The sequence below is a fragment of the Lissotriton vulgaris genome, chromosome 11 (assembly GCF_964263255.1).
Source record: "Lissotriton vulgaris chromosome 11, aLisVul1.2, whole genome shotgun sequence".
Classification (NCBI taxonomy): domain Eukaryota; kingdom Metazoa; phylum Chordata; class Amphibia; order Caudata; family Salamandridae; genus Lissotriton; species Lissotriton vulgaris.
The window spans coordinates 816,715,203-816,787,291 of NC_141699.1; positions in this window are offsets into that span (position 1 = coordinate 816,715,203).

Below are 72,089 nucleotides of genomic sequence, written 5' to 3' on the forward strand. Positions count from 1 at the left end.
AGCCGGATCTGATTTTAATTGATTTGAAAGAAAACCATCTGGTGCAGCTTACAGGATCAAAACTGCTGAAGATGACGAAGAAAGACTTAAGGGAAGTGCAAAGCATATGGGACAAGGCAGAGAAGATTTTGGCAAAGCTGCTAAACGGAAAGATATATTGAGGGGCCAGAAAGCATATGGCAATAAAGCCCGCAAAGAGGTGAAGATAGAGGTTGACAGGTTCTGCATGGGAAATTGTACTAGTGTGCTGTGTTATGTGGACATTGCCTACAAGTAGCCCACAATAATTTGACAGGATGGGGTGGCCACTGGGGAAGGTTATTCTAGTGGCATAAATAGGAGCTCAGGATATAGTAGTGGGAGTGAAGAGTGTGTGAAACATAGGATTGGAATGGCATGAGGGGAGATGGGATTAGTTCTCAATGTTAGGCATGTTGAGTATGTGGCTTAGCCAATGGTTTTTAGAATTGTGAGCTCCCTCTGCTTTCAATAAAGTGGACTTTACCACAGAATTTGACGCAAGAGTGATTCCTCTCCCAAGTAGAAGAAAGCCAACCCAAACTGCACTGCCTTTTAAACTGGTTTAGAGCCTAGGCCAACCCAATTATTTTGGCATACAAAGACGCTGCTCTGAATGTACTGACTAGTAGCACATTTACCCGGTTTTTTCAGGTGGAACTCTCCTATCCCCAGGGAATGCCACAGTGGTGGCATATTCTGAATGACTTCTCATGATCCAGTGCCACGGTTTGCAGCAAAAGTTCTAAGACCCAAAAAGCAAGCACAATTTTGATAGTCATGAGCATAAAAATGATTGGTCTAACTGGCAAACCACACCAGTGCAAGAACCATATCTGAATGTGATTCGTTTCCCATGGATGATCACTATGTATGTTCATACAGGCTACTGGTACCCGCATTGTGGGAACACATTATGGACCTGAAAGCAATCCATGATTTTTATGGTTTATGAGTTTTATGTGAAGAGGAACATAAATCTGAGCTTTAGTCCAAAGCGCAAACAAGCAATAGTAACCATAAAGTTTAGAAACTTTTGTAAAGTTTGAAAGAGTTGTGTTCAGCTACTCTGGCCTAGGTGGGGTGACTAATTCTGGCAAGGAGAAAGACTGGAGGGGCCACTAAGGCACGTTTGGACAATTACCTGGTCTCCAAAGCAGTCCTAAGTCCACTTCTACACTTTACATCAAGACTGCCATAGACTTCATTGGAGTGGTACTGATGCTTAGGGTGCAGGATGAAGAATGCTGAAAGACGCTCCGGGTGCTGTGCGGTCAATGGGGGTGTCCTTGTGGTTATTCCTCAGTCAACTGATAAGGTCTGGCAACTTTGGCCACAGGGGTTGGTGTCCTTCGAAGTCTTCTTTGAGCCTTGTAGAAGGCCAACTGTGGCTGGACTACCGATCTCTGAACACAGCCGGCCTAATCACAACCTTTGGTGAAATCTGGTGTCACTCTTTGGTGACCAATGTGGACTCAGAACAACACTCCCAGGTCCAGCAGACTCAAGTGCAACTTCAGGTCATCGAGGATCAGTCTCTCGGGTTGCCCAGCATCAGTCAGCAGTGATTCAAAGAATGTGGCTACTGACTTGCTGGAGTAGGCTTCTTCAGCTTTGATGGCTCTGCTGCTAGTTCCAGGGTGTTGGCCACTGACCTTTGGACTCTTTTCTTTGGCCTGGGACTTGGGAGTGACTTTACCATGAGCCAGGAGTCACAGGTGCAATCCTCTCTTTGCTAGCCCAAGGTACGGCACGTGCAGCCCAGCAGTCGGTGAAGCTTCTTTTGCCATGTCCAGAGGTCAGCAGGGCAGTCTTTTTTCAATCTGTTCTCCAGTTTCGATGTGATCTTGAGTTCAGAGCAGCATGGGTGTCATATTTATGCCCAGAATGTGCCCTGGGGGGATGATGTGGTCCCTAACCAATGGGCTACGAGGATCCCTCCTGCCCTTTGACCACCTCAGACCATATATGTGGCATTCAGCTATCCCAGAGTGCACTATTGTGCGCACCATCAAGATGTATGAGCCCTTCCTTGGGTGGTAGGAGAATGGTGTCCACCCTTGATGTGTTGCTACCTGTGGGCTACACGCTCATGTGAAAACTGGTTAAACCACTAGTTTCCCCTCTCTGTTCCCATCACCAGCCTTTCTACCTGAACAAAGGGGCAAATATTCAGGAGTCTAATCTCGATTTGCCCACCAAAGGTGACTTCGCTTTTGAAGCACGTCTTCTGTGATGACACCCTGAGTGGCATCTTACAAGAAGGAGGTAACACCTCTCCCTGTAGAAGTCTTCCTTTATTCCTTAGTCTGGGAGTCATTCAAGCAACTCCCAGGAGGCCAGAAGGCTGCCTGTTGGCCAACAGCTGTGCAAGGCCAAAAGTTAAACAGGACAACAGGGTGGCAACTTTGTAAAAGGTGTCTTCTCTTAAAAAATAAATTAAGTTGAACAATCAAAGGGTAGCATGCAGCCCCCCCCCCTTTCAGGGCTTCGTCAGAGCCCCAGGGACCACCACCACCCCAAGGCTTGAGTTTTATAAAAAAGGAGGGGGGCTGCACGGACCCCCCTATGAGTGCTGGTTAGTTATATGGAGTATTGAAAGTAGTACAATGGAAATAGTTTTCATGATGTATGGATTTGCTTTGATATTTTAGATTAAGTTGTGTGATTTCTGTACATTTTGTGTATGTGGTGCAGGTGTATGTGGCAGAGATCCACTTACAAGATGTCGATTTTTTGGTAGAAAGTATATCTGGTGATGCAGTATGTGATGTAGGCAGTGGTGGTCTAGGTGCATGTATTATTCTTAATATTTGTTGCTGATATATGTGTACAGGATGCTTGGAGTAGAACTATATCTTGTAGGTATATTTCAACACAGCCTGTTTTATAGCTGTGTGTGTTAGTGGTGTAGTTTCTAGTATATATTGTATAGATATATTTCATGTAGCAGAATGGTGTGATGGTGCTAAAGATGTTGTGGAGGTGCACGTCTATGCTAATGAGGAGGTGTAGTTATTGCTATGCAGTGTAGGTGTATGCAGTGCATTTGTCAGCACAGAAAATGGTGTGTATGCATGTAGTGTGTCATAAGTGTGTCATTGATTTAGGAGTAAGTGAGAAAGATGTCCTTTTCTGTGTAATAAGCAATGTTAGTTGTGTGGGATTCTGTTATGTGATAAATGTGTGTAAACATTCTACATTCAGGTGTGTGGGTTTGGTGTATTTTTGTGGTGGTATAGGTATATGTGTTGGGGTTGGTATATGGACTCTAGGTGTGAATGTATTTAATGCTGGTATATTGGTATGTCATGCATGTGTATGCTCAATAGATATAGTTGGAAGCAGTAGTTTGGGTCTCCGTGGATTAGGAATTGTAGGTATAGACTGGTCGTGGTTTAGGTTATGTTGAATATGCATCAGTGCAATTGTAGGTACATGTGACATAGGTATATGTGGTGGTAGAGTATTAAGTGGAGGTTATGTTGTGTGGGTAGTAATGGTGTTGATAAAGGTGTTTGCACTGATAATATTATGTACAAGGATTAGGATTATTTGGGAGTAGGTTAACATACTAGAGATGTATGTGGTACCAGAGTATATTTTGTAGGTGGTGGTTGTGTAATTGCAATAGGCCATAGTGTAGGCCAATATGTTATATGTGTAAACATGTGATTGTTAGTGTATGTGGTTTAGGTGTAGCAAGTGCGGATTAATGTGATACAGGTGGGTGAAGTAAATGTAAATGTAAATGTACAGGAATTTATATAGCGCAAATCACCGAGCGGTTTCTAAGTGCTTGCTTAGGGAACCCGTCCTGGTATTCCCCTGTGAGATAACTTCGGCAGGGTATCCGCAAGGTGAAAGCCAGGCATCCCGCCGCGAGGAGCCGTTGTGGAGATTAAGCAAGCTATTGCCCAGAGTCGCAGAATGTGAACCCGTGAATCGAGTAGGCACCGGAGCAGGAATTGTCGAGTCCATGGACATTTTAGGACTCAAGACCCCGCCGAGCCGGGAATTGAACCCTGGTCCTGGGCTGACCTCTGCTTCCAGGTCTGCCTCCTCTAACCAGTGAGCCACACTTCTCCACCTTCCAGTATAGGTGCATGTGTTGACAAGGAGTTGTGTACATGGATTTTATTGCTTTCCCTTTTTATTTATAACGTTTTTACTTTCTTCTTGTAAGACCACAAGCATTTTTCATGATGGTCTGCTCGCATTACTTAAATGGAACACTCCCTGGCACTTATGAAGGTCATAGAACCCTTTGAATTTCATTGAGTTCCTTGGTATTCATCAGAGTGCACAATTCAAGGGGTTTTCCATCCTCTGTGTTTCTTCCTCTACCTCCAGTTGCTTCCCCACACCCCTGTCCTCTGTTACTCCACTCCACTACCTCCTGTATTGATTCTGCCTTGCCTGCACCGTAAATTGCTGTCACTGCTGTGTGTTTCTTCCTCCATCTCCAGATTGAGTACATGTGAATTAACATGGCGCTGCAGATCTATGTAGTTTGCCTGGTGTACATGCATTATGTAATGGTGCTGTAGGTGCATATTGATGTATGTGTATAAGCAAGGAGGCTGGGTGTATGTAGCATAGGTTTAAGTGCTAGTTAATTATGTGGAGTACTGAAAGTAGGACAATGGAAATGGTGTTCATGATGTATGCATTTGGTTTGAGATTGTAGGTGTACGGTGTATGATTTCTGGGGAATCTCTGCTTACCTGAACTTGCCTGTTGCTGTCGCCACTGCAGGGGAGCCTTTTGCCGCATTTTTACTGCTGGGGCCAACGACCTGCCGGAGGACTGCTGTGCGGGGACACTTAACATCGGCTATTAACCAGAACTGTCCTGTCACAAGGATCAATGCGTACAGGTCCCAGGGTGCACTAGTTCAAGCGCAGTTGCCACGAGTGAGGGGGAGGCCTGGTGATCGCGCTTAAAGCGCTGCTTCTCCCCTCGTGGCGCCGGAGTCTCTGCTTACCTGAACTTGCCTGTTGCTGTCGCCACAGCAAAGGAGCCTTTTGCCGAATTTTTACTGCTGGGGCCAATGACCTGCTGTAGGGCTGCTGTGCGGGGACACTTATCATCGGCTTTTAACCGGAACTATCCCATCGCAATGATCAATGCCTACAGGGGCACTTGTTCAAGCAAGCTGCCGCAAGTGAGGGGGAGGCGTGGTGATCACGCTTAAAGCTCTGCCTCTCCACCCGCGGCATGGGACGCGCGCAGGACGCAGCATGGATGAAGCCTGGACCAAGGGTGGGCCCGTCTTAGGCCGTCAGAGGCCGAAGGAGGCTGGGCCAGGCCACCCCCCTTTCAAGTGTGCTAAGACTGTCTTTTTGATTCCGATACTGATTGACTGTGAAGTTATCTTTTGTGTTTTTTAATGACCACTAAACGTAAAATTACTGGACAGAGGGTGGGGGGGCGTGGTGGGTACGGTGGACTCGTTTTTATCAAGGGCAGAATCTGTCCTACAGCATGAAATCCAGCTTAAAGAGAAAATACTTTCATTGGGGTCATATGTGGAACAAAAAAGATCATCCCTGGGGCTATAATTATGGTTAAATTTCCTGTGGTTGTCCCGCAAGCTATGGCTCGCTCAAGTATGGAGTCATTAGGAGCCGGTGCGGCTGGCATATCTGGCAAAGATCTAATTTGTGATTTAGGGGCTGTAGAGGTGGACAACCTAAGTATTGTGGAACCTAATCAAAGTCAAGGTTGAGTGATCATGTGGTTTTGGTGGGATCTCCCTCTGTGCAGAATTTAGACTTCCCCGTTGCCCCTCCCTTATCCCAACTGCACAACTTAAATATGCCCCGGGCAGCTCAAGGTGACCGAGCCACCAGATCTAAAAGAACTGTTAAAGAAAGGGAAAGTGTGGTATGTTCATCTAAATCTGGGTTGGGTATTAGCAACGAGGGAGGGAACGGGGAACCAACCGCAAAATGCAAATGGGGAGGCGTAGCACTGAGGGGTAAGGCCAAAGCCAAGCTTAAACACCAAGCCCCAGGGTCACGTGAGAACCATTCCCCAAAACCAACCAATGGTTCGCCTCTTACTGTTAATCCTAATTCCCCCACGTTGGTGGATTTTGGAGGCGACCCGGATCACTGAAAACGCTTGGAGACTCTAATTACTGTTCTCCTAGCACCGTTCTGGAACAAACTAGGGGCGAGCAAAGAAAAATTGTCTCACCTCTTAAAAGGAGTTGAAGTGTTGGAGGCAACCGGGGCTCATAGCACTACCGGGGGAGGAGTCATGGGATTTGTGGCACCCTCAATGCCAAGAAGCAGTGGCCTTGTTGGGGAATGCATTGGGAATGTGGCCCATGGGGTAGGAAAATATCTTACTGGCAATGTGCGCACAGCAAGGTCGCGTTTGCTTCGTCTGCCACCGGGATCACAAATATTGCCCAATGCCGCAAAAGCACCATTGATTATATCCTAGTTTCAGGTTCTTTGACGGCTTTAATAGGCACACTAAGTGTAATAAACAATTGCCTTAGTGACCATAATCCTTTGACATTGGACATTAACATTCCTGCTGCCGAGAAGGCTAGACCCAAGGCTCAAATAACTAGCACAAATATAGCTCCAACAGAGCAAGCTCGTAGGATAAGGTGGGAAGTGATCACTCCTGATAGTTTTATTGATAATCTAATTAGCTATTGTACACAGGAGTTTAGTACCTGCTCGGACCAGGACTCCAATCCATCTTTAGTTCTTGGTGCGTTTGACCGAATTACAAGTCAAGTAGCGACAAACCTGACGGTATCCTGCAGACCAAGGCCCCTAAAACATAAAAAATGGTTTGATGAAACTTGTATGAGCACCCATAAATCACTCATGCAGGAGCTTAATGGAAAACCTAGGGTAGCTGATAGGGTAAAAAATGCTAGGAGGGTATATAAAGCCACAGTAGAAAGGCGGAAAAAGTAGCTAAGAGAGATGGCATGGGAAGAGCTCAGTCAAGCAAGTGTTCTGGCAAATAGCACTAGATTCTGGAGTGTAGTGAACAGTCCTATATTTGATGAATCATCTAATTCTGTTAAAGACTGTCACATCTCGGCTGATAGGTGGGTCCAACACTTTGGGGCATCTATAGTGATGTGAGTAATGGATCCCCTGTTTGGCCAGTTGGCAGCGGTTGTGTTTCGCACCCTTTGTTATTTACTTTGGATGAAGTCACTGAGGCGATTATGTCAACATTAAGGGGGAAAGCCCCCTGCCCTGACGGAGTACCGACCGATCTCTACAGAGCAGATCCTAAATTATGGGCAAAAATGTTAATTCATGTTTTTAATGCAGCCACCCAGTTCGGCTTTCCCTTGTCTTGGGCCAAAGCGGTTATCATACCGATCTTTAAGAAGGGAAACAGACATGATCCGGCCTGGTACAGGCCTATTTCACTTCTGGACTCTGCGGCTAAAATGATGGGGAAAGTCATCCTTGCTCGCCTAACAGAGTGGCTTGACCAAAAACAGCATTGTCGCCGATCTTCAATACGGCTTTAGCCAAGGAAAAGGAACATTGGGCCAATGTCTTAATCTTCACTCGGTGATAGGGAAGTACACGGTCGTAAAGCACGAGGATCTCCATTGGGCCTATAAGGACTTAACCTTGGCTTTGGATCTGGTTAAATCATCAAAGCTTTGGGCGACCCTCCAAAACATAAGACTAGATGTGGACCTGATCTCTTTTTTGGTGACCATACATGAAAATACCACAGCAGCAGTGCGCTATAATGAAGATGGTAGCCTAACTAATTCCTGGGCTGTCAAAAGAGGGGTCCGACAGGGGTGCATTTTAGCCCCCCTATGTTTACACTCTATATTAAGAATCTCGGGGTCGCCCTGACTTCCTGTTGTAAAGACATCCCAAGAGCTGGCACAAAAATGATCCCCGCACTCCTTTACGCTGATGATACGGTCCTGGTGGCAAGGCTGAAAACGCTTTTAAATTGTTTTATTGATATTATGGAGTCCCTGGACCTGATTACCAATTTTAAAAAGTCACATTCCATGTCCATTGGCTCAGGAAAGGCAAGGAAGTCCAAATTATATTGCAAGGATATGGAAATAATAAAAGTCCCCGCTTTCCCATATTTGGGGGTTCTTTTTGATGACAGGCGTTCGTGGCTAACGCAGCACACACACCACAAAAATAACACATTAGCCAGAGCATCGGGGCAATTTTAGACTTTGAAAAAAGAATTGGTTCTAAGCCACTCCTGGCCCTCGTGAAGATTTATAATGCCAAGTGTCTCCCAAGGGTGACCTGTGGGGGCGAGATCTCTGGATAGATAGAGACTCGAGAAATCCAGGCAGTCTAAAACACTTTTTTCCGCAGATTGCTGTTGGTCCCGGCCTCTACCCCAGTCTTTAATATCCATGAGGACCTAGGGGCAGGTTTGATTTCCGATCAGATTGGGTCGCTCCTCTATTCTGTTGGCTGAGAATTTGGGCTCAACCTACACCTAATCTTAATCAGCTGATCATCCAATACTGTATTTCCCTAGATAAGGGTTTAGACATACCATGGGTCTATTATATTAGGACCCAGATGGAAATTCTTGGATGTTCTGACTTATTTCTGAGTCCTATAGCTCTGGGTAAGTCAGCCATCAGAGATTTAAAGCGGCTGTTTTTGGACAGATCTATGTTGATAAGGGAGGATAGGGAACTGGTAAAACCTACTGTGAGACGTTTTGTCACCCTGTGCCTAGGTAGACAGTTGCAACCGTATTTATCTTATATAAACAATCCTTGCCATTTATTCATTTTAATACGGTTTAAGCATAATATGGTTCCCTGGCTCCTAGCATTTCCGAAAGGGTTCTTTAAAGAAGGGTCGTTAAGCCCCTGTCCATGTGACAACTTCTCTTAACAGAACACCCTCCACTTGATATTTTTCTGTGCTTATTATGGCTCACTACGCAGGAAATTTATCATCCCCCTTCTAAGCAGTCTTAATTTTGAACAAGTCAGGCCAGAGCTGGCATGCCTGCAAATTCTGGCATCACAAGCAGTGTGTTTTGGGGTTGCAAGTTACATAATAGGCGCAATCAGGCGTAGGAATAGGCTATCACTGAATCTTACTGAGGACTCTGTTTTAAACCAAGCTATCTAGTAATTACTTTATTTTAACCTTGTGCGACAATGGTTAAGTTCTGATTTGGCTAACTTTTATCTTAGATATTTATTTAACTCCCAGGACAGACTTTTCGGGGCTGGAATGCTTAATTTGGTTTCTCCTACTAGGGATTGTGTGGGGGACGATCTTGCCATATGGTGTCTTAGCGCAATTTTGATAAAAGCGTTATAATCTGATTGAGCTATATTTACGTATTTATGCAATGTGCTTTGAATTGCTATGTTTTAAGTCATGCACTTTGATGGTTTTAAAGTAACCGAATAAAGTTAAAATTGAATTGAAAAATTGAATTGTATGATTTCTGTATATTTTGTATATGTGGTGAATGTGCATTTGGCAGAGATCCAAGTAGAAGATGTAGATTTTTGAGTAGTGTGTATGTGTGGTTATGGTGTTGGTAATGTAGGCAGTGGTGGTTTAGGTGTAAGTATTGATCTTAATAGTTCTTGGTAATATATGTGGAATAGGATACTTGAAGTAGAACTATATCTTGTAGGTATATTTCAAGACAGTCTATTTTATAGCTCTGTGTGTTAGTAGTGTAGTTGATAGTGTATGTTGTATAGCTATATTTCATGTAGCAGAATGAAGCGTAGTGTATGTGTGGTGCTAAAGATGTAGATGAATTAGGTGTAGGTGGCAGAGGTGTGGTGGTGCTAAAGGTGTTGTGGAGGTGCACGTCTATGCTGATGGGATGGTGTAGTTACGGCTATGCAGTGTAGGGGTTTGCCGTGCTTTTGTCAGCACATAAACTGGTATGTTTGTATGTGGTTTGTCATAAGTGTGTAGTTGTTTTAGGAATAGGTGATAAATATGTGTTTTTCTGTGTTATATGTGGTGCTAGTAGTGTGAGACTCTATTATGTGATGAATGTGTGTTTATAATCTACATTTGGGTGTATAGTATTGGTGTATTTTTGTGGTGGTTGTGTAGGTGTATGTGGTGGGATTGGTATATGGACTCTAGGTTTGATTGTATCTAGTGCTGGTATATGTATATGTCATGCAGGTGTATGCTCAGTAGATGTAGTTGGAGGCAGTGGTTTGGGCCTCTGTGGATTAGGTATTGTAGATATAGACTGGTCTTGGTTTAGGTTATATTGACTATGCATCAGTATAATTGTAGGTACATAAGAGATAGATATATGTGGTGGTGGATATTAAGGGGAGATTTTGTTGGGTGGGGGTAATGGTGCTAATGTGGGTATTTAGGGCCAGATGTAGGTAAATGAGATTTACCGATTTTTAATTACCGAATTTTACCGATTCGGTAATTAAAAATCGGTAAATCTGAGGGGTGGATATGTAGGAACATCCAGATGTTCCTTTTACCGAATCGGTAAATATCTGTATTTACCGATTCGGTAAATACCGACCGGTAATGCCCCATTCATTCCTATGGGCTTTGAAGCCCATAGGAATGAATGGGGCATTACCGATCGGTATTTACCGAATCGGTAAATACCGATTCTGACAAGGGTGCAGGGGGTGTCACTTTGACACCCTCTAGCACCCCCAAAAAAGGTTCGGGGGCCATGTGGCAGGCATACCTGCCCTAAGGGCAGGTCTGCCTGTCATATGGCACAGGTGTGCATGCACACATGTGCATGCACACCAGAATCGGTATTTTACCATCAAATAGTATTTGATGGTAAAATACCGATTCTGTAATGCTTGTGGGACTCAGAAGAGTCCCACCTACATATCAATTTTACCGAATCGGAAAAAATACTGATTCGGTATTTTACAGAATCGGTAAATTTACCGATCGGTAAATTTACCGATTCTGTAAAATACAGGGCCCTACATCTCAAATTGCATTTACCGGTCGGTAACGGCCGAATTCGGCCGTTACCGACCAGTAAATGCCTACCTACATCTGGCCCTTGATGTGGTAATATTAATGATAAGGTTTAGGATTATTTGGGGTAGGTTGATATATTGGAGATGTATGTGGTGTCGGAGTATATGTCGTAGGTGGTGGTGATGTAATTGCAATAGGCCATAGTGTAGGTCAATATGTTGTATGTGTCATATGCGTAACTCTGTGATATGCTAGTGTATGTGGCTTAAGTGTAGCCAGTGTGGATGAATGTGATACAGGTGGGTGAATAGGTGCATGTGTTGGCAAAGTATTGTGTATTTGTATTTTGTTGCATTCCATTTTTATTTATAAATATCCTTCCATACTTCTCGTAAGTTCTCAAGCATTTTTCATGGTGGTCTGCTCACATTACTTATGCAGAACACTTCCTGTCACTTACGAAGGTCATGGAACCCTTTGAATTTCATTGAGTTCCTTGGTACTCTTTAGAGTGCACATTTCCATCCCCTGTGTTTCTTCCTCCAACTCCAGTTGCTTCCACAAACCCCTGTCCTCCGTTATTCCATCCCACTACCTTCTGTATTGCTTCAGCCTTGCCTGCACTGCAAGTTGCTGTCACTGCTGTGTGTTTCTCCCTTTGTACATGACTCCAAGAGAATCTGAGGACATTTGGATCTGCTTCGCCATGGAGCAAGTGGCCTGCATAACTATTGGATCAACTTTGCAGGGAAACAAATACAGCAGCTCCACTTCTAAAGGGGTACAATGGCAACAAGGGCCTCGGGATCTACAATCGTGCCCTGGTGTGTCACAGTGGAGGAGTACAGGCCTCAAGATTTCTTTCAGTGAAGTGCACAATTCCCCACTCAGAAGCATAACACAAGCTGTTAGAGACAATGCAGAGTGACTGCTACAGAGGACCAATGTAGTTCACCCTTTCTTCTTCACACGTTTTAAATTAGAATGGAAGGTCTCCACAGTTTTGCAACACCAACATTTAGGACTGTGCCCTTCCACACCCCAGTATTTTCCTCATTGAAAAAATAAACTACCCTGTCCGGCTGGACAGTGGTCAATGTAGTTCCCATTGTGGACTATTATTTATCAGACTTTGGATTTATATATTCTTGGGGACCATTGTTGTTTCTAAACTATAGCTACCCACGGTCCCCTGATAACCGATTGGGTTCCCTTGTTGTTGTATACCACCTATTTTGCTGTCAACAATTAGAATTTGTGATTACGAAAGGTAAATATGTGACTATCACTAAGTGTGCACTGGAGAGTGGACAATGATTGAAGAATAATGTAATATGAACACTAGCAGGGCGCATTGACTTACACTGTCTTCAGAAACCGCTCCAGAGCTCTTTAATTGTGCCCCATTATGAACACTTTTCCACAACGAGAATTCACCAGACACCTGAATGTAACTCAGCTAATATGCACCATACAAGAATTGTAAAGGAGTTTACACATCTTTAAATTCAAAGATTTTCATATGTAAAAGAGTCAATGTATAAAGTAGCACATTGCTAAAACCACTGCAACAGCCAAGGGTGAGACCAATTGTCTTTCCCAATGCTTGTCTTATATGTGGTGAAGTTCACGCTTAAAACTTCATATCTTTTTTTTAACACAAAATATCCAGGTAAAATATGCATCCTTTTTTCATCTGTTGGGGATTACAAGGAACCCAGGGTTTGTGGATTTCCCTGGAGGGAAAAGACAATATAGCAAAAATGTAACACATTGGAATATTATTTAGGGCACATGACAAACCACCTCAAAGAATAATCACAACTCTTGAAAGGGTGAAACCCTCAAAATCAATGAATTAACTTGAGCTTAACTCTCTGATAGCTATGGCAAAGGGCAGACAGTTTTAAATTAGGGCAACGTGCAAAGTTGCAGTACCAGTACCAAAACAGTAATGAAGTAAAATAAAAAAAATTATAAATATCCCAAATCAAATCAGAACACTAGAGTAAAATGTAATACAAAATTACAACAAAATGATAGAAATCCGTAATGGGCAGCCGGAGATAGGACTTCTTAAAGTAAGAAAAGCGCCAAGAAGCACAAAGTGACTGTAGGAAGGTGGAATCTGACTATATGGTTACCCCCACTTTTTTCCTGGTGTTTTGCTGGTTTTTGACTTAGTTGGACTGGGACCCTGCTATTCAGGGCCCCAGTCTATCTGCTTTCTCTCTATAAAATGGCCTCCATTTACTTTAGGTACATACCAGATGGGTTACTGGGTCACCCTTGTGAGCCCCTGTATTTGGTACCTTATGTACCCAGGGCATAGGTGCTGAGCCTACCAGGGGCTGCAGCATGCAATGTTCACCCCTGGTTAGCCTCCCAAACTGACACCACAGGCCTGCATTGCAGCCTGAGTAAGGTGGTGTAATCACCCCTTACTTAGATATAGTATACCTATATCTATCTATATTCACTGAAAAAACCATAGGTTTCACACCAGTTATAGTTAGGTGGAAATTTTACTCGCATAAAACCATTGAAATTCCCACGTTATAGTTAGTTGGACTCACTATAACTTGCGCGTGCAATGCACTGCTGATGACGTCACATATTACATCACTCATGACATGGACAGTGACATCACTCATGACATCACTGATGACATCTCAAATGACATCACTGATGACATCATCCAGTGAATGTGTATCTTTCTGAAAAATAAATATTTTTTATATATGTATATCTAAAGGTTGATGGAAGAATAAATGGGTAAATAAATGTCTAAATGGATTTTTTTTGTGTGAAACCTATGGTTTTTTCAGTGAATTTAATAGGTTTTTTAAATGCCAATTCCTAACTATAACTGGTGTGAAACCTATGGTTTTTTTAGTGAATATATATATATATATATATATATATATATATATATATATATATATATATATATATATATATATATATATATATATATATAACATTTCTATGGCAAAATGAAACCCCTCATTTTTTTCCTTTGCAAATTAAATGTTTTAAGTGTTAACACTTTATTCCAATCAAGATGACTTCAGGTGTGCCATACTTTTGTCATAAGTAAGACTGTTAGCGCTCTAGTTTTTCTTTAGAACACTCTGGACATTCTGTCATTGGGCTATAGTTGGGCTACATCTGGCTGATATTTGGGCTACATTTGTTTTTTTTTGTCTCTGGTGGCCATCTTTGGGCTACATCGGGCTACATTTGGGCTCTAACATATATGTAGCCCAATGTAGCCCAATATATATTTTTTCCAAGTTAATTTTCGTAAAAACCACTGGAGCACATATCTTGAGACATAGCAAAGGCACATCGGGCTACCAGTCCCTACAATTTTGCCAAGTTTGGTGCAAATCCATTCAGCCGTTCGGGCTAAAAGTGAGTTTGACCGCCCTATGGAAATTAACATGGGGAAAACACGTTTTGGGACCCCCTTTAATCTCGGCCCCCGCTTGACAAATCCCCCCCAAACTTTCGGGGAAGGACCGGAGCTCCGCAAGGCAAATTTGAGGAAATTTTCAGGCAGATTCGTCAACCGACGCCAAAGTTATTCACAATAGAATTTTGAGATTTTGCATTGAAAAAAATCCTAACTATAACTTCCTACTGGCGACCGCCAGTAGGTAATATCTATATATCTATATATCTATATCTATATCTATATCTATATATCTATATATATAGACTTTTAATGTATTTGTACAACAACATATATTAATTTCTAAGAATTTGTGATCATTAGGATGAAATTAACATCAGGCATTACTCTTGCTATGTGATTTTAAATGCGTTCCACGCAGCTATATTTAACATCTATAATGCTAAATGTGTACTGTTGCTTTAAATTGTTGAATTCAGGCCGTAAGCTGAACTATGTGATGCACGTGTGGTAGGTGTGGCCCATAGGTGGGGTCAGAACCGCAAACATAAAAGAAAAGTCCAAACAAGAATGTGGTGTGTGAACAAGAGTACGCTAGTACTCGAAACGTTACATTTTTGAAAGGCTCGTGAATAAAGACAACTTGCCTGGATATCGTGGGGTCCGCCTCTTCTTTCGCCACTTGTGTGGAGGTTTGAAGAATTATCGTTATATTATTGCGGATGCTGGCTGTCTCCGCTGGCGGTGCCCCCTCCTTTTCAAGCGGCTTTTGCTTCTACAACTACAATTTGGAAGCGAATTCCGGAAAGGTTTATAACAGCAAGAGTTCCCTGACACGCGATATACAGACTGGCGCTTACAATCTGAGGCCGTGGGTGGCTAGTTTGAATACCGGCCACTACGGTTCACAGGGAGGACGTGCACCGCATCATCAAATCATCTCAGGTGAGGAGGCAGCGATTATCGACAGGAAGCGCGGAAACGCGAAGGGCACCAGTGAATTGCCCATTCACGATAAACAGACTTTTGGGCACATAAACTTTCAAAAATATACACCACTTGGCTGCATTGTAAGAGACCATGGCAGCCAGTTTGGAAACGGAGCGGGAAGCGGCGGCAGATGCATTGTTTGCACAAGTGCCACGAGGAGCAGGCAACAAACAAATACAAGCCAGCGCCGCCACGGCAGTTAATTCAAGACGCTAAAAAAATGTTAAACTTGCTGGAAAAGAAGTCTCGGTCTGAGATTACCAAATGGTGGGAGCACAAATCACTCACAAAGTATGAGGAGGCTGGGCGGGTCCCGAGAGGGTTGCGTATTATGCTGGCCCCAAGCTTTGCGGACCCCAATCCCAACATGTTACGTGAATGGGGGGAATTAAACTTGGGAGCCTCTATGAACTTAATTAAGCTCCTGATCAAATATGCAATTCTGGACCGGGCTGTTTTATTGGACAAGATCAAGAAAATAAATATAGATCTGGATGCTTTCACTGACAGCGAAACCCAAGCAGTGATTGTTAAAGGACGCAAAGACATCAGTGAGCGTTTAAAAAAACATGAAGACAAAATTAAGCTACGCAAAGTAAATACGTTTGCAAGAGATCTCAACGACTATGAGACAGGTCAAATATATACGTTTGCACGCAAATTTGACCAGGCTAAAAAGCAGCGGCAAATTCAGAAATCGTCGCAAAGAACCCAGGTACAGGCAGTACATCAAGACTCAGCTGAAGCATTGGAAAATCATGAATCGTCAGCAACGGATACCATTTCACTTGCCAGTACATCAAGCACATGCGGCTCACTGTCAAGCTTGCCGGAGAACAATTCACCACACGCCGTCCTCGACTTAGGTGAAGAAATGGATTTTTTAGTCGAGGCTCACATGCAATTGTTAGGTCCGCGGACGCTGTCACGGAATGCAGGAAGAGGAAAAATACAAGGCGAAGGGCAAGGAGAAAGCGTGCAAAAGCCACTGCATCCGAAAAAAAAGAAATGGTTCAAAAAGAAAAACAACAAACAATGATAAATGCAATACCATTATCAATTTATCCGATACAACGTTAACCATAGCTGAGCAACAAATACTCAAACTGGGTCTCAACTTTTGTCCAGAGAGCTCATTTGACTACACCAACACTAGAGCTGATGTCTTCCTATATATTCGAAAATTAAAACTCAAGAAGTTTTATGCCATCAAATCCAAGTCCAATGCGAATTTATCAACAGCCACCGGGGCAGTTAATGAAACTGATGTATCTCCACTGGTTCCAGCCAGCGATGCCAGAACTCTTTTAAAGCTTTGCAACTTGAGTAGCGGAGCAGCCCCACCAACGTCTAATATGGATGTTCCTGATACACAGAGTGAGTTGCGAGAGATCAACATTCCACTAAAGGGAGCCGGTGAGAGCCCCTTCAAACCAAAAAGTAAATTTGTCCCCGTCATGCCAAAAGACGCAGTGGACATTTATCATGACTGCATCATCGAAGATTTGAAAAAACTCAACAGACAAATCTACAGCAAAAAAAATATGTCCAGTTTTCAGACCAAACAATATAATAATTTAATGGCCAAACTATCAACAAATCAAGATGTAATCGTGAATTCTTCCGATAAAGGAGGCAACATTGTTTTGTGGCAAAAAGATCAGTACATCAAAGAAGCAAAGAAACAACTAGACAACGCCAGCTGTTATGTGAAAAGCAACGGCGTTCAATATAAGCACGCCAAAGACAATATCAAAAAAATGCTGTTATCCTACAAAAGAAAGAATTTGATTACAGCTTCTGAGTGTGCTTTTCTTTTGGTGGAACATCCAGTCATGCCACATATGTATCTCATTTCCAAGGTGCATAAAATGCAAAATCCAACACCGGGGAGACCCATCATCTCAGCAATCAAAAGTATGGGTGAGAACATTTCACGGTACATTGATTTTTATTTACAGGAGCATGTCCAAATGTTGCCAAGCTATATCAAAGACACAGGGGACTTTCCGACCAAGTTAGAGTCCATACAGTGGCAAGAAACTTGGTGTATCATCACTTTAGATATTGAGTCACTGTACACCTGCATTGAGCATACGCAAGGTATAGAGGCGATCAGACATTTTTTGGGACGTAAATCCTGTGCATATTACAGTCATAACAAAATGATATGCGATTTGGTGCAATGGTGCCTTAACAACAATTATTTCTTGTTTGGTAAAGACATTTGGAGACAGATACGCGGTGTTGCCATGGGATCCTGCTTCTCCCCCAGCTACGCGTGCTTGCACGTGGGGCTGTGGGAGGAGCAGGACCTGATTGGCGTTCCTGGTTTTGAGCACATCAAGCACTGGATGCGCTTTATTGACGATATTTTTTGTGTATGGGAGGGTGATACAAACAGTGCTCAACTATTTGTCAATGCGCTTAATACCATTCATTTCAATTTATTTTTTACATCTAACATCAGTACTGCATCTGCTGAATTTCTTGATGTTTGCATCAATATCAATAGTGCTATGATTGGTACATCCCTACACAGGAAACCCACTGCTGGCAACAGTATTTTACATGCCAGCAGTGGTCACCCCAAACATGTCATAACCAGTATTCCTCTGGGTGAATTGTTGCGTTTAAAAAGAATTTGCAACACACAAGTGAAGTTTGAAGAAGGTGCAGTTGTGATGATGGCCAGACTCCAGGCAAGGGGGTATAATAAAAGTTGCCTATCACATGCATTAGAAAAGAGCAGAGAAAGATCAAGAGTCTCTTTGCTGGCACCCAAACCTCTTGATGACAGTGCCAGTGCAGACACTACCAGATTAATAACCACATACAGCAGACAACACCGCAAAATCAAATCTATTGTCAGTAAACACTGGGCAGTATTAAAAACTGATGGTGTTCTATGTGACATGACTCCAGACAGACCAGTGGTTACATTCAGGCGTGCATTCAGTATGCACAGCACGCTGGTCAAATCCAGCCCTGAACAACCCAGAGTCAATCTATGGTTTGGAGGCAAGGGCTTCTATAAATGATCCTCATGCCGAGCATGTAAATTTGGGCAAAACATCACTTACTAGAGCACACCATTCTCCGACATAGAAATACCTGTTCGCGGCAACTACAACTGCCGAACGGAGTTTGCGGTTTACGTCCTGACATGCACCTGCGGCCTGCGTTATGTGGGCAGTAGCGGTGCTCAGGTGCATGTCAGGATACTGCAGCACCTTCATGCCATTGTTAATCATGATGGGGCATACCCAGTGGCGCGTCACTTTAACAGCAGACATAACAGGGATCTGTCTTGTCTTACATATTATGTAATTGACGCTGTTGCCCCACTTAGACGCGGAGGCGACCGCGATAAATTATTACGCCGGATGGAAACGCGTTATATCATCAAGCTCGACAGCAAACAACCCAATGGGTTGAATGTGACAGAGGATCTGCATAATTTTTTGTAGTGTTGATCAATCACACACACACTGCAATCGGGTCATGTAATCTTACTAATGAATGTTCCAGCTATTAGTTCATAATGTACTGGGTATTGAAATACATATGATTCGGACATTTTGTAATTCACAACAATCCACTCATTTTTTGTGATCTGCAGTCCTGCTACTGTTTTTAGATTGGTTGTTTATGTTTTTGAACAATGCCGTCTTTTAAAAAATTATGGGTTTAAAACAATTTTCTTTAGGTGGTTTATTTACACTGTGAATATATTTGAGCACTCTTTTCATTTTTTGCACATATATTTTTTGTAAATAGTTCTTAATATTTATGAAATATGAAATTTATAATGTATACATTTTAAATAAATATATAGGACTGTAGCTCAATATCACTGTCATTCATTGAGGTGCATTTAGGTGGCATGTCCCCTTTTGTTTTTTCACAAATGTCAGCCAAGCTCTGTATCAATTTTCAACAGTACTGTGGTTAAGCTCAACATTCAAATCTTTTTGTAATGCCATATATATACCTGATTTGTTCCATTCTGATTTTCAACTAATCAAGTTATGAGTTATGCATTTAAGCATATCACTCAATAATCAATTTATGGACAATGTTCATGCATTTGTGCAGTAAAGATAAATCGACTTTTAATGTATTTGTACAACAACATATATTAATTTGTAATAAAGTTTGTGATCATTATGATGAAATTAACATCAGGCATTACTCTTGCTATGTGATTTTAAATGCGTTCCACGCAACTATATTTAACATCTATAATGCTAAATGTGTACTGTTGCTTTAAATTGTTGAATTCAGGCCGTAGGCTGAACTATGTGATGCACGTGTGGTAGGTGTGGCCCATAGGTGGGGTCAGAACCGCAAACATAAAAGAAAAGTCCAAACAAGAATGTGGTGTGTGAACAAGAGTACGCTAGTACTCGAAACGTTACATTTTTGAAAGGCTCGTGAATAAAGACAACTTGCCTGGATATCGTGGGGTCCGCCTCTTCTTTCGCCGCTTGTGTGGGTATATATAGTTAGGATTTTTTCTCTATGGGACTTTTGAAAATTCTATGTCTAATAACTTTGGCGTTTGTGCACGGAATGGGCTGAAATTTTCAGGAAAATGGCACATTTTGTTTCCGAGCAGCCCCTTAAAATTTGGGGGGGTTTCGTCAAGGGGGGCCGAGAAAAAAGGGGGGTCCCAAAACGCGTTTTTCCCATTCATTTTTCCATAGGGCGTTTGGCCTCACTTTTAGCTCGAACGGCTGAATGGATTTGCACGAAACCTGGCAAAATTGTAGCGACTGTTAGCCCAATGTGCCTTTGCTAGGTCTCAAGATATGTGCTCCAGTGGATTTTGAGAAATTAACGTTTTAAAAAACAGATATATCTGTGACAGCGTCCCGGGTAGCGCTCCGGTTCGTGAACTTTTCGCGTAACGGAACTTTGTGAAGCGAAGCTGATTGGCTCTCCGGTGTCTGTCAACATTCTAAACAGTCCGGAACGGCTGCCATCTTGTCTCTCGGTAGGATCGAGAGACCAGAGAAAAACGAAGGGGGAATTTAATGAAAGGGGGCAAGGTAGACCCTTCTTGACCCCCTAGGAATGATGTTGGGGTTATTAAAGGGTCCCGTGGGGCAAATAAAAAAAAAATTAAAAAATTGATTTTTTGTGGTAGAAGCGCTTCCCGGTTCGCGAAACGGGAATTCGCCATTTTGTGTTTCGTTTTAATTAAATTACAAGATGGAGGAAAAACAATGTGAGAAGTGGGTATAAGGGGGTACGGGAGACGTATCCTGACCCCGTATGTTTTCTGAGGGTGGCTGAGGATGCTCATATATGTTGATACTTGTCTTCCAGCGGCTGCGCCTGAGCGTTTTTTTTTTTTTGCTGCGTGACGTCTGTTAACGTTCGGTTCGAAGGAAATCAGGAAGTGTTGACCGCCATTTTGACACTGCGAGTAAATATATTGTTAAAAATAATTGTTATAAATTAATCCGTATTGATAAACATTGTCTGCGCCATCTTGCTTTTTTTCCAATGCCACACTTTTGTCGTGCACGGCAGCCATTTTAGATGCCTTGACCAGACCCACTCTCTGCACGCCGCCGATCCTCAGCATGGCTCCCCACCCTCGCAAGCATCTCCCCCACGCACTGGTCACCCCCGCTCTCTCTCTCATGCATGGGCCATAAACCTCCCCCCATCTGCGCTGCTCTTCCCTGAGAATCACACCCCGTGCCCGCCCGATACCTCCCTTTCCCCCTTTTCACTACCGCACCCTCTGACACTCCTCTTCCTCTGTGTCGGATTGTCCAGGCCGGTCCCAGTCTATCACCTAGCCCTGCGGAAGTAGTTTATAGCCCCAACTGTAAAGAATCACCCCTCTTCAAAGGAGTTACAGTAGATCAAGGCCCCCACCCCATGAGATCCGTCACACCACACGCGTTCCTACTATCTGATAACGATCCTGTATTGTGATTGGCAAGGGGATTCTCCCTGTGAGGGTGTGTGGGACCGAGCCTGAATCGGAAGATTCCAGGGATGCCTTTTTGCACATCAAAGTCTTCACAATTATGTGTCACATTAAAAATATATAGCACTCCAACAAAGTAGTAGGATTATAACACTTTAATAACTTATAAATATATACAACGCTCCAACAAAGTAAACACGTTAAAATAAAAATTTAAAACAAAGCAACAATGGGCTGCTGTGAGATGGCGTCAGTAGCGGTCCGTTGTGCGAATAGTCCGAAGGCAGCACAACGCACTGAGATCTGGACGGCACCAAGGTGATGTCCTTTACTTGCCGCACTGGTCTTGGCATCCTACAATGCTGCGCCGAAAAACGGCATGGGGCGCCCCGGGGGGGGGGGGGGGGAGGCGGCGTGAACGGGCCTCCCCAGGTGGAGGCTCCTCTGCTGCAATGGGGCGCCTCCTTAGCGTTTCAGTTGCCATTCAGCGGTTTTCCGCCCGCTTTTGCTGCACTGTGCCTCGTCAGTAGCGGTCTGTTGTGCGAATAGTCCGAAGGCAGCACAACGCGCTGAGATCTGGACGGCACCCAGGTGATGTCCTTTACTTGCCGCACTGGTCTTGGCATCCTACAATGCTGCGCCGAAAAACGGCGTGGGGCGCCCCGGGGGGGGGGGGGGAGGCGGCGTGAACTGGCCTCCCCAGGTGGAGGCTCCTCTGCTGCAATGGGGCGCCCCTTTAGCGTTTCAGTTGCCATTCAGCGGTTTTCCATCCGCTTTTGCTGCACTGTGCCTCATGCGCCATTCAGCTGTTTACCGCCCGCTCTTGCGGCTACAGCGTCTCGCCGACCATCCAGTTGAGTTCCGCCCGCTCTTGCGGCTACAGCGTCTCGCTCACCATCTAGTTGAATTGCGCCCACTCTTGCGGTGCAGTGATAGGCGGCTGCCACAGGACTCTTAAAATGGCGGCCGGCTCTTCGGATTTGGGCCTGGCCCACTAAAATGGCCCTGGGACACCTTGGAACTCGGACGCTTGTCTGCTAGGGCTTGGGCCCCATTCTCGAAAGCGTCCCCTCAGCCTTGAAGATTCTACAAAAGTCTTGGGGGCCCCCGACTCCCGCAGGCTTCCGGTGGGGAGCGGCTGCCATGATTGCTTGCGGAATGGCCACGACGGAGCTACGAGATGGTGGTGCTCTCATGCTGACGCCAGCTTCAGTCTGAAACATCCAGAAACACTGTAGACTATCAATTCGATGACTTTCGGTGGAGCCTCAACGTGACCCAGTAGGGAAGAAATTGCCCTCCCCTCTTTTGACTGATGGTTCTTGTTGCCTGTCCCCTCTGTTGTCATCTAACGGAACCTTTTTGGATTGCAGAGTGAGATAAAAAAAGGTGGGGCCTTCATCGTTTGGGAAAAAAAAAAATTTTAATCCAATGAAAAGTGTTATTTTTAGGTCATATGATCAAACATTTCATCATTAGGAAACCAAAAGTAAAATGAACCAATGAAAAGTTTTATAAACAAGTCACATGACCTGTTATGCAGCTTTGGGCTATAAAAAGCCTACAAAATCCGTTGGCCTGTGAGGCGGCGTCAGTAGCGGACCGATGTGCGAATAGACCGAAGGCAGCACAACGCGCCGAGATCCGGATGGCACCGAGGTGGTGTCCAGCAAGTTGCCGCACTGGTGTGGCCATCCTACAATGCTGCGCCGAAAGACGGCGTGGGGTGCCCGGGGGGGGGGAGGCGGCACGAACTGGCCTCTCTCGCCTCCCCAGGTGGAGGCACCTGATGTGCAGTGCGGCGCCCCTTATCGTTTCACTCGCCGTCCAGCAGAGTTGCGCCCGCACTTGCTGCTACAGTAGGCCGAAGGCAGCACAACGCGCCGAGATCCGGATGGCACCGAGGTGGTGTCCAGAAAGTTTCACTGGTGTGGCCATCCTACAATGCTGCGCCGAAAGACGGCGTGGGGTGCCCGTGGGGGGGGAGGCGGCGTAAACGGGCCTCTCCCACCTCCCCAGGTGAAGGCACCTCATCTGCAGTGGGGCGCCTCTTAGCGTTTCACTCGCCTTCCAGCTGAGTTCTGCCCGCTCTTGCGGCACAGTGCCTCACCCTCCATCCAGCTGAGTTCCGCCCGCTCTTGCGGTACAGTGACTCGAACGCGCCGAGATCCGGATGGCACCAAGGTGGTGTCCAGCAAGTTTCACTGGTGTGGCCATCCTACAATGCTGCGCCGAAAGACGGCGTGGGGTACCCAGGGAGGGGGAGGGGGAAGGCGGCGCAAACGGGCCTCTCCCTCCTCCCCAGGTGGAGGCACCTCATCTGAAGTGGGACGCCTCTTAGCGTTTCACTCGCCTTCCAGCTGAGTTCCGCCCGCTCTTGCGGTACAGTGACTCACCCGCCATCTAGCTGAATTGCGGCTACTCTTGTGGTGCAGCGATAGCCGGCTGCAACAGGACTCTCAAAATGGTGGCCAGCTCTTTGGATTTGGGCCTGGTCCACTAAAATGGCCCTGTGACACCTTGGAACTCGGACGCTTGCCTGCTAGGGCATGGGCCCCATTCACGAAAGCGTCCCCTCTTTTGACTGATTGTTCTTGTTGCCTATTTCTTCTGTTGTCATTTAACAGAACCTTTTTGGACTGCCGAAAGGGGTTCTGGTCCGACCGCTGGTTGGTGGAGACATTTTGACTATATCCTGGACCTGCCCGGCCTCGCCCAAAATGGCGCCGGTATAAATGGGACTCGTAACTCCTTGTTGTGTACTGGTTGCCCAACCTTGATATCACGAGATACGTATGCAGTTTTGAAGCACATGGCGGGCGGGGACGAGAATTTATTGAACATTTGGACATCCCTATTGATATTAAGTTCTGATGTGTTATTGATTACTGTACTATTGAAAGTTCGAATTAACGTCACCCATGGTACTTGCCCGCAAATGTATATCTAGATAATTTTATTGTAACTGGCCCTGTTGTACTTTAATTATAAAATGTACGTCCACCGATTCCGCAAATGTTAGACACCTTAGTTCTTGCAACCTAATGGGTCGCCCGTTACGTTCTTCTACAGTGTAAATGTCCCCTCATCATATATGATTCCAGTTTGCTCCGTGGCCGGCCCACGTGGTTATAGGCCCGTATTTGTATACTGACATTTTCACAATAAAGGTTTTTAAAACAAAACATGGTAGTAGTACCTTTTTTGGTAAAGTTTTGAATAATAGCCACTGTTTTCGAATCAGTAAAAGGCAAGTGAAATAAAGCAGTCCAATTACATGACGGTTAAAAGGTATAATACGCAGGAACGCAGTAAGGATAAATGGTCAAGGGCTGTTGTGTTTTCCACTCCTGCAACATAAAGTGATCGATAAGAATCCTTTGCTTTACAAGTCAGAGTGAGAAAAAAAAAGGTGGGACTTTCATCATTTGGGAAAAAAAAATATTCGAAAGCAATGAAAAGTGTTATTTTTAGGTCATATGACCAAGCCTTTCATCATTAGAATAACAAAAGTAAAATGAACCAATGAAAAGTTTTATTAACAAGTCACATGACCTGTTATGCTTACGTTACGCGCTGCGCGCCGCACTCTGGATCGTTTCCGGGAAGCTGCGCCTCGCGCACCGGAGCACTTCCGGGTGCGCTAACGCGGCGCGTCATATGACGCATTACGCGACAACGCAGGTCCAGAATATAGTCAAAATGTCTCCACCAACCAGCGGTCAGAACACAACCTGTTTCAGCAGTCCAAAAAGTTCTGTTAAATGACAAGAGAAGGGACAGGCAACAAGAACTATCAATCAAAGAGGGGAGGGCAAGTTCTTCTCTACCGGGTCACGTTGGGGCTCCACCGGAACTGATCGAATTGGTAGTCTACAGTGTTTCTGGATGTTTAAGACTGAAGCTGGCGTTAGCATGAGAGCACCACCATCTCGTGGCTAAGTTGTGGCCATTCCGCGAGCAATCATGGCCGTTGCTCCCCACCGGTAGTCTATGGGAGTCAGGGGTCCCGGTGACTGTTGTAGAATCTTCAAGGCTGAGGGGACTCTTTTGGGAATGGGGCCCATGCCCTAGCAGTCAAACGTCCGAGTTCCACGGTTGCCCAGAGCCATCTTTGCAGGCCAGGCCCATGTCTGTGGAGCCGACCGCCATTTCGTGAGCTCCGTAGCAGCCGCCTGTCGCTGTACCGCAAGATTGGGTGCAATTCCGTTGCATGGCGGGTGAGACGTTGTAATAGCAAGAGCAGGCGCAATTCAGCTGGCCGAGCGAGGCACTGTGTCGCAAGAGAGGGCGCAAGTCAGCTGGTCGAGTGAAGCGCTGGGGTGTAGCTGAGAAACCTCCACCTGGGAGGTGGGGGAGGCTCGTTCGCGCCGCCTCTCCCTTCTACTGCACCCCAAGCCATCTCCTAGCGCAGGTATATGTGATGGTCGGACCAGGGCACCGCAGGACGTGTCTTCAGGTCAAACGGATTGTGGGACAAGGTGTGGAGCAGGCGCAATTATCTCGGGGGCCTCCGTCAAGCGGTTCAGGGAGGCACCGCATCACATTGTTTTCCAATGCAGTCAGGTCTACAAACAGCCCCCACTTACTTTGAGAATAGTGAAGCTGCAGCAGGTGCAGATAAGCTTCAGACAGTGTTACAAGCGCTGCTCCGAACCCTCAACTATGGCACACAACATCCAGGACTTATGCCATTTGTGCAAGGCAGTGACATCGAAGCATCTCAGGGACCAAGCAACATACCATATCCAGAGTCCTTCCCACAACCTCTGCCTTCCTTCTTACCTAGTTATTGTTCTTTTACTCCCACTCCAGGCTTTTAGTCTGTGGATGGAAAACCATGAACCTACACTCACCTATGAAAATCTTACTATTGATGGTTTATTTTGAGCCCAAAATACAAAGGCTTGTTTGGATCGATGTTGCAGCAGGCTGCCATGTAAAAAGTTATTTAATAAAACGTTTTACCCTGTTACTTTGCTGGTGTGTTGTATATATTTATAATATTTGCATAGTGTTTGTCGTTATTTTGGGTGGGGTGGGCGGCGGAGCCGAGCTGTCTTGCAGCCATCAGGGTGTCGAGCTCAGTTCCTCCCACTAGTTTCGTATTTGTCATGAGGGGTTGTTCATAATGTTTCTATTTTAGCGAGGTCAAAAAGAGATCCCATTAGTGGCCTACTGATTTTGTTTTTTAACGATTTTTCACTATCTGCAAAGACTAAACAGAGTATTGCGACTCTGTGCTTGTTTGTAAATAGAGAATGAACCAAAGAGAACCAATTCCAAAACAATAAATGCTAGGATAACAATCAATCAAATGGAGAGGGAAGCAGGCACAACGGATTACAACAGGGGCAAAGGCCTGTGTTACCTACCCTTCACTATCTGCAAAGAGAGAATATTCCTAAAAGAAAAGAGGAGGGGGGGGGGCAGCGTTCAAAGCACATCAGCATGCATAAATACGAAAATGTTTTTACCTACCACGTACTTGACATTTTACAGCTTTTGATATTTGCTATTAAAAAACCATTGAAATTCACTGAAAAAAAAACATAGGTTATAGACCATATATAGTTAGGAATTAGCATTTACAAAACCTTGAATATTCACTGAAAAAACCATAGGTTATAGACCATATATAGTTAGGGATTAGCATTTACAAAACCTTAATTTACTCGCACAAAACCATTGAAATTCGCATATATAGTTAGTTGCACTAACTATATATCGCGCACCCGCAATCCACTGCTGATGATGTCACATATTACATCATTCATGACATGGTCAGTGACATCACTGATGACATCACTGATGACATCTCAAAGGACATCACTGACAACATCACAGATGGTTTTGTGTGAGTAAAATAAGGTTTTGTAAATGCTAATCCCTAACTATATATGGTCTATAACCTATGGTTTTTTCAGTGAATATATATATATATATATATACCGTGAACAAAGCCTGTGCTAGGCTGAAACCCGTTGGTCCGAGCTGGTGAAGTTAATAAACTCGCCTTGTTAAAAATTCAAACCCTGAGTGCCGCATCCTTGGTGAAAAAATTGTAGTAATTGGGCCAAGATCCGGCCCCTTTGCAGAGCACCCACTGCTGAGCGCACGGAGTTGTAGGATCACTTTGGAGAGAAATATATATATATATATATATATATATATATATATATATATATATATATATATAGACACATATTAACCTATGGCAGGCCTTGACAATCCTGGAGGCAGAGTGCTTGGTTCTGTGTGAGAGGGTGCCCTAGCATGAGCCAAGCCCCTCTGCAGCTTTCAGAACCATCTCCTTATAGCTGTTCTATGATATAGCCATACAATATACTCTTAGGTGCATTATAATCCTCGCGGTTAATGCTAACTTTGGTTTGGCTTCATCAAAACATGTTGTGTAAGGTGTCAAACACTTTGGAATACTACCCCCCACCAGTTCTGATGGCGGGGATAGCATTCCACCCTTCTAGAGGGAAAAGACATGCAGTTACTGGTAAACCCGGTTAAAGTTAAACAGAACTTCAGCATCACAAAATGGATGCTGCTGCCACAGACACGAGTCTGCCCTCCTGCTGCTGGATGAAACTCCGGCAGGGGAGGCCTGGACAATAGGTTTCCTATCCAGGGAGGTACCAGAACCTCCCCAGACAGGCTTTAGTGTATTGGGGCAGGGTGGGTTGCATTCTGTGAATTCTTTTCAGACACTGCATAGGGCACACAAGGTGCTCCATGCATTCCCCAGTTCAAACCAGTTGGGTTGCTGGGGCACTCAGCCCCAGCTCTGGCATGAAACTGGACAAAGTGAAAGGGGTGTAAACACCCCCTCCCAAGGTCCTCCCATAGGTGGGTCCCTTGAGTTAGTCCAACCCCTAAACTTACTATAAGAATAGGAGCCCAGTCCCTGAACCTTTAGATGACCCTGGATGAAACTCTGATACATAATTCCTGGACCTTCGACATTCCATATCAACTGGAAGACGGAAGAAATCTCCCTTGTGTTCAAGGAGTGACCACCCTGTTCAAACAGGCACCAACTGCATCTTTGCAGGTCTGCATTTTCGAAGCTCCCGCTGGATCCCGAAGAATCTGTGACACAGGACATGGACTTCCAGACATCTCTTATGCTGACCTGTGCTCCTAGCAAAGCTGAGCCCTGTAGCGGACACAAGAGACGTGGGACCGGAACTCCTGGACATCCTGCATCGTTCCAACTGCACCTACTTCCCGAGGTATCCTGAAATTGTGCATTGGTGTATTTGAAGCCCCTGCCTGAGCACCTTTTGCACTGAAGCTCAGAGGCCTACACTCGACGAGTGTCCCGTGGGCCCGCTTTGTGCATTTCCACTTGAGGCCCCTTTGCAGTTCCTAGTCCGTTAGCTAGCGAGCCCCCACAAAGGGTCATCTTTGATTCCTTGTACTTTCCTGGTTGCTCCAGACGTGCTCTCACTCCTCTCCAAAGTAGGAGTCCCTCAGAACTTGCTGGTCTGCACTGATGCCAATCTTGACATCTTGCATAGATTGCGTTTGCCAAGGCTTGTTGGGTCCAATGTGGATTCTAACACCGCAGTCAACTAGATCCTTTGTGGCACAGCTCGAATCCAGCTCCTGGTTGTCTTCGATGTCTCCTGGTCCCCGTGGCTGAAGAGACAAGCTTCACCTCTTTCACCCAAAAGCACCCGACATCGGCTGACATCTTCTCTTCGCCATCCTGGTCACTGGCTAGTGACCCAGACTCTTTCCCGTCTGTTTTCAGGTTCTTCACATCTCTAATCCACCCTTTGATCCACCCGGACACTTTTCCTCTGGTCGCCTGCAGCATTTCTTTGCAGCTCTCCATTGGAATCGACGACGAAACCCGACATCAAAAGACACCTATGACCTGGCTTCCGTGGGTGAGGTAACTCGACTTCTCTGGAAGTCTCCTGGGTATTGACTCTCGAAGTGTCTAACTCTAAAAGGGTTCCATTGTAGTTCACCTAGAAGTGCCCTTAATCTTTGAAATTGTAACATGTTCGTTCCCCATTAAAAGTCAATGGTAACCTGCGGCTGTGTTTAGACACTACACGCGTCTCCTGTGGGCCTCCTACATCCTAACCTTTGGTAGTTCTCGGCAACCCCAGCGATTCCACAGGCTCTAGGCCTGCTTTCTAACTCAGACATGGTTCTTATAATACTATTTTAGTGTATAGTTTGTGAGGCCCCTAGGGCATAACGTATACTGTGCAATTTATTGTATGCTAATTAAGTTCCCTGTAGTGTACTTTTATCTCTCACCTCATAAAGAGTCCAGAGGGTTGTGTTTAGAATAAATACATATATATTTGATATATACCTTGTCTGGTGTGATTTCATTTGATTATTCAAGAGATTATAATTGGTAAAACAACTTTCTTAACTTTTCTCTAAGTCTTAGCCTGAAGGCTGCTCTCCACAGCTACCACTAAGCTAGCTTTCTATAAGGTTGACTTTACAACCTACCATCAATAAGGGTCGTTTGGACTGGTGCAAGGTGCCCGCTAGAATAGTGGACATCATATACCAGGCCAACTTCTCACATTGGTGTGCAGTGTATGGGATTATAGCTTGCATTGTTTTACCAAATAATCTTGAGAGTGTCATTTGAAAAATCACATTAAGGTACCAGTAGGTACATATAAATCAAGCTTAAAATACATAGGTTCTATTGAACTTAGAAGTTGTAGGTGTTAAGGGCTTAGCACACCCTGACTACAACTCCTAGAGAGGTTCTAGTAGGAAACCAAGTAGTGTAGGTAGGTGCACACACCACACCTCACTTGTCATGGCCTTAAGGGCAGGAGCTAGAGTCTCTCTGCCAGATGTCAGCCATGTGCAGACATCTAAAAATGACACCCTCTATTTCCAAGAGTTAAGAGGTCTGTGTGCCATAAGGAAATTATGCAAGTACAAAGTCCTACCACCCAACACCTCATAGATATCTTAGTGGCAGATGACTTAGAAAAAGCATCAGACCCAGATAGACTAGGTAATGGGGGGGGGGGCATCCATCAACAGAATAGGTTCCTAGTGGGGCTCCCCACCAGGACTCTGAAGATGGTGAGGATGCAGACCAGGATGTGGCCAGTGGGCCCACCATGGTAGACACAGGGCTGCCTGGAGATGAAGTGGACCAAAATCGGCCTACCTCCATCCCCCCATGTAGACCTGTTGGGGTACCTAGAAGGCAAAGATCACCTTCAGTGGAATCTGAGCATCCTGATACATCAATAGGGTCCTCTGCCTCTGGTCATAGGAAAATAACTTTTCCTGAGAAGAGGGAACATGAAGCTAGAATGAGAGAAGTGAATCTTAGGATAAGAAGGCAAGAAATTGCCTAAGAAAAAGAGACCCTAGCCCTTGTGAGAGAGAAAAAGAATATGGGGTTAGAATCCCCTGATGACAGCAATATCCCTAGTGGTAGGGATAGGTCCCAAGACCATAAAAACCTAAGCAAGATTGTCCCTCCCTATCAGGTTGGGGATGACATCCACAAATGGATTACTGCACTGGAGAGGGCCTGCAAAGTACAGAAGGTACCCCAGGAGCAGTGGGCAGCAATCTTGTGGCTCTCCATTGCAGACAAGGGTAGAGATAAGCTCCTCACGGTCAGAGAAGAGGATGCTGACAATTAAAAAGTCCTGAAGAGTGCTCTGATAGATGGGTTTGGCTTAACCTGAGGTTCTGTAATTCTCGAGTCTGACTCCATTTTGTTCTGTGGCACCATTTTGTGTTCCCTCACGTAAGCCTGTGAAGGTAGCCTGGCGAAGAAAGTGGCCTGGCCTTCTTAGTTCATGTATACATTAACTAGGTTTCTTCTTGACTCTGAAATGAACTGTAGGAAACTGACCTCTTCACCTGAAACTGACCTCGCAAAGCCAATTTCCCTGATCGATCTTTGTCTGAGATTGCCAATCAATGTTCAGGAAATCGTTAGCTTTTAGTTTCCTTGCCCATGCCTTAGCCTGTTCAGCATCTGTTACTGTTTCTTTTTTCAAGTTTCTTCATTACATGGGTTATGCTTTCAATTATAGGTTTGTCCGGCTTGTGGAGATTGAATTTGGGACATTCCTAATAATTAACTTTTGGGTTGGGATACTGTAAATTGAGATTTTGTTATGTGATACTTTGTTTGAAAATGCACCTTATTGGCTAGAATTCTGTGCAGTGGGTGTACATTTATAATGTGAATATTGGATATAAAAGGAGACGTCTCGCCTTAGTAAAATGAGCAGTCTCCTGAAAATTTACACCGCAATGTATTTCTAGGATCACTGTTACTAGCTACAGCTAATAAACTTGGTCTCTGATGCCATCCAGAAGTATTCCGTGCCTCTGTATACCAAGACAGGTGAACTTGAAGATCTTAGGCGTGCCCAGCCCGAAGATTGTGAGGAGCCCCGTTTTGAAATTCTGGAGGACGACCGCCACTTCATCGACCCCTGCATGTCGACGTGGACCGAAGGTTTTTTTCTGCGAGGCTTCCCCTTTCCGACAGCTGCGAAGGACTGCTGCCCTGACTGTCGCCCTGTCTTGGACCCTCTTGTGATGATTTGTAAGGCGAGACGTTAGACGGTCTTCTGGTGGCGTGACAGACATTTTGCTTAAGTATAAGTGGGTCGCTCCCACGACTTTGTTTTGTTTCTTGGTTTTGATTCGACCATTGCAATAGTCGTAACCGAGGGGTTCGTATATTTGCGAGTTTATAATTTTTGATAACCCCTTGAAGTTTGAAGCAAGACTAGTGAGCTAAAAGATGCCTGGTTTTAGCAAATTTTGGAAATGATTTTGTTGTAGTTGTAATAGGGATTCCCGATCGGAGAACTCGTGTCCTATACCTCCGGTTGGAACTCCAACTTATGAGCTCTATTCAAAGCATGGTGTAGGTCCCATTACCTTTAATGAAGTATGGGTCCATTATACAAGGAAAGATGGTCTTTCACAATGGCCCCAACATGGTAGTTTTGAATCAGATGTTTTAGATAACCTAGAAGTTGCGCTATTTAAGAAGAAAGCCCGGCCGGCGATGTTTGACTCTTTCCGCCTTTGGCGTAAGGAAGCCAAACAGCGAGAAATTAAGCAAGCTAAGAGAGATAGGAAGGAAAGGAATATATTGGTAATGCAAGCTGCTAGGCGGTTTAAGGAAGATGAAGAACATCGTGCGATTGAAGTGTCAGATAGACAACATTACATGGCCATTGACAAATGTTACCCGGCTTTGCCATCTCCCCTTTCAAATGTGACTGAAGACCCTGAAAAGGATCCTTTGATGTCACATTTACTGAGATTACCACCCCCTTATGTGAAGGGTGCTACTGCACCTCCGTTACCCCCAGTTGTTGCACCCCTTGTTGTCGTTCAACCCCCTGTTGTTGTTCAACCACCCGTTGCTTCACAGGTGGTTCTTCCTCCCCTGGTGCAGCCCCCTCCAGGGCCGCCAGCCTTGCCTCAAACTCCTTTGCCTTACACGCCTTTATCTTCAACTTCTCTTATTTCTGTCCCTACGTCTCTGTCGCCTCAAAACATTTTGTCTCCTGTCCTCATGTCAACTACTTCTCCTTCTGCTCGGCAACAAATGACTGAGACTGTAACTAGTCTTTTGTCTCCTTTCTTTGGGTCACTGAATATGACCCCTGTTTCTGAACGTAAGCAGAGACATAGTCAGATCCCTGGTCACGAAGAGCGGGCAGTGTTAGATCTCCTTGCTCGTCGATGGGTTTCGAATACCTCCAAGTACAGTCCACAAGTGGTTATGGATATCTTCCTACAGTGGGAGGCACCAAAACAAAGGTATGTTTTTGATGTCATGTGTACCTTCCTTCGTCAGGAGTGGGAAGATAATGATTTGGGTTAAATTCCACTGGAATTGCTTAATGTTCAGTCTGAATTTGCTAAAGGGACGATAGTGGGTTCCGATGTTGAGAAAGCGGTAGAGACACTACTCACTTTTAGGTCTAGACTTCCACCTCAGTCATTGTTCGAACCTGACCCTTCTGTTAGGAGAAAAGTGAAGCAGTATCCTACGAGAGAGGTTCCCCCTGTATGGAGAGAGGCAGTTGTGGCTGATGCCGCTCATGGTATTGCGTCTGCACCGGCTCATTTTCAGCGAGTGTGGGTGCATGTCCCTTGGAAGAGAGCTGAGGTCCTGGCTCTTAAGCATACCTTGCCTGACCCCCTTAAAAATCCCGCTGGTTATTACAAGGAGTTGTCACAGACAGTTGATGCGTGTGTTATGAATTTAGCTGACATAGATATGTTGATGGGTAATGTAGTTCCTCAACCCTTGTGGGCGAAGATCCGTCATGAGGATCACGCGCCAGAGTTAGGAGATACGTGGGTTAATATTACTGCTGCAGATGGTCGGCAGGTAGGAGGTGCCAAACCTGAACCTTTAGTTGCAGAACTACCTGGTAGGATTATTAATTTAATGAAAACTATGATGCCTCCTCTGCCGGTGAATTGGGACAAGTTAGCAGCATGCAAACAAAAGAAAGACGAGAGTGTGTCTGATTTCTTCACTAGGTTTGAGGAAACATTCATTGATCATAGTGGTCAGGACATGAGTACAAAAGGTGGTCAGAGGTTGTTTGTAGATAAGTTTGTTTTTAACTTACTTCCTGAACTTTCTAATAAGTTAAAGGACTCTGAGAGTTCATGGGCTGTTTCTTCTTCGGCCCAGATATTGGCTACTGCACAATACCATGAGAATAGAGATAAAGATGAGAAGGATAAAGTAGAGAAGAAGACTAGAGAATTAAAAACGAAAGTTCTTCTGCAGCAGGCTTATCCGCCTCGCCCTAATCATCGTCAGTTTCAGCAACCCCCACAGTTTCAGAAACTGTTGCAGAAGTCTGAGTCTTTTGCTTCGCGACTCCCGCTAGGCCCTAATCAGTGTGCTTATTGTAAAGAAGAAGGTCACTTTAAGAATAGTTGCCCGATCTTGCTACAGCGTGCGAATGGTATGTCTGGTCTGAGAGGTCGTGGTGGTTTCCAACAAGTACCTAGGGGTAGGGGACTTGGTACGTTTGCCCAGAATGAACGTTCCTTTTCCCCTCAGAATTCTATGAATTATTTCGACCAACAGAATGTTCCGACCGTCCAGTCCGCTCAGTACTACACTGATGATTATTATGTTGGAAGTGAGAGTGCTTGTTTTAATGATAGTTAGGACAGCCATGGACAAAGGGAAGGAGTAGTGTCAGTTCCAGTAGACCAGAGTGGACCTAATGTTGAAATGATTACATCAGGTGTGGCAGAACCTTTTCTTTTGGATACTGGTGCAGCAAAGAGTTCTAGCATGCACTCTAAACTCCCTGGCGCATCTTTGTCTGGCTTGACCAATGTTTCAGTAGGATTTTCTGGCGCCCCAGTTCGTAACCCGATTTCTTGTCCTTTGCCCCTTTCTATTGGTCCCTGTGAATTGGAGGCTCCCCTTATTCTAACGACTGGCTGTGGCGAGAATCTGTTGGGTTTGGACTTGTTGAAAAGATTGCATGCGACATTACATTGTTCTCCTTCGGGAGTACATCTTACGGTGGGTAAGAAAGTGATTTCCCCGATGTATCTGTTTAAGGATCGCCTTCCACTGGAACTGCGTTCTCTCCCTGATACACTTTGGGCTACAGGTCCCAATGATGTTGGTCTCTTGCAAATTCCACCCTACGTTGTTACCCTTAAGTCGAATGCTAAGTTACCTCGCATTCCTCAGTACAATATTTCCAGTGAGGGTGAAAGAGCTCTTTTAGTGATTATCTATGATTTAGTTGAGAAAGGTGTGGTTGAAGAAACGAGAGGTAATGTGTGTAACAGTCCTGTTCTGCCTGGCGTTAAGCGTACTGACTCTTCTCAGCCACCTGTGTATCGGTTTGTGAGCGACCTTCGAGAGGTCAATAAGATCGTTGTGCCAGTTTCCTGGTGTCCCGGACATTACTGCTTTATTGACTATGATCCCTACCTCAGCTGCTTGGTTTTCTGTTATTGATCTGAAGAACGCTTTTTTCAGTATTCCGATTGCTGAGGAAAGTAGGGATATTTTTGGCTTCTCTTTAGGAGGCCGCAGTTTCCGGTTTAAGCTCGCTCCTCATGGATATTGTGTGAGTCCCTCCATTTATAGTCAGGCTTTGAAAACTCAGCTTGATACTCTTGCATTGCCTTCTGGTGCTACTCTTATCCAGTATGTTGATGATCTGTTGGTTACTGCTGATGATGAAGTGATTTGTAAAGAAGTTACTCTTTCTTTGTTGCGACACCTGTCTGACCTTCATCATAAAGTGTCACCTGCGAAGTTGCAGTATTGCCGCCAGGAAGTGACCTACTTAGGTCATCTCTTGTTGAAGGAGGGACGACAAATGACCCCAGAGCGTATTCAAGCGATTGCCCAAATGACTGTGCCATGCACACAGAGAGAGGTGCCTGCCTTCTTAGGTATCACCTCGTATTGTAGACAGTGGATTCTGAATTTTTCTTTGCTAGCGAAACCTTTGTTGGCACTTACTCTTAAGGACGCACCACACCCTCTTTCTTGGTCTAATAAATGTCAGAAGAGTTTTTCTGAATTGCGTGATGCATTGTGTTCTGCTCCGGTGTTGGGTACCTCCGACTACAGTTAACCTTTTACACTTTATGTACACGAGAGAGAAGGTTGTGCATTGTCAGTGTTGATACAACAATTTGGAGACAAGCAGCTCCCATGTGCGTATTTTTCCGCTACTTTAGATCTGGTAGCTAGGGCGTTTCCTAGTTGTCGAGGAGCTACAGCGGCAGCGGCTGTTTCTATTCGACAGTCTGCTGGTTTGGTATTGGATAATACATTGATTGTGATGGTCCCACATGCAGTGGATACCCTATTGAATAGAACGAAGACTCAACATCTTACCAGTGCGCGTTTGTCGGGTTATGAGTTGACGCTTTTCGATAGCCATGTGCACATCAAGCGGTGCAACAAATTGAATTCAGCTACATTGTTGCCGATTTTTGTAGAGATAGATGCTCAGGAACAGCATGACTGTTTTCTCCAGACAGAGGAGGAAACGAAGGGTAGAGTTGATCTGAAAGACACTCCTCTTTTGAATCCTGATGGTACCCTATGGGTAGATGGTTCGTGCTTTAAGCTTCCGAATGGCGAGACGACTGCAGCATATGCTGTCACAACTTTGCACACGATTGTTGAAACAGCATGTATTACACAGAATTCAGAGCAAGCAGCGGAGTTGATAGCATTGACTGGAGCGTGTGTGTTGTCAAAAGGAAAGAGAGTGAATGTTTATACTGAGAGCCAATACGCATTTGGCGTGGCTCACAGTTTTGGTCGCTTGTGGAAAGAGAGAGGAGTTCTTACTTCCCATGGTATGAAAATTCAGCATGGACAATTAGTGAGTGAATTTCTTGAATCACTTACTTTGCCGACCAAAATTGCGATAGTGAAGTGTAGTGAGCGTAAAAAGGTTACGGATGATGTGGGTCGAGGGAATGTGTTTGCAGATGAAGTAGCGAGAGAAACGACGAATGATGTGACGAGTCGGATGTATGTTGCAGGTCCTGCCAGATGGGTTGTGGAAGGAGGAATTTGTGAAGATACAACAGAAAGTGTGAAGATGATTCAGGCAGAAGCTACTGAGAAAGATTTGAATATGTGTAGAGAGAGTACGGGAATGTTGGATTCAACAGGCTGTTGGGTTGAGTTGTCAGCACCAGCGATGGTTGTTACCAGATGCATATGTGCTTCTGGTGGTTACTATGGCTCATGGGTTGGCTCACATTAGTTCAAAAGGGATATGCAAGTTGTTCGCTCCGGTATGGCAGAATGGTGGAATTCCTAGATGTGCTGAGAATTTGGTTAAACACTGCATGATTTGCTTTATGCCTAGTCCTGGAAAGGGAACCCCAACTCCAGCGGGTCATTTTTCCTCCTCCAACGTATCCGTTCGAGGTGCTGCAGATAGACTACATTCATATGGAAAGATGCAATAAATTGAAGTATGTCCTTGTGGTTGTTTGTGCCTTTTCCAGATGAATAGAGGCCTACCCCCTAAAGGATAATACTGCCTTGTCTACAGCCAAGGTTTTGCTCAAAGAATTCTTTCCCAGATATGGCTTGCCGAGGATGGTATGGAGTGATAATGGAAGTGAATTTGTGGGTCAGATTATGAAGAAGGTATGTGCGGGTCTGGGTATTAAACAGAAATTTCACGCTGCGAATCACCCCCAGTCAGCAGGCCTGGTCGAGTGCTATAATGGCACTCTGAAGCTGAAGTTGGCCAAGGTGCAAGCGAGCTCTGGTCTTACATGGCCCGATGCCTTACCATTGGCACTTTTGTCCACGAGAACGACAATATATTCTCGCTTGGGACTTAGCCCATACGAGATTGTTTTTGGACATCCGGCGAATGTCTGGGGTGTGCCGAGGCCTAAGAAGTACAGTGATATCGAGTACCCTATGTTGGTTGACTACTTACATGATTTGACTGCTAAATTGCGTGTTCTTCACCAACAGGCCCATGACACTTTGCCTTCAGTTTCTGTAGACGCAGGCCACACGATTCAACCCGGTGACTGGATTCTAACCAGGAATTTCCAGAGGTCAAAGAACTTGGAACCAAGATGGACCAGACAATACCAAGTCCTGTTATCAACTCGGACTGCTATTAAGGTGTTCGGCAAAAAAAACTGGGTACATGGTACCCTTGCAAGAAGATACCTTTGCCCTTACCGTACGATAAGTGGGTCCGGGAAGGTGTTGCCGATTCCGAGAGTGAAAGGGTTCCAAGATTTGTACCTTTCAGCGATGCACATCTGGAATGGACTCAGTCAGAATGTGCGGATGATGAAGTCTTGCAAGAAGCTGTGCCGCCGTGTTTGAGACTTGATACAACCACCCCGAGATACTCTTTCAGGATCAAACTGTGTCTTGTAAAGAACGCTACAACTTAAGGTCTAAAAAGGACAAATAAAATCTGAATTTTTTTGTGAATTACACTCTTTCAGACAAGAGACTATTTTTATTTTTATTTTTCGAACCACCATCCGGGTTCAGCTGCAGGGTAGCGGTATAAGACTTAAGGGGTGGCCCGCGTATAGACGAAAGGTCTGCAGTTCTAGGGACGTCTAGGATGCCTGGACGCACACTTGAGTGAAGAAGGAATTGCTGCGAGCAGCACGTTAGAGGACGGAGTCTGTTGCAACTGAAAGAGATGTTGAGAGAATAGATCTGCAGACAAGATTTTATGCATTGATACATAGCAAATGTTTTATAATATTGTGCTTTTTGACGCCTTTAAGTATCACGTTAGCTTGTGTGGGTTGGACTGTCTATGCTACACAACAGACATCTGCACCCACCTCCCAACCTATGCTTTCTTTCACTACTGTTTCTTTGCACCAGTTTTATACGTTGCCTGAACATGAACAGACAAGGAGATCAGAATTTGTCAACAACTCGTTCATACAGGTGTTGCATCAGCATCAGTTAGTAGTAAATACCACTAATTGTTGGGTTTGTGGTCTTATGCCTCATACGACAGATAAAGGTATGCCATATTTGGTTTTGCATTTTTCTTTTAATGGGTCTGTGTGGGCTTTTCAGACCATGTTTATCTATGCAAATGAGGTACACCCCTTACATTCCCTTAAAGATAACTCAAGCAATAGTGCCTTGATAAGGGGAATAGTAGCTATGATCCGAGATATTGATGCATATAATGCTATCCCTAAGGATGAGGTGCAGGCTTACATTGGTTGGAACGTGACTGGATATAGTACCAGCTTGACAGAGAAGGAGAGACGAAAACGGTCTCCCCCTATTTGGATTGTACCCCACCGAGGCCATTTTTGTTTGCAAGGTAATGGTCGGAATCCGAAAGCTCATCTAGGTAAGAGTGTGTGTGCTCAAACCTATGTCTATTCATCTCGGACTTCTCCTCCATTTGTGTCAGCTAAAGGCACATATTTTGTTTGTCATGACAGAGCGTACACATGGTTGCCACCTGATTTTTAAGGAACGTGTTATGTGGCGTTTCTGCTTCCCCTACATACACTACTACTTCAGACTATCATAGAACGAGATATGGTAGAGGTGTCTTCAATCAGGAAGATACTGCAGCACACGAAGTAGGAGATTTTTCCAAGGGCTTCCTGCCCTTTTGGGGTCCTATGATCAATAGTAGGCATATTCGACAGCTTGTCCGCATTGTTGAAGCTACTAATAATGAGACAGTATGTGCTCTTAGTAATGTTACAGCTGAGCTTCAAGCGGACCGCCTTATGACTTTGCAGAACCGTATGGTATTAGACATCATACTTGCAGATCGAGAAGGAGTATGTAAATTCATTGGATCCAGTTGCTGTGTTTACATACCAGATAATGCCCCTACAGTGTACCAAGCCATCTCTAGGTTGTATAAGTCTCTGAGTCTATCCAAGTAGACGAAGGAGACTGGTCATTGACGGGAGGGTTTTGGGTACTGCTGTCCAAATGGGGATGGAAGACTCTGACATTCCTTGGTATGGTTTTAACCATCCTTTTCTCTTGTTGTCTTTGCATCCAGTGTGGTCCCGCCATTTGTAGTCTTTGTGCTACTATGTGTGTTCGGAGACTTGTCCCGAGAGAAGTAGAAAATAATAAGATGATGCTACAGCAACACCATGATGACCTAATGAATATCGATATAGACCTAGATTCAGATTAACATGAGTCTTAGGTTATTGCCTACGTAATAGCAAAAGGAGGGTCTGAGGTTCTGTAATTCTCGAGTCTGACTCCATTTTGTTCTGTGCCACCATTTTGTGTTGCCCTCACGTAGGCCTGTGAAGGTAGCCTGGCGAACAAAGGGGCCTGGCCTTCTTAGTTCATGTATACATTAACTAGGTTTCTTCTTGACTCTGAAATGAACTGTAAGAAACTGACCTCTCCACATGAAACTGACATCGCAAAGCCAATTTCCCTGATCGATCTTTGTCTGAGATTGCCAATCAATGTTCAGGACATCGGTAACTTTTAGTTTCGTTGCACATGCCTCATCTTGTTCAGCATTTGTTACTGTTTCTTCATTACATGGGTTATGCTTTCAATTATAGGTTTGTCCGGCTTGTGGAGATTGAATTTGGGACATTCCTAATAATTAACTTTTGGGTTGGGATACTGTAAATTGAGTTTTTGTTATGTGATACTTTGTTTAAAAATGTACCTTATTGGCTAGAATTTTGTGCAGTGGGTGTACATTTATAATGTGAATATTGGGTATAAAAGGAGACGTGCCGCCTTAGTAAAATGAGCAGTCTCCTGAGAATTTACACTGTGATGTATTTCTAGGATCACTGTTACTAGCTGCAGCTAATAAACTTGGTCTCTGATTCCATCCAGAAGTATTCCGTGTCACTGTATACCAAGACAGGTGAACTCGAAGATCTTAAGCGTGCCCCTGACACCGCTGGGTTAAACCCCGGTACTTCAAACCGCTGAACAGTGTAGGTTGCAGTTCAGAGACACCCAGAAGACACAGACTCAGGACTGGACTGATTTTGTAGATTGTGCTACTAAGGCTCTGGAAGGATGGTTACTGGGCAGCAAAGTAAAAGACTTTACAGGATTGTATAATTTGATTATGAGGGAGCAGATCCGTTATAAGTTTCAAAACCAGCTTTTACACTAGCACCTGGTGGACTCTGATCTGACCTCTCCCCAAGAATTGGGAAAGAAGGCAGACAAATGGGTCAGAACCAGGGTTAGGCCTAAAAATCAGGGTGGTGACCAGAGGAAAGATTCTACCAAACCACAAGAGAAAGGTAGGGATAAATCTAAAGATAAATCCACAACAGGGCCTCAAAACTCCTCTGAGGGGGGTGGGTCCCAAACTCCTTCCTCTACTACCAAGAAACCTTATTGCCATGTATGTAAGAAACCTGGCCACAGGAAAACTGACAGCAGTTGCCCAAAAGCCAGCAATAAGGAAAATATTCCTCCAAGTAATACTCCAACATCTCCTGTTACTACTAGTAGTAATCCCCTAGGTGGTGGGAGTGCCCCCCAAAATTTGGTTGGGTTTTCTTGGGAAACTCAGGTGGACTCTGGCCTAACCAGGTCCCCTACAAAAGCAACCCTAGTCTGTGATGGTAGCATGTGGTTTGCCAATTTCACTGCTTGTCCCAATACCTCGGGCAAGTACAGACAGGAGCCCCACATCAGTGGTCAGACAGCTGTGGCCTACAGGGACACAGGGGCTAGTATCACCATGGTGACACAGAGATTAGTACCCTCTGAACAGCTTTTACTGGGGTTTACATACCAGGTGACCAATATTGATGGAGTCAAGTCAGATCATGCCATGACAGTAATAAATCTCAGCTGGGGAGGAGTCACTGGCCCAAAGAGAATGGCAGTGTCTACAGAATTGCCTGTAGATGTTTTACTAGGCAATGATCTAGAGATCGCAGCCTGGGCTGAGGTAGAAAAAAAAGCACATTCCAAAATGGTAGGCCTTCCTAAAAAGGTTGGTTAGGGCTGTGATGGACACAGCCCAAACCCAGACAGATTTTAGTGGTGTGAAGCTTGAAACTATGAATCACTCCACTCAGACAGAGAGCATTGGGGATGAGGAAAAGTCTCCCTCCCACCAGACATTAGGTGAGGGTCAGCCCCCTCAGGGAAGTGGCCCTACCCCTTGTAAAGGAACTGCCCCAGAGGTAGTCAGGCCTGGCCTGGCAGAGCCCCCGATGTCAGTGGACCCTTCCAAGGTGGTACCCAGTCTGGAGCAGGTAACCTGCCCCTCTCTACCCTGCCTCAGTCAGCCCAGGGCTGCAGAGGTCAGGGAGGCCTGTAGACCCCAAAAAACCCCTGTCCAGAGGACCCCCCCCATCAGCAGATTAGGGGCACCCAGTCTAGTAGCCCTAGCCAGGTGCAAATTCCTCCCCCTTACCCTTGTGTAGGGACCTCCCCCAGATGGACTCTATTGGGCCAAGGCAAACCTGTGACCCAGTGGTTCCAAACCTGCCCTGTCCCTCCAGTGTTCCAACCAAAGGGATCCAAGCCCCAGCTAAAGGCAATCATAGGTTGACCCTGAGAGTACAGTGCAACTCAGTCATGGAAAGAAAGGCATGTATGGTGGACAGTGATTGGAGGAGGCTGAACCCAACCTTAGGGGGGCCTCATTTGAATACTCCATCCAAGCACCAGCCTTTTACTTTGCCAAAACACCCCACAGGTAGTGACCCCCTATGGTGGAGACCCTCTGATACCCTTAGGGTGAGGGATTGCTTAGTGGAACATAAGACAGGGGGTAACCATGCTAGTGCAGGTACTTCCTTATATAGCCACTTAGTCAATATAGGCTCACCTGGACAAGGTTAGCCTTATCTCTTTTCATTTGGGGGGGGTTGTGTAGGAAGGTGGAATCTGACTATATGGTTACCCCCACTTCTTTCCTGGTGTTTTGCTGGTTTTGACTTAGTTGGACTGGGACCCTTCTATTCAGGGCCCGAGCACCTTTTGCACCGAAGCTCAGAGGCCTACACTCCACGAGTGTCCTGTGGGCCCGCTTTGTGTATTTCCGCTTGAAGACTCTTCGCGGTTCCTAGTCCGTTGGTTTGCGAGTCCCTATGAATGGCCATCTTTGATTCCTTGAGCTTTCCTGGTTGCTCCAGATGTGCTCTCACTCTTCTCCAAAGGAGGAGTTCCTCAGACCTTGCTGGTCTGCACCGAAGCCAATCTTGACATCTTGCGAGGATTGCGTTTGCCAAGGCTTGTTGGGTCCGATCCGGATTCCGACACGGCAGTCAATTAGATCCTTTGTGGGAAAGCTCGAATCCAGCTCCCGGTTGTCGTTGACATCTCCTGGTCCCTGTGGCTAAAAAGACAAGCTCCACCTCTTTCACCCAAAAGCACCCGTCATCGGCTGGCATCTTCTCTTCGTCTTCCTGGTCACTGGCTAGTGACACAGACCCTAACAGTCGCCCCCCTCAAAGGCCCTCCTACTGGATGGGGTTTCTCTGGATTTTTTAGATTAAACTGTCTAATCAACCGTGGGGCATGTACATAGGACACTGGTTTCCATGAATTCTCAGTTTCGTCATATCTTTTCCATTCTACTAAATAAAACAGACGTCCATGAATTCTTTTTGCGTCTTTTATGCTTTTCACTTCATATTCTAGATTTCCCTTAATTGGTATGGGTGGAGGTGGTGGTTCGGGTCGGGTATTTGGGTTCTATGGCTAAAGCAAGGACACATGGAATGTAGCATGTACTGGGTATTATTTTGGTAAGTCCAATTTTACTGGTACCGGGTTTACTATGGTAGTTATACTAAAGGGTCCAATGAAACGTGGTTGCAGCTTTCGGGATCCCTCTATATTTTGGTTCTTTGTGGAGAGCCATACTTTGTCACCGATTTTATACATTGAGGTCTCAGATCTGTGTTTGTCTGCTTGTCTTTTCATGTTTTCTTTGTACTTTAATAAATGTTTTCTGGCCTTGTCTTGTATGTCACCTAATCTCGTTACTCTATCTGTTACTGTAGGCAACAGGTAATCTTCTAATAAAATGGGTATAGCTCTCGGATGATACCCCTGCCTGAAATAGAATGGTGAGCAAAGTAGAGCTGCATGCTCAGTATTATTATAAACAAACTCCGCTACAGGTAGAGCTTCCAACAATTCACTAGAATAATCAGCCAATAAACAACTTAGCGTTTGAAGTAAGGTTTGGTTCAGTTGTTCAGTTTGTCCATCTGTTTCTGGATGGAAAGCAGTGGATAATGCCACATCTATTATCAGTTTTTCCTATATTTTTTTCCAAAATCTAGAGTTGAACTGGCTACCTCGGTCTGACACCACTTTACTTGGCAAACCATGTAAACGCACAATTTCTCTTATAAAAATATCGGCAAATTCTGCCGCAGTTGGCAATTTCCGTAATGGTACAAATGTGCCATTTTAGACAAAAAATCCACTATCACTAATACTGTTGTGAAGGATTTTACTGGTGGTAAACCTACAATAAAGTCTACACTCACAGTGTGCCAAGGTTGTTTGGGTGATGGCATTGGTATTAACAAACCATCAGGGGCCTTATGAGAAGATTTATGTCTTGCACAAACTGGACAGGTAGTGACAAATTGCTTAATGTCCTTACTCATATTGTCCCATCAAAAGTGTTTTCGCACATTTTCCAGGGTTTTTACCCAGCCAGGATGACCTGCCAAGGGTGAGGCGTGATGCCAAATTATCACCTGTGTTTGTAATTCTGTGGTGGGCACTAACAGCATGTTGTTCAGATACAATAAACCTAGTTGTATTGAGTTATGGGAATCCTTTAACCAATCTTGAGGTGCCATTTGCATGTGTGCATTAAATAGATCTGTGATGAAATCCTTCTGTTGTACTGGTGCCATAAGTTTTTGGGGAGGAATAATGGGTTCTCCTATTTTGTCTTGTTTTATGTCTGAGGTATGTCCGTATCTAGATAACACATCAGGTTGAATTTGTTGTGCACCTGGTCTATAGGTTATAACGAAGTCAAATGTACTAAAAAAATGTAACTAGCGCATCTGATGTGGAGTTAATGCTTTTAGTGATCCTAAGAACTGTAGGTTCTTATGGTCAGAAAAGATGGTAACAGGGTACTTGGCTCCCATTAAATGGTGCCTCCATTCAGAAAAGGCTACTTTGATAGCTAATAGTTCTCTTTCAGCCACAGTGTAATTTTGTTCAGCTGGTAATAACTTTTGGGAATAGAAGGCTATAGGATGTAATTGGCCATCTACTGCATCTCGTTGAGAGAGAACTCCTCCTAAAGCTACTTGTGAAGCATCCGCTTCAACAAAAAATGGCAAGTCAGGATCAGGATGTTTCAGAATTGGGGCTGAAGTGAACTTTTGTTTCAGGAGTTGAAAGGCGTGAGCTGCCTCATCAGATCAAAGAAATTGTTGCCCTTTCCGCAACAAGGTGGTTATTGGGGCCGCAATGTCTGCAAAATGAGAAATAAACCTCTTATAAAAATTGGCGAAACCCAGAAATTTCTGAACATCCTTCACAGATGATGGTTCTGGCCAATCAGTAATAGCACTCATTTTCTTTTCATCCATAATTATTCCTTGAGGTGACAGGCAGTATCCTAAAAAGTCCACTTTGCTGACATTAAAAGTAATTTTTTTTAATTTAGCAAAGAGATGATTTTCTTTTAATTTTGATAATACTGCAAGAACATGTTGGGTATGTTCTTCCGGGTTCTTAGAGTAAATGAGGATGTCGTCTATGTATACTATGACACAAACGTCCAGGAATTCGTGTAGGACCTCATTTATAAAGAATTGAAAGGCCGCAGGGTCATTACACAACCCAAAGGGCAATACTGTGTACTCAAATAGACCAAACTTTGTCTTGAAAGCTGTCTTCCACTCATCCCACTCTTTTATTCGGACCAGGTGGTAAGCTCCCCGCAGATCTAGTTTAGTGTATACAGTAGAATGTCTTAATTGATCCAACAACACAGGTATTAGAGGAAGAGGATATTTATTTTTTATTGTAGCCTTATTTAGACCTCTATAGTTGATACAAGTGCGCAGAGATTTATCCGGCTTCGGGATAAAAAAAAGTGGAGATGACACCGGAGATGTGGAATGTCGGATGAACCCAGACTGTAGTAGGTCGTCTAGGTAGGTTCTTAAATATTTGGTCTCTTCGTCAGTCAAAGCATATACTCTGTTATTAGGTAAAGGGGCCCCTGGGATGAGATCTATACGGCAGTCATATGACTGATGTGGGGGTAACACACTAGCCTTCACTGGATCAAAAACGTCTTTAAAGTCAGAATATTCAGGAGGGAGACTTGGTTCATCTTGTGTAACACTAACACAGTGTATTACTGAGCTCCGTTCTGTACCTGCTTCTTGATAGCAATTAGTTCTACAGAATGAGGAATCCAAAGTAACTATTCTGTTCACCCAATCAATTTTTGGGTTATGAGTTGTTAACCAGGGTACCCGAGAATCAAGCCAAAATTAGGGGTATCTATCAGATCAAAGCTAATCATCTCTGTGTGCCCGTTTTGACAGACCATGACAAGGTTACTTGTTTGTTTTGTGATTAATCCAGAGGTCAATTCTGACCCATCCACTGCACATACTGCTTCTGGACAAGGCTTTAGGCAAATAGGAAGACCTAATGTGTGAGCTAATTTATTATCCACAAAATTTCCTGTTGCTCCTGAGTCTAGTAGGACAGTGAGAGAATGTCTAACTTGGGTAGTAACAATTAAAAAGATCTGAATTATGAAATGTCTCGGTATGTGCGGTACCATGAAGGCTGCAGAATTAGAGTTTTGATTAAGATGTTTTCTCAAACAAGTAACCTCCCCCCTTGTCGACCTTAATCGTTTCCCGACTCAGTTGAGGAGATAGAGGAAACAGTACCCTTTCGTGAAGTTTTAGGTTTTACTGGACATTCTCTGGCAAAATGTCCTGCCTTGCCACAATATAAACATAATTGAAGTTTTCTCCTTCTTTCTTTTTCCTCTGACGTGAGTGGACCTCTGAGTGTCCCTATTTGCATAGGCTCAGGTTCAGGGAGTTTATTATCTGTGTCTTTCTTTTCATGTCTGATAAAAGTTAACCGCGATTCCAGTTTGGATTTATCTCCCTTTCTTTCTCCTAGTCTGTGTTCCAATTTCATGACTAAATCTACAAAGTCAGAATAGTCTTCTGGCAAATCAACGATATGAGCAAGCGCGCCGTTTAACTCGTCTCTCAAACCTTTATAAAAAAGGGAGACACGCTTTTCTTCTGTCCAACGTGTCTCAGTGAGTAAACAATTAAAACTAGTGAGATAGGTCAATAAATGCTTGTTACCTTGTTTAAGATTTAAAAGCTCATTATCGCTTGCCTGCATAAAAGTGTGTTTTGCAAAAAGGCTAGTCATAGTACGTTTAAATTGATTCCAATTATGGAGGATGGGATCATCTCTATCCACGATAGAAATTGACCAGTTGGCTGCTGTGCCGCCCAAATAAGACAAGTCGAATGCGACTTTCGTAGCATCAGTATGGAACTGTTGTGGTTTACAAACAAAGTGTAATTGACATTGATTGATAAAAACATGGAATTTGTTACTATCTCCATGAAAACGTTCAGGTGCTGCTAAAGGCACAGCATTAGGAACATTAACAGTAACCTCAACTGGGGGGGGGGGGAAGTTGCATGTTTTGCTCGCGCCCCTGTCTCTGAGGAGATTTTAAACAAAGGCGTAAAAGCTGTGGTCTACTGAGATTCCCTAGGTTTATGCCTGCTTAAATCCTGTTTTAAAAAGGTGTTTTCCAACTTTAATTTCTCTATTTCCTCTTGCATATGTTGCAAGATGCCAGACACTGATTCATTATGGGCCAAGTTCTTGTTTAGGGCCTGCGCCATATCCGTGGCGTCAATGCCCTCTGTTTCTTCCCCGGCATTCATCGTCCAACAGAACTGAATATTTTAAAGGCTTGTGCTTCTGTCAAAGCCCAGCTCACCTGAGTTTCTGTTCAGTTCTGATGGAGGTTAAAGACAGTCCGACCCCACCCTGAAACTGCTTGTTCCAGCACACTAATTTTAAAACAGTGCACTAAGAACCAGAAGCTCAAGGGAAGGGGGGAAGTGGATAAAATAAAAAAAAGAGAGACAACACCGCTCTTGCGTTTCCACTGTAAAAGAGCTACTAAAATCTGCGCCCTCTCTGACTTCTGTAGAAACTGGTGCCTAATGAAACATAAACAAAGAACAGATAAGTGCAACCTATCCCTAAATGTGTTCCTGACTAAATCTTAATCTTATTAGAAATTCTCTTCTTAAAGTACCTCTTGGATCCTAGTCTCAAGCTTCCAGGTTAGGAATGTGTTACTGTTCTTGGATGTGCTTTCTATTACTGTAAATGTTCTGTAAAATCAAAGGAATATCATTATCAGATTTACCAACGTCTAACATTCACCTTAATATAACTGAAGCCTACATTTTTAATAGCAAACTCACTTTTCACACATTTCCAAACTTTTTATAAAACAAATACTGTACTTTTACATCAAAACACAGCAGGTAATTTGTGCAAGTCCTTGATTTGCTGTTTGCCTTGCTGTCAATGGTTTCCTCTGTTCGATTCTTTAAAAAGTTCCATGTAAAACAATGTTTATTTCACAAAGTTCCACAAAGTATTCTTGTAAAAAAGGGTTTGAACCACAAAGTTCGTTGGAGATATCTTGTTCCAAATTGTCTTTACATGAATCCAGAAATCGCTGATAAAGTTCTTTCAGGTAATAAAAGGTTTTTCACTTACTTGTTGCTGAAAAGGGATACTGATCAGTCTAGCCTTAACCTCTTTCTCTTTTGCAGGTCGATTGCAGCGGACTGAGGCAAGAAGTAGCCGGATACCAGAAGAAGGAAGAGCCAGAGGCTGCGCCCGTTGAAGTCAATGAAGGTCTGTAGAGAGCAGGAGTGCCAGCGCCGAAGGATCTGTTCTCAGGTAAGTGGGAGGTAGACGAGCACAAGCACTGGCTGAGGCTCAGGGGCTGCCTTTTATAGACAGGTCTGGGTGAGGTTCGAAGAGCTGGGTGTGGTTCGAAGAACTGGGTGTAGTTCTCACAAGCAGGTGTGCAGAGCTTCAGTTATTATGCTAATGAGTTGAAGTAACACATGGCCGAGGAAGGAGCGTTCTAAATATGCCTTGGTAAAAGCAAGGTCCAATGTATTCTAAATAATCCTTGATAAAAGCAAGGTCCAATGTGCAAACAAGACAGCAAAGTCCAAACTTGTGAATACATTGAGCAACATACACAGAAGTCTTAGGGAGTAGCTGAGATAACAAGAAAGGCTTTCAGTAGTATGTTTAAAGAGAGCTATCAGAGAGGCCACTAGTGCAATGAGAGGGGACATGCTCTTTGCTGTGCACAAACCCTAACAAAAACCCGATATAAAAAATCACCTATGCACCCGGCTTCCGTGGGTGAGGTAACTCGACTACTCTGGTAGTCTCATGGGTCTTGATTCTCGAAGTGTCTAACTCTAAAATGGTTCCATCATAGTTCACCTAGAAGTGCCCTTAATCTTTAAAATTGTAACTTGTTTGTTCTCTATAGAAAGTCAATGTTAACCCGCGGCTGTGTTTAGACACTACACGCGTCTCCCGTGGGCCTCCTACATCCTAACCTTTGGTGGTTCTAGGGAGCCCCAGAGATTTCACAGGCCCTAGGCCTGCTGTCTAACTCAGACCTGGTTCTTATACCACTATTTTAGTATATGGTTTGTGAGGCCCCTAGGGCATAACGTATACTGTGCAACTTATCGTATGCTAATTAAGTTCCTTGTATTGTACTTTTGCCTCTGACCTCATAAAGAGTCCAGAGGGGTTGTGTTTAGAATAAATACATATATATTGGATATATACCTTGTTTGGTGTGCTTTCATTTGATCATTCAAGAGATAATAATTGGTAAAACAACTTGCTTAACTAGCCTCTAAGTCTTAGCCTGAAGGCTGCTCTCCACGGCTACCACTAGGGTAGCTTTCTATAAGGTTGATTTTACAACCTACCATCAATAAGGGTCGTTTGGACTGGTGCAAGGTGCCCGCTAGAATAGTGGACATCATATACCAGGCCATCTTCTCACATTGGTGTGCAGCGTGTGGGATTATAGCTTGCATTGTTTTACCAAATAATCTTGAGAGTGTCATTTGAAAAATCACATTAAGGTACCAGTAGGTACATATAAATCAAGCTTAAAATACATACGTTCTATTGAACTTAGATGTTGTAGGTGTTAAGGGCTTAGCACACCCTGACTACAACTCCTAGAGAGGTTCTAGTAGGAAACCAAGTAGCGTAGGTAGGTGCACACACCACACCTCACTTGTCATGGCCTTAAGGGCAGGAGCTAGTGTCTCTCTGTCAGATGTCAGCCATGTGCAGACATCTAAAATGACACCCTCCCTTTCCAAGAGTTAAGAGGTCTGTGTGCCATAAGGAAATTATGCAAGAACAAAGTCCCACCACCCAACACCTGATAGATATCTTAGTGGCAGAGAACTTAGAAAAATCATCAGACCCAGATAGACTAGGTAATGGGGGAGGGGGGGCATCTATCAACAGAAGAGGTTCCTAGTGGGGCTCCCCACCAGGACTCTGAAGATGGTGAGGATGCAGCCCAGGATGTGGTCAGTGGGCCCACCCTGGTAGACACAGGGCTGCCTGGAGTTGAAGTGGGCCAAATCGGCCTCCCTCCATCCCCCCACGTAGACCTGTTGGGGTACCTAGAAGGTAAAGATCACCTTCAGTGAAATCTGAGCATTCTGAAACATCAATAGGGTCCTCTGCCTCTGCTCATAGGAGAAGAACTTCTCCTGAGAAGAGGGAACATGAAGCTAGAATGAGAGAAGTGAATCTTAGGATAAGAATGCAAGAAATTGCCTAAGAAAAAGAGACCCTAGCTCTTGAGAGAGAAAAAAATAAGATGGGGTTAGAATCCCCCTGGTGGCAGCAATATCCCTAGTTGTAGGGACAGGTCTCAAGACCATAGAAACGTAAGCAAGATTGCCCCTCCCTATCAGGGTGGGGATGACATCCACAAATAGATTACTGCACTGGAGAGGGCCTGCAAAGTAAAGAAGGTACCCCAGGAGCAGTGTGCAGCAGTCCTGTGGCTCTCCATTGCAGATAAGGGTAGAGATAAGCTCCTCACTGTCAGCGAAGAGGATGCTGACAATTACAAAGTCCTGAAGAGTGCTCTGATAGATGGGTTTGGCTTAACCAGTGAACAGTGTAGGTTGCAGTTCAGAGACATCCAGAAGACACAGACTCAGGACTGGACTGATTTTGTAGATTGTGCTACTAAGGCTCTGGAAGGATGGTTACTGGGCAGAAAAGTACAAGACTTTTCAGGATTGTATAATTTGATTATGAGGGAGCAGATCTGTAATAATTGTCAAAACCAGCTTTTACACCAGCACCTGGTGAACTCTGATCTGACCTCTCCCCAAGAATTGGGAAAGAAGGCAGACAAATGGGTCAGAACCAGGGTTAGGCCTAAAAATCAGGGTGGTGACCAGAGGAAAGGTTCTACCAAACCACAAGAGAAAGGTACTATACATCTAAAGATAAATCCACAACAGGGCCTCAAAACTCCTCTGAGGGGGGTCGGCCCCAAACTCCTTCCTTTACTACCAAGAAACCTTATTGCCAGCCATGTATGTAAGAAACCTGGCCACAGGAAAACTGACAGCAGTTGCCAGCAATAAGGAAAATATTCCTCCAAGTAATACTCCAACACCTCCTGTTACTACTAGTAGTAATCCCCCAGGTGGTGGGAGTGCCCCCAAAAATTTGGTTGGGTTTTCTTGTGGAACTCAGGTGGACCCTGGCCTCACCAGGTCCCCTACAAAAGCAACCCTAGTCTGTGATGGTAGCATGTGGTGTGCCAATTTCACTGCTTGTCCCAATACCTAGGGCAAGTACACACAGGAGCCCCACATCAATGGTCAGACAGCTGTGGCCTACAGGGACAAAGGGGCTAGTATCAGAACAGCATTTACCTGGGTTTACATAACAGGTGACCAATATTGATGGAGTCAAGTCAGATCATGCCATGGCAGTTGGGGAGGAGTCACTGGCCCAAAGAGAGTGGCAGTGTCTACAAAATTGCCTGTAGATTGTTTACTAGGCAATGATCTAGAGATCGCAGCCTGGGATGAGGTAGAAAAAGAAGCACATTCCAAAATGGTAGGCCTTCCTAAAAATGTTGGTTAGGGCTGTGATGGCCACAGCCCAAACCCAGACAGGTTTTAGTGGTGTGAAGCCTGAAACTATGAATCACTCCACTCAGACAGAGAGCATTGGGGACGAAGAAAAGTCTCCCTCCCACCAGACATTAGGTGAGGGTCAGCCTCAGGGAAGAGGTTCCCCTCAGGGAAGTGGCCCTACCCCTTGTAAAGGAACTGCCCCAGAGGTAGTCAGGCCTGGCCTGGCAGAGCCCCTGATGTCAGTGGACCCTTCCAAGGTGGTACCCAGTCTGGAGCAGGTAGCCTGCCCCTCTCTACCCTGCCTCAGTCAGCCCAGGCCTGCAGAGGTCAGGGAGGCCAGTAGACCCCAAACCCCCCCTGTCCAGAGGAACCCCTCCCATCAGCAGATTAGGGGCACCCAGTCTAGTAGCCTTAGCCAGGTTCAAACTCCTCACCACGCTGAGGGATCCCCCTTACCCTTGAGTAGGGACCTCCCCCAGATGGACTCTATTGGGCCAAGGAAAACCTGTGACCCAGTGGTTCCAAACCTACCCTGTCCCTCCAGTGTTCCAACCAAAGGGATCCAAGCCCCAGCTAAAGGCAATCATAGGTTGACCCTGAGAGCACAGTGCAACTCAGTCATGGAAAGAAAGGCATGTATGGTGGACAGTGATTGGAGGAAGCTGAACCCAACCTTAGGAGGGTCTCACTTCAAAACTCCATCCCAGCACCAGCCTTTTACTTTGCCAAAACACCCCACAGGTAGTGACCCCCTATGATGGAGACCCTCTAATACCCTTAGGGTGAGGGATTGCTTAGTGGACCATAAGAGAGGTGGTAACCATGCTAGTTCAGGTACTTCCTTATATAGCCACTTAGTCAATATAGGCTCACCTGGAAAAGGTTAGCCTTATCTCCTTTTGTTTGGGAGGGTTGTGTAGGAAGGTGGAATCTGACTATATGGTTACCCCCACTTTTTTCCTGGTGTTTTACTGGTTTTCGACTTAGTTGGACTGGAACCCTGCTATTCAGGGCCCGAGCACCTTTTGCACCAAAGCTCAGAGGCCTACACTGCATGAGTGTCCTGTGGGCCCGCTTTGTGCATTTCCGCTTGAGGCCCCTTCGCAGTTCCTAGTCTGTTGGCTTGCGAGTCCCTACGAATGGCCATCTTTTATTCCTTGAGCTTTCCTGGTTGCTCCAGACGTGCTCTCACTCTTCTCCAAAGGAGGAGTTCCTCAGACCTTGCTGGTCTGCACCAAAGCCAATCTTGACATCTTGCGTGGATTGCGTTTGCCAAGGCTTTTTAAAAATAAAAAATTGTAGGAAATTTATAAAGCGCACTTACACCATAGGTCTCTTGGCGCTGATCCTACATAAGCTGCTGCGGGAGCCGGTTAACCAGTTTGTTCGAAGAGCCAGGTTTTTAAGGCTTTTCTGAATGCCAAAAGGCTATCACAGTTCCTGACTGATAGAGGAAATGAATTCCAGAGTCTGGGGGCCAAATAGGCAAACCTACGCCCACCTAGACGTTTTAAGTTGATCGATGAAATGGACAGAAGATGAAGATGGGCGGAGCGAAGATAGCGAGTAGGGACGTGTCTCGAGATTAAGCTGTTGAGAAATCTGGGACTGGTGCAATGTAGAGCCTTAAAGATTATACAGCCCGAATTGAATGCGGAGCGTTGCGCCATAGGTAGCCAAAGGCTTGTTGGGTCCGATCCGGATTCCGACAACGCATTAAATTAGATCCTTTGTGAGAAAGCTCAAATCCATCTCCTGGTTGTCGTTGACTCCTCCTGGTCCCTGTGGCTGAAGAGACAAGCTTCACCTCTTTCACCCAAAAGCACCCGTCATTGGCTGGCATCTTCTCTTCGTCATCCTGGTCACTGGCTAGTGACCCAGACTCTGTCCCTTCTGCTTTCAGGTTCTTCACATCTCTGATCCACCCTTGGATCCACCCGGACACCTTTCCTTTGGTGGCCTGCAGCATTTCTTCGCAGCTCTCTATTGGAATCGACGACAAAACCCGACATCAAAAGACACCTATGCACCCGGCTTCCGTGGGTGAGGTAACTCGACTACTCTGGTAGTCTCGTGGGTCTTGATTCTCGAAGTTTCTAACTCTAAAATGGTTCCATCATAGTTCACCTAGAAGTGCCTTTAATCTTTAAAATTGTAACTTGTTTGTTCTCTATAGAAAGTCAATGGTATCCCGCTTCTGTGTTTAGACACTGCACGCGTCTCCCGTGGGCCTCCTACATCCTAACCTTTGGTGGTTCTAGCGAGCCCCAGTGATTCCACAGGCCCTAGGCCTGCTGTCTAACTCAGACGTGGGTCTTATACCACTATTTTAGTATATGGTTTGTGAGGCCCCTTGGGCATAACCTATACAGTGAAACTTATCGTGTGCTAATTAAGTTCCTTGTATTGTACTTTTGCCTCTGGCCTCATAAAGAGTCCAGAGGGGTGGTGTTTAGAATATATACATATATCTTTGATATATACCTTGTTTGGTGTGCTTTCATTTGATCATTCAAGAGATAATAATTGGTAAAACAACTTGCTTAACTAGCCTCTAAGTCTTAGCCTGAAGGCTGCTCTCCACAGCTACCACTAGGATATCTTTCTATAAGGTTGACTTTACAACCTACCATCAATAAGGGTCACTTGGACTGGTGTAAGGTGCCCACTAGAATAGTGGACGCTATATACCAGGCCGACTTCTCACAGTGACAATGATGGTCAATGTTCCTGTTAGACCGTGACCTAGTTGCAATTTGAGGCTGGCCGCTATGGAGCATGGATCAGATATGATAATAGCGTTGTCCTGGTCAAAGATTTTATCTTCTGATTTAGTGCTTTAAGTCCAAATCCAATACAACAATTAATTGTTAAAGCCCTGAGGGGAGGCACTTAGAGCCTCACAAGGTGTCAGGCAGAGGACAACAGCAAGGTCTAGTCTAGGTCCAATCACCCCTGGTCAGCAGGAAAGTTGAAGGGAAGGCTTTTAAAGCTTATTGTTTCTTGTTTCTTGATTGGGAGATCAGCCGTATTACCCTTGGCAACCAATTCTATATCCTGGTACCGAAGGAACAGGTCACGTCTTTCAGGGCTCCCCTCAGATCACAGACATCAGGTCCAGCGCTCTTCTCTTCTTCCTCAGGTCCAGCAGTGTCTTGAAATGAGTGCCTGGAGGTGCCAGTTTTATGTCTAGCATGAGTTTGTGGGTGGGGATGACACCTAGGTAAGCCATCACTAAGGGGACAAACATTTCTGGTGCCACTCCTGCCAACTTTGGGCATTTGCAAAATGGAGAAAGTTTTCAGCCCCACTAAACCTGGGTTCTGAGGACTGGTGGTATGTGTGAAGAGTGTACTATGCTAATTCTAGTTCCCACCCATATCTAACACCTAAATTCTGAAGCAGCTACTTTACCCTAATAGACCCAGCTACTAGACAGTGGAAACACAAGACCTGTCTTGGCATCCTGTTCCCTTTCTTTCAACTGCACCCCCAGTGCTATGTGTAAATTCAGCAGCCCAGTCAAGCAGGATGTGGCACTGCAGTTTTAAAAAGGATGCCCTAGCCCTTACCAAGTGTATGTTGTGAGGTTCAGATATGTCATCTCTGCCCATGCAGGCCAGCCTTTTGTTTGCTCCTGGCAGGTATTTCACACCTTCTTCATACCTACTGTAATGCTAATCCATGTCTGTGAGACGTTGGATAGCAAATTACCTCCCAGAAAACCTACAGGCAGGGAATCTGTAACTTTCTAAAAAGCTACTTTTCCTTAATATTTATTATAAATCTGGTGTCAAAATTGAATTTGATTTTTAATAATTATTAAAAAGAGTTGTTTAACTAGTTTGCTCACTCCTGAGATACAGTGTTAGGATTTTAACCTGTACTGTGGTTTTCTATGTAGGAAAGCTAACCCTGCAACAATGAAAAATAACTTTTGGGTGCTAATAACTGTAAGGACATGCTTACATTAAAGTTTTACATGTACTACTTTTAAATGCCAAGCACCCTACCTTGTGGGCTATAAGGCCCAAATAGGGCTGACTAAAAATATTTAAAAGGAAGGTTTTGACCTTTCAACAGGATTTAGTTTGATAGATCAAATTGTAGTGTTTAACGGCCACATTGTGGATATAATGGTAGGCATGCAGCCATCCCATAAAAAGCAGCAGTTTGGACCCTATATTTGTAAACCTCCAAGGTTGGTGACATTGCTTTAGATTTGGTAGATTGATGCTTTTTTGCAATGCCCATGGAATTTTGTAACAAGGCAGTTTTGATTTTGAGGGCGGGATGGGCCGAAATATAAGTTAGGAGCCTATAGTAGTTTGTCAATTGTGGGGTTTATTGCAAGAACAGCAGTGTTATGTGGTTTTGATATATAGATGCTGGTGGAGCGTGGAGTCCTCTGGTGTCTTCCTGGAGGTGGTGTTGTCTGGTTCGTCCGTCGACCCTCAGGTGGCTCGAGGAAAAGAACAAAGAGGACGGTAAGTGTTCGGATTTGAAAAAGTAGGGGTACTTGTGTGAAGTGGGAAACCATCACCACACCCAGTTTATTTCCAAATGGTCAATAAGATGTATGGAGATTTCCGTATCCTAGTCAACTTTCGGAATTAACGGGGATACTATTGACATCGTATGTTGACCAGACTTCCACCTACGGTACGTGAGGGATTGAGGTGGTGCTTTAGGCTGGGTCAAATGGGAAAAAGAATACTACACAAATCGGTGGCAGCAGCTATTTACAGTGCGCAGGCTTCCACCCTGCCCTCCCTCGTTCCTCCCACCTCCCTGTACTGGTTAAGAATGAGTTGTAAGAAGAGAGAGGAGCCCCTTGAGTTAGTCAAGGGAAGTGGGGTGTTGGACCCAGAAATAAGACTAGTTCCCTTGAGACATATACAGGATAAGCTAAAACTTAGCTTTAAAGCAACTAACGATAAAATCATGAACTACTACAATTCTAAACATAAAGTACACATCAATTTATTAAAGTAACAGAAATAAAAACAGTTTACATTTATACATCATACAATTGCTAAAAAACAATTAAAATTTCAACTAATAATACAATCTATTGTGACCTGCACAATGCAACAGACAGACAAAAATTTGTTGTAAAACGTAAAGAATTGTCAAATACAAGTGGTACATTCAATACTACAATTTCATCACTCCCTAGTTTTATGGCCACAAATTTGTATATCAACAGGGGAGGAGAGGACTTGAATTGTACAGGAGTTTGGCGTCGACGCGTTTCGGTGGTTCTGAAGCGAATATGTTCCACCTTTATCAAGACTAAAGTTCGATGTCTGTCTTGTTTCAGGGTCTGTACAATTCCCCTACAATAGATTTACAACAAATTTGTGTCTGTCTGTTGCATTGTGCAGGTCACAGTAGATTGTATTATTAGTTGAAATGTTAATTGTTTTTTACCAATTGTATGTTGTATAAATGTAAACTGTTTTTATTTCTGTTACTTTAATAAATTGATGTGTACTTTATGTTTAGAATTGTAGTAGTTCATGATTTTATCGTTAGTTGCTTTAAAGCTAAGTTTTAGCTTATCCTGTATATGTCTCAAGGGAACTAGTCTTATTTCTGGTTAAGAATGAGCCCCGTGTGCGGTGTCACTCACGGTCCAAGCGGTAACTCTCCTGAGTTACGGCAGCAGTTGCGTTCTCCTGGGGGACGGTAGGAATCCACCACTCTTCGGACCACTCTTCGGCTTCTCCGTCATCCTTCATGGGTTTCCTCGACTCCTCGTCCCGCGTTGGTTTCTCCTCCAGTTCCGTCTTCTCCAGTCCTAGCGACTCCTCCTCCTGTCGGCTTCCGGACTCCCAGACATCACGTCGTACTGATGGAGCAAGGATTCGCACGTAAAGCGACTTGCTCACATTCATGAACCTCGTTAACTTGTAATAGTATTAATCAATCCTGTTTGTCATTAATATTTCACTTTTACAGTACACGCGGGTGTCCCAGAGACGCTTGCCTATGTGTCTATTAATCCTAACAACGCTTGCATACTACAGAATGGCTGCTTCGCAGAAATCCAGTCTGCGCATGCGTCGGTCATACCCATGTGATGTGACGCACTCGCAGTTTTGGAGGGATATGTCGCTCATGCGCATTGTAGCTAAAATGGCCGCTTGTCTCTAAACACGCTCTCTGCTTGCCCATGCCGCTTTACATTTCTATCTGTTTCTGCATAACGTCTAACCGCTATAGTTATTATAAAATAAGGGGTGCAGTGTAGATTATCATGGTGTACAGTGTATTCATTCTTTCTGTGTTTCTAATTTGTTTTCGCTTACTTTTCATGTACCACGTATCTGGGGGCCTGGGAGTAGGGGAGCCTCTCCATCTTAGAAGCCTAAGCGGACCTGATCACGTGATATGAGAACCGAGCCCTGCATCAGTGGAACTCTGCCAGGTGGCTACCGAAGCTGAGATGCTCCTGGAAACCTGCCCCTTAACCCAGGGAGAAGAAGCTGAATTTCACCTGAAAACGTTACATTTGTTTCTTTCCACTGTGTGCTCTATTGTTCTCTTCTACACGTATGCCTGGGAACAGGAATGTAAGGGGTGGGTACTGTAATTGCATATTAAACATGGGAACCCAGAATTTCAGGTGGTGACAATGACCTAACCACCTCTCCTGACCAATCATAAGTTGGGGACCCTGTCATTTGCAACGTTTGTGGGTGGGGTAGGGACCCGAAAAGGGTATAACTAGCCTAGTTTTAGCTAAAGAAATTGTCCGACTTGTCCGAGTAGCAGACCTGTCACCGACTCTAGGACTCTATAGGTGATTTGACGCAGAGAGCTGCAGAGCTTTCTGTCCGAAAATTCCACAAGCTCCAAGGGGTGGAAATAGTCTTAAGTGCTGGCAAAGCACTTTGATGGGAGATTCGAGAACCCAATCGGGGTTACTGGCGGATTCCGTGCAGAGAGGGGGTAGCGCAGGCGTTGCATCCGAAGCTGCAGGTGTTGGTCGTGCCCTTTGGTGAGCCCAGTCCTGACCCAATCCTGAGGGGTATCCTGTCCTGATTGTCCATGAGCTGTACCTGCTCACCTACTGGTATCCTAAATCCTTGAGGGTCCTTGTCCTCGTCTTTCCCGAGCTGACCCGTGGCCAGGGTTAGTCCTCATTCTTGTCCTAGGTAAATATACTCTATGGGTGTTCGTTTTTCTATCCACCTTCCTCCTACTCTTCAAATAAAGCCTCTATGCCCATGATATTCTCTCTGTTCTTTCCAAAGTCGTATATGCAAACTGTTTATTAGTATGTTCCATTTTTCTCCTTCCTTGTAGGACATATTGAACTGTATTGCTTATATAGAGTGATGAATTTTATCGACGTCTAGGATCTGAGTTTAGTTTAACAGATAGTCTAAGATTAGGGATTGAATCAATTGTAGGACTTTAAGCTCTTCACTAACTAATGTTGTTCTGACTCCCCTACCTTAGCATAAGCCTGAAACTGAATAGCATGTTCCCTATTACCCTTACCCAATAGATTTCTACTTGTACTCAATGGTCGTTGCCCTCATCCATAGCTATATTATTGTAGTAATTCTGATTATTTTGATTCTGATTTGTATCTGCCTTATACTCTTGTCGCTTTGAATTCAAATACTATATAAAATCCTTAAAACCCTTCAGATGTCTGTGGTCATTCAAAGTATTATAGGATGAATAAAATGTTTTGAATTATCTTATCTCTTGTCCTCTGCTAGCTCCTGAATTCATCAGGGAAATATGTGCCTGTGGTAAGTCAGGTACATAAGTAGTTGTGGTAGAGTAAACACACACAAAGTACTGATAGTGGCGTATAAACTCGCCCGATTCACAAAATTGTTGTCATAAACACGTCATGGGCCCAAGTGCATGAAATCTGATAAATCTAAGGGTCGGGCGACCTGCGCGCTCTATCAGTATTTTATGGTAGCAGATAGATGGTTAGGACTAGTTAAGATAGGTAGATAGGATAGTTACTGTTGAACCGTGAAAAATTAAAATGTGCTGCTAAATATTTTTGCTGCTAAAATTAAGGTTTGTTGCATTTAAATGTTATAAATAAGTTTTATTGTATCTCGTGAAATGCTGCTAGAATATTATATGTAAAATTGTGAGTAAGTGTTCTATGTTGTTTAGAATCCCCGGGGAAATAAAATAGCAGGTGGTGAGTAGAATCCACTTGGCTGTGAGGTAAGCATGAGCGGATTTTGCGGATTGGCAATCCGCGAATTTGCGGATTTGCAAACTCGCAATCCGCAAAATCCGCGAATTCCCGCGAATTTGCGGATTTTTTTTTTTTTTTGTGTTCGCCCGTGTTTCTGCCAGTTCGCGAGGGTTTTTACAATTTCGCAATTTGCGAACTTACCTGTCGGGTCGCAAGTTTTGCGAACTTGTTGTTTCTACGTGTCCAACCTGTTTGGGACACTCTTCTTCATCACTGCCACTCTCTGTCACCACTGCCACTCTCTGACTACTCATGCCACCCTCTGGCCCACCCATGCCACCCTCTGTTTCATCACCACACCCTCTGGTTGTCCAGTGTACATTATTTTTGGCAAAGCAAAGCACACCTTCCCTGCCTCAAGTGACCTGAATTAATTTGGGGCTGATTAATGTGTCACAGAATATTTTTTTAGCTGGCACCTGCTTCCTTAGTGCGCCCTGATTAGTGATCTTTTGCACTTGCTAAGTGCTTTCATTGTTGCAAAATTAGTTACAACACCTGCCCTGCCCCAACTGACAATAATGAATTAGGGGCTGATTAATGGATTTTAACTTCCAGCCTGGCTCCTGCTTGTCTCCCTTAGCTGTAATTCAGGACCTTTGTGGCATATGTGTAACTATTCTGAGGTTCAGAGCAGGGTCACATAATAGTTGCAACTGGCAACTGAACTCTGGAGGGGCCCCTCAGGAAGCACTACAGGAAATGGCTACTAATGATGAGCCTGAACTTTTGAACCTGGTAAGTAGTTACTTTCAGTTTTGCTAAAATCGTATTTCTGCAATTTCGCACTTATTCGCGGGGCGCGAACTCACGCGAACAGTGCGAGCAGTGCGAGCAAAATCCGCTGCTCGCGGATTTGCGGATTTTTCAGGAAATTCGCAAATCTCGCGGATTGCGGATTTCCCGAAAATCCGCAAAATCCGCGAGCGGAACGGATTTTCCGCCCATGCCTACTGTGAGGTCACTGGCTAGGAGGGAGATTAGTGCATGGTTAGGCAGAACTGGAAGCGCTAGTTAGGATCTTTTCCGCACTTATTGATGTATAAATGTTAGCTCCGAGTTCCCTGATGAAACTCCCGTTGTGATATCACCTAGTAAGGGTCACGTGCGGCAGGAGTAATAGGTTCTTTGGAGCTTGAGTGACAGCAAAGGGAGATCGCTGATGAAAATCTGACTTGGTATGTATCCCGGAAAGAAGTGGATTAGTCAGAGGAGTAGCAGGGTCTCTATTGCTTGTGTGAGAGGATAGGTAGAAGAGATCTATCCGTATTGAATGAAAAGTAGACTAAAGTGGTTTACTTGCAGTAAAAGGAAAACCCTCTTTCTTTTTAGAACCCTCACGCACAGTGGCGAACGTTATAAGTTGTTAACAAAAATCCGCACTTGCACTTTAAGAAAAATTCAAAGTTTCCGTTACCCTGTAAAGGAGGGAGTCGGTCGCAAGGCTGCACTGACGTCACTCCGTGCCGCGCTGGTATTGGTTGAGCCAGCGGGAGTGTAGCGGAGTCAGAATTGTAAGGGAGGGGTGAGCGCCGAAGAGTGAGACCGCGCCTCACGAAGGGGCCGCTCACCCATTGGTCAACAGAGTTTGCAATCTCAGTGCTGATTGGTTGCCGGGAATTGAAAAACGCACTGGCATTGGAAGCACATAAGTAAACAAAATGAATCAATCGAGCTTGAAGATAGTTTAGAAAGGTGTATGTGGTATCCCGAATTCTTACCTAATCCTCAAAACCTAGGTTTTCATAAGGAGCAGATGCTAAGAGGTAGACCTTACAATATGTACGGAGGAAAGAGAAAATTGACATTTGCCGAAAAGATCAAGAATTATTTCAAGAAAGACAAATCCATTAGAACTAGGGAGGGTGTGATCATTCCACCTCCTAATACTCCCGCATCTTTCATGATGTTTGATAAAGGGTATCATACTTGTGTGTGGTTGGAAAATTGGGTAAAGTACACTGAAGATGACGGAGTCCTAGCATTTCCCCTCGTTGGTACCTTTAATGGTAGAATCCTGTTTAACTTGAGGACCCGAATGAATGAATTACACCCCCGACCCAGGTTAACGCAGTATGAAGCTTTAGAGGAATGGGAGATTGAGGCTCTAGAGCGATACAGGCCCCGGATGGATAAAGGAGTAAGTAAATGGTATCCAAAGTTACAGCGAGAAACAAAAGAGCAAAAGATGAAGCAGTGGAGACAGAATATGATGGTTGAGGGACTATTTCCGATGTTTGGGGTAACTGAACAAGAAGGAGGAAAAAGGACAGAGAAAACTCGACATCTAATGGCCATGGGGGATTCAGAGGATGAATATCTGGAGGATTTATTAATGAAAAATCCACCTCCTTATGCTGAAGCGTCAGGGACCCTAAGTTCGAAAAATCCTTTTTTCCGACATCCAAGAAGTAGAAGGGCCAGTGAGACGGATGTAACTGGTGCTGGTAGCAAACCCAGTAATAGTGATGAGTTTTGCAGGCCTAGTACAGCAGTCCCAAATTACTGACCTTTTGGTGAAGACAGACCAGGGTTAGTCATCCCCACTGCCCCGAGTATATACCCTCCTTTGGTGCCCCAAATAATGCATGACAATTCAACGGAAAGGGTTCTGCACGAACGAGAAAGAGATGCCCTGATTAAGCAGCGAAATGACCTAATTCAGACTATAGCTCAGATACAACCCAGTCCTGATACCCTGACAATCCCAGTAACTATTGGTCCTGCCATACCCCTTTACGGGGATAGGCAGGCTAGTCCAAGAACCCCAGTTATTACTCCAATCTTAGCGCCCCTGCGGAAAGAGCCGCTCATAGTAGATGATCAGGCAAGTGAATGTGAATCCATAATCTCCCTAATGGATTTGCCCATAAGGGAGCCAGGAAACAGTGAGCCACGGGCAGGGAATCAGGCTAAGGCGAAGGAAGTCCTAATTGAAACAACTTCTGGGATCAGGAGTGCCACGGTAGTGACTCCAGAAGAACTGGATAGATGGACTAAAGAGATAGACAGGGACACTCCCCAGCCCAAGCCCTTAGATATCTACCGACTAAGGATAGAAATAGACGAGTTAATGGCCGGAAATGTGGGACTAGACAGATTGAACACTCTTAGTGAAGAAGAATTACTGTTTATCAGCAAGAGCCTTACTCGGAATACCAGAGTGCTCCACGAAAAATTAATGGACACTGCTGATGATATGGGAATAGATGTAAGTCGATCTAAAGTCTTGCAGAAACCTTATAGAGCAGAATTCTCCAATAAGGATTTGGAGAATATGAATGTGTCAGGGAAGAAAATACAGATAAAGGAATTGTTGAACATACTGCAGAAATGGGGAGACCTAGATAAATGGAAAGCCAGATGGGCAAAGAAAAAGGAAGATAGTAAGATCAAACCAAAGACTTCTGAATACCTGTTAAAAGAAGTAGGCCAAGCAGAAAAACTGTATCCCATGAGAGAAGTGCCCGGTGGGAAATATGTACATGTCCTGTGGTCCCGACAAGACATTGTGTCTTTTACCAATGACTTCCCAAAGTTAAGAGAGAAGCCAGTGGAGTGGTATAGGCAGGTGGAGCGATTTGTGAAAGTCCAAAGGTGTCTCCTGAAGGACCTGGACGGGTTCTTTGACATCGTAGTTCCTGTAGACTTATGGACTGAGTGTAAGGTAGCAATTGATTGGCCCAGTGATGAATATGTGAGAGACTCCTGAACCGGAGCTCCTTCCCCAGATGTAATGAGAAAGTATGACCAAGTCATACAACACCTAAAAGGAAAGGTGCCAGCAAAAGAATCTGATTGGACCCGAATAGATAGAACTACCCAGGACCTCAATGAAACTGTGCATTCCTATTATGAAAGACTATTACAGGTATTCAAAACCTATAGTGGCATTGATAACATTAAAATGAAAGATATGACCCATTTCATTTATCGATTCGTGTTGGGTTTGAGACCGGAAATATCCCAGTGGATTAGAGATAATAAAATCTGTTGGCAGGGACAGCCCATAGATGAGGTTCTCAAGTACGCTAAGTACCGTGAGGATGAAATGGAGAACAAAAGGAAGGCCCTCAAGGAGAAGGTTATGTGGGCACAAGTAAAATTGGCTGAGCAACAAGAGAAACAGCTAAGTAAACTGAATAATAATACTCAAAATACTAACTCTGGGGGAGGAGGGAAGCCCCGAGTAAAGATGAGTAAAGAAGAGGCCAAGAAGAAATTCTCTTGTCACAGGTGCGGTCAGATAGGGCACTGGAGAGACGAGTGTCCACATTTGCAGGCTGGTAATGCCCCCATAAATGGTTTAAATCCACAGGTGCAGAAAGAGGGGCCACGAAAGAATCAGCAACAGGTAAATCAGCATCCATTGCCTCGAGCTCCTAGACCTAATTACAAGAATCAGGCTCAACAGAATGAGAGGGTTGAGGTATGGGAAGGAGGGAATGAGAGAAATGCAGCAACTTCACAATTCCTATTAAATGATACATTTTTCTGTGATTAACCATACTGACGGGGCCTGAGGGGGGAGGAAGGGGAGTGCGTGCTTGGCGCCTCCTTACCGGTAGACCAGACAGGGCCATACATTGAAGGAAAAGTTGAAGGAAATGATGTCACCTTTCTGTTGGACACTGGTGCTACCCGTTCGACTGTGAGAACAGCGGAATTTCCAAACCTACCCCTCTCGGGAGAAGCTATCCAAGTAGTGGGCGTATCAAACCAGATAATTAGTACACCTGTAACTGAACCAATGGAGATTTCTATAGGGAATTTCAAAGAGATGCACAGATTTGTTGTCTGTGATTCTAGTCCAGTGAATCTACTGGGACGTGATTTGCTGGGCAAAATGAACTGTACCATCTTTTGCACACCAAAAGGCGTCAAAATTCCGACCCCGGATGAAGATGGCCTGTACAAATTAATGTTGCTAAGGCCCGATGCAGTAGTTAAAGCTCTGACCATTCACAACTTACCTGAAGAACTCCAACAAAAGGTGATACCAGAGGTGTGGGATTCCACCGGGAGAGATGTAGGATTGATGGCAAATGTGGACCCAGTTAAAATAGCCATTAAACCCAATGCTACCTACCCGAAAACTAGACAGTATAAAATGAGTGCAGAAGTAAAAGCTGGAGTCGCATTGGAAATAAACAGATTACTGGAGGCAAATATCATACAGGAAGTAATGAGCAGTCCTTGTAATTCACCCATAATTGGAATTAAAAAGCCTAGCGGAAAATACCGGGTAGTGCAGGACCTCCGAAAGGTAAACCAGATTGTTGTACCTTGCTTTCCCATTGTGCCAAACCCTGCAGTGATCCTGTATCAGATCCCATGGAATGCGGAATGGTTCACTGTCATTGATTTATACCATGCGTTCTTTTCTATCCCATTGCACCCAGACAGCAAATTTATTTTCTTGTTTGAGTTTGACAGTCATGTCTATGTCTGGAATCGCGTCCCCCAGGGGTACACAGAAAGCCCCTTGATATTTAATCAGATTCTAAAAAGATGCCATGAATCCTTAGTCCTTCCAAAGGAGTCCGTTTTGGTTCAGTACATAGACGACCTACTAGTGGCGTCTAAAAGTCAAAGCGACTGTGTTACGGATACCATTGCCTTACTGAATCATTTAGGCAAGGGAGGACATGAAGTATCACCTGACAAATTACAGTTCTGTAAAAATTCAGTGAAATATCTGGGGCACCAGATAGAAAAAGGTATCAGAAGGGTTACTTCAGAAAGAATTAGAATAATTCGAGATATGGAGTTACCTAGAACTCAGGAAGAAGTCAGAATGTTCCTAGGAGTTGTGGGTTACTGCAGACAGTGGATTGTGGGATTTGCTGTTCTAGCCAAACCATTGATAAAAATGACCAAGAAAGGAGTAGATGATCCTGTTAGTTGGGATGACGAAAGCATGACAGCCTGGATAAAATTACGAAATTGTCTGTGCTCAGCTCCTGCATTGGGAATGCCCGATTATTCCAAAAACTTTGAATTGTTCTGTGATACACGGGACAATTGTGCACTCTCAGTCCTAACACAGGAACATGGTCTGACTAGACGCCCAGTGGCCTATTTTTCAGCCACTCTGGACCCAGTGGCTGCTGGGTTACCCGGGTGTCTGAAAGCAGTGGCTGCTACTTGCACGAGTCTGGAACAAAATGAAAACATTGTCATGGGACATCCTGTAACGGTTTATGTTCCACATTCAGTTGTGATTCTGTTGACCCGAACCAAAACCCAGTATCTCACACCTAGTCGGCTGACTAAGTATGAGAGAATTCTTATTGGTGCAGAGAATGTGATAATTTCCCGATGCAATATTTTAAACCCTGCAACTTTGTTGCCCCTCACCCAAAATACCGAAGTGGAAGGTGAAATTGAACATAACTGTATTGATTTAACTGAGTTTAGCACCAAACCACGACCTGATATAAAAGAAACGGCCCTTCCCATAGAAGACCTTATGATGTTTGTGGATGGCTCTTGTTTGAGACATGAGGATGGCGGGTTGAGTGCTGCCTATGCTGTAGTCACACTGGAAACGACCCTGGAAGCATCCTATTTAAGTGAAATAAAATCTGCCCAAGTAGCCGAATTAATTGCACTGGCAAGAGCTTGCAAACAAGGGAAAAACAAGAGAGTAACCGTATACACTGACAGTCAATATGGTTACGGGGTTGTTCATGACTTCGGCCAGCTATGGTTACAAAGAGAATTCATGACTTCCTCAGGTACCCAAATCAGAAATGGAAAAGTAGTACAAAACCTACTGGAAGCAATCCAGTTACCCAAAGAATTGGCGGTGGTCAAATGTGCTGCTCACAAATCTGGTAATGACGATGTGACAGCCGGAAATAGATACGCTGACCAAATTGCACAATATTGTGCCCGATACAAAATGTCCCTAAAAATTAAATTATGGGGAGGCGGAAACAGCTGCCAACTTATGGTGTTTGAGAATGTATCTTCTTGGAGGGAACTGAAAGAGTTGCAGCAAGCAGCAGAGGAGGAGGAAAAGCAAAGATGGGAGACTGAGGAATGTCAGCTCAGGGAAAGAGATGGTATTATGGTCGATAAGACGGGCGTGCCTGTGTTACCAGATAGCATGGCTGCCCCAATGGCCCGGATGATACATGGAGACACACATATTGGGAGGGATGCAATGTGTCGTATGTTCAATGAAGTGTTCTATAACTCAAAGTTCAGAAACATTGCGGAGATGCTTTGCCAGAGGTGTTTAGTATGCCAGCAGTTCAATGCAGGGAAGAGGACTGTGGTGGAGCAAAGTACAATTGGGAAGGCAGAAGGTCCCTTTGTCAGATTGCAGGCAGACTTTATTCAGTTACCCATGTGTAAAGGATATAGGTATGTCCTAGTAATAGTGTGCTTATTCTCATGGTGGGTGGAAGCCTACCCAGCAAAGAAAAATGATGCCATTACTGTAGCCAAATTGTTACTCAGGGAGCTAATACCTAGGTATGATTTCCAGAAACAATTGAAACAGACAGAGGTGGGCATTTTGCCAACAAAGTTTTAAAAGAGCTCTATACAGCATTCAAAATTGAGCCTAAGCTACACTGTGCATATCGTCCAGAGGCTTCTGGAGTAGTCGAACAAGTGAATGGCACTATAAAATCAAGATTGGCAAAAATTTGTAATTCTACAAAATTGAACTGGATAGAAGCTTTACCCCTTGCCCTGATGGGATTGAGAAGCATTCCAAACCGAAAGACAGGCCTAAGCCCCCATGAAGTGCTAATGGGAAGAGTGATGCGACAGGCATGGGTACCTGGACACAAACTGCTGAGTATTTATGATGATTTGGTGCTAGAATACTGCAGGCAGCTGGGTGATCAAGTGTGTTCTATCTCTCACCAGATTGGGGAGGCTGCTGTCGAATGGCCAACCACTCCAGCCCATAAACTGAAACCTGGAGATTGGGTTGTGTTGGAGAAGCACACCCGGAAGAGTTGCCTTGGACCAAAGTGGGGAAAACCGAGGCAAGTGATCCTTGTCACTACCACTGCTGTAAAGTGCGCTGGCGTGCCAAAGTGGATTCATGCCAGCCATACCAAGAAGGTAACCGAAGAAGAGGCGGCTGAGGCTGAAGGTGGTGCAGCTGAGGAGACTCCAGATGAGGGTCCGGATCTAGCTGATGTAATACTACCGAGCACCAGTCAAGACGAATGGTTCCCAGCAGACGACCTGATTCTTGATCCAATAGGAACCAGAAAATATTCCTACCTAGATAGAGAGTGGGATAGTGAGGATGAGACAGGACTAGAAGAAGAAGGTCAGGTTATCGAGATTCACGTCAGACCTGATCAGGAAATAGGTCAAGTAGGGACAGACCAAGTCATCGACACCCCTCCAAAGACTCCAGAAACTGAAAAGGGACAGATAGTAATTAAGGCTGAAGTTCATGCGGAAGAAAATCAAGGGTTCGAAGTGCATGAACCGGAACAGATAGACATAGACGAACGTGTTCAGGAGACAGAGCCAGAAACCGTTGAAAACCAAAGACAAATCCAATACATACCTGAACAAGGCCAGCTTAGAAACCAGGCAGAAGAAACTGAAGAAAGACCTGGAACTAGTCAGACAGGCAGGGAAAAAGACACTGCCAAAACAATAGTGCCACAACAGGACGAAAATGAAAGGGCTAGTGAAGAGAGCCAAACTACCGTAATAGCTAAAAGGCTCAAGAAGAAAAGTGAACCCAGATACATAAAAAGACTGAAACTCAGATTAAAAACAGTAGAAGAAAAGATAGAAGACCGGAAAAGAACTGCTAGGGAAAGACAGAGAGCAGGAACTCAGCAAAACAGACGCAGTACCAGAGTAAAAAGACAAAACAGAAACTACCGTAGTCCTGAATGGACCTATTTGGTGTTGGAAGAAATTAATGATCCTGAAGTAAGTGACAAAAGCAATCAAGATTCGATTGAGGATCTGAGTCCCGAGGAAGAAGACCCAACCTGAAAGTGAAACTGCGTAAGCCTCTTGTGTTGAGAAACAAAGAGGGGTTGGAAAGCCACCTGTAAGCAAAAATGTCTGATTCAAATTTGAATGGAAGACCTAGAGGGAATTGTTGTAAAACTTGCTGTAAAATATGCTTATGTAGTGTAGCAATAGTAATAGTGGTATGGATAGGACTAACAGTCTTTATACCTTTTATGATAATTTGTACGAAAAAGCAGCAGCGGACCTTGAAAGTGCCGCACCTAAACTCCAGTGCCAATGGTGTCTATAATCACGTCAGTTAGATATTTGTGCAGCCAACCCCGACACCAGCTGCTGTTTGGCGTCGCTGTGCTCTTCAGATCAATTAAGCAATTTTTAAGTACTCATGGGGGCGCACCAAAATGAGAGTCCAAAAAAGAATAAGTAGAAAAAATGTTCTTTATTTATCTTTTTTCAGAAAAAAAGAGAAGCACGTCAATAAAACATGTAGCGAGATCAGCCAACGCGTTTCACTCCTACCAAGGAGTTTCTTCAGGGCGCTGCAAATATTTTGGTAAAAATGTTTTGTAAGGTCCCTCTATAGTCGCAGTGGTATCTTTCGTTTTCTTATTCCAAACTGGTTCTTAAAATTCTTCTGGTGTACCTCTCTTCCCTTGTCTCTTCTTGTTAGCGTGGACTTTATAGGTCATGTCCAAGGAAGTAGTTCCGGTACTCCAAAAAGTTAACCCGTCCCTGGTCGTGTTTGTATTGGGTGGGCAAGGCGCTGTAATGGCATTCGTCAGTTTCGGCGTCTCGGCATGGCTGGTTCCAGGCTCGATATGATAAGTAAAGATACTAACTTGTACCCTACTAAATCGATGACCCCAGACACAGAAGTTGTACATACCGAAGAAACACCACGAAGTGTAGAAAGACGTGACAATTCAGTCAGCCTGAGACAAACACGACCTGACTTAGAAGCACCAGATGAGGAAGGACTACATTTTCACAAAATGAGAAACAGATCACATTTAAATGTCTTTGCAAATCTTTTAGTGCATTACGTAGAAGCTATGGAAATAGAAGATTGTTATGTCTGCATGAAGCTAGCCACTTCAGTAGCTGAAGGTGTGACCTATCACCATTTACCCCTGACCTATGGAATTTCCTGCAGTATATTAGCAAGCTTGTTTTATAGAAGCACTTTACAGTACTACTATTCAAACACTGACATGATTTTTTCTGAACTGCCTATTCAGGGAAACCTGAACATTGTACATGTTAAAAGCGAAGTGACTCGTTACATGGGAGAATATTTTCTGACTATAGGTGACATAGATTTAAATGAAGCTCGCAGAGATAACTTGACTTGTTCATTACATGAACAAGAGAAAATGTTTTTGAAAATGGCAGAAAAGAGAAGGCAGAGTTTCCAAAGAAAGGCAAATGATAAGAGACAGAAAACTCCTAAATGGGCTGAAAACATGGAAAGCACCTCAAATGGCGAAGCAAATCCTGCACTGTTGCTGGATTTTGAACGGAAAGGGAAACTCTGTCTTCATAGAGAAAAGACTAGTTATTATAACAATGTATTCATCGGTTCCAGTGAATGCGAACATAATTACAAGGTAATTGGAGGATGGGGTTTCAAAAATGGGTCAGAACCTGTGTTTCCCGGAATTTATTATATATGTGGAAACAAGGCTTATTTCAAATTGCCGGATGACTGGTATGGAAGCTGCTATTTTGGCATTGTCTTCCAGAAAATATACCATGTGAACAACTCCGCTGGAAGTAATGAAAATACTAATGGTTTAGTACGTAGTAGACGTGAAAGTGTAGGAGAAATTATAGGTGATATATTTAGTGCACTGATACCTGGAGTGGGAGTGGTTCTCAATACTCACCGTATTTGCAAATTATCTACAGTAGTGGATCGGTTGTCAACTGACACTGCTGCTGGATTTCTGCTGGTCAATACTGAAATGGTTGCGATCAGATCAATGGTTTTACAGAATCGCCTTGCTCTTGATACCTTATTGGCAAAAGAGGGCGGAGTCTGCAGGATGCTGAAGGCGCAACATTGTTGCACTTACATTCCTGATAAGAGCATAGAAATTAAGAAATATGTGCGAAACATAACTAATTTGGAAAAAGAACTCAAACCACTGGAGGTTGATAGTGCCTGGAAGAGACTGACTGATGGTCTCTCCTCTGTAGGTAGCTGGTTTTCTAACATAGGCCGCAGTCTTGTTGGGAAAATATTGATGCCAATAGCTGGAATAAGTTTGATTGTGTTTATTATGATTATTTGCTGCAAATGTCAAAAGTGCAGAAAGAAATATATGGTAAACAAGAGAGGAGTCAAGAGAAATATTGACGAACTTGAATTAGAAGAGTTGAGAAACCAAATCTACAAAAAGGCCAAGAATTTCCATCCTAATAAGGATGCTGAGAAAAACTAGCTGAAATCTGCCTAAAGTACAATTTCTTCTATTTCAATAATGTACAGTACCTGCAAATAATGGGGACGGCGATGGGTTGTCCTTTCGCGCCGGAAATGGCCATTATGTACATGGCGCTCTATGAAGACAAATGGATCTATAATAATAACCCTTACGACGGCCATATTAAAATATGGCGTCGGTATATAGATGATGTTTTTATGTTATGGAGAGGAAGTGAGGAACAACTGAAGGAATTTGCAATATGGCTCAACAACAGGAACCCGAACATCAAGTTCACACTGTCCCATAATAAAAAAGAAATCAATTTCTT